The sequence below is a fragment of the Haplochromis burtoni genome, unplaced genomic scaffold (genome assembly GCF_018398535.1).
Source record: "Haplochromis burtoni strain Fernald_Lab_line unplaced genomic scaffold, NCSU_Asbu1 Contig_292, whole genome shotgun sequence".
In the NCBI taxonomy this organism is placed as follows: domain Eukaryota; kingdom Metazoa; phylum Chordata; class Actinopteri; order Cichliformes; family Cichlidae; genus Haplochromis; species Haplochromis burtoni.
This window is the reverse complement of record NW_024582653.1, coordinates 205073-257961: the sequence shown is the minus strand read 5'-3', so window position 1 is coordinate 257961 and position 52889 is coordinate 205073. Positions and strand designations below refer to the sequence as shown.

The 52889-nt window shown below is 38.3% G+C and overlaps 1 protein-coding gene across 3 annotated transcripts; it reads right to left on the bottom strand.

Moving 5' to 3' along the window:
• Positions 1–12044: 12044 nt before the first annotated feature.
• On the bottom strand, positions 12045–50342 carry ect2 (epithelial cell transforming 2). 3 transcript variants are annotated; one of them, XM_005940457.3, is made up of 26 exons: positions 49830–50340; positions 49084–49225; positions 47295–47374; positions 43370–43462; positions 40702–40884; positions 39902–39991; positions 39546–39653; positions 37811–37884; positions 36150–36280; positions 35742–35857; positions 34809–34871; positions 33810–34032; positions 33463–33624; positions 32258–32382; positions 31260–31379; positions 31113–31181; positions 30802–30912; positions 28101–28197; positions 27760–27841; positions 26558–26636; positions 25893–26012; positions 24153–24291; positions 23273–23427; positions 22523–22630; positions 20922–21056; positions 12045–13496 (listed from the first exon to the last, which is right to left on the bottom strand). In XM_005940457.3, the coding sequence occupies exons 2-26, from the start codon at positions 49214–49216 to the stop codon at positions 13407–13409; spliced, it is 2886 nt and encodes a 961-aa protein (XP_005940519.1). In that variant the 5' UTR covers positions 49217–49225; positions 49830–50340; the 3' UTR covers positions 12045–13406. The 3 variants fall into 3 exon arrangements, 2 of the variants coding, with proteins under 2 accessions (XP_005940519.1, XP_005940521.1); XR_001336957.2 differs by lacking the exon at positions 33463–33624 and adding an exon at positions 18597–19179 and having other exon boundaries at positions 13401–13496; positions 49830–50342; XM_005940459.3 differs by lacking the exons at positions 33463–33624; positions 43370–43462 and having other exon boundaries at positions 49830–50336.
• Between the last annotated feature and the right edge of the window lie 2547 nt (positions 50343–52889).

Here is a 52889-nt window from a genome sequence, read left to right as displayed (position 1 = left end):
AATCTGAGGCAGCACATCTCTACATTATTATTGCCCCTTTTTTCTCCAACTAATCAATCTATCTTTCCCTCCCACACGTGTGTGTGTGTGACCTCCTGCTCACCAAAAGGGTCATAAAAGCAGGAAGCTTACAACAGAAGAAACAGATCTGTCAGATAGGATGTATCTACAATAAAACCTCCCCCAGCACAGAGTGGCTGGAGAGGTGGTCAGGATCAAAGGAATGTCTTGATCCTATAGATTGAACTCAGACTTACAAATTTAAGAAGCCCAATGACAACATTTGACAATTAGACTTAACAGGAAGATTTACAAGACAGTAGTGAGACCTGCTTTGTGGTATAGTTTAGTGATGGTGGCACTGAGAAAAACACATGATTCTGAGGATTTCTGTTAGGCATAAACAGGACAACAGGATGAAAAATCAGTAAATCAGCTGAGAGGCAAGGTAGAGAGGGTCTTGACATGTACATAGGAGGGAGAGTGGATGTATTCAAGAAAGTTGGAGCTACCAGGCAGATTCCGCTCTGAAGTAAGATATGAAGAGGGTGGTGTGATAGAAGAAGAAGATGACGACAATATATCCTGTAAGTATAAATTATATTATATATATTGTATTTTTATGTAAAGTAATGCTTCCTTATGCGTGCATTGAGTTAAAGATTTTTTTTTTTATTTCCCGAGAGAACAAGTGTGGGAACACTTGGCTTTAATTAAAAAAGGACTGTTGTTACATAACATAACTGAACCACATTCTAATGTGAGCAGTTTACATCGTGTCATTTCATAGTTTACCATCTCAAAACAGGAAAAAGATTGTAAAGACTACAGTTGTCACATCTTTGCTTAATTACAGCCCATAATAGGTGAACATACAACTGGTTTTTAGCAACACTGGATTTCTGGCTGATGGCCACATTTTGTACCTTCTTTTTTTCTTTAAAGCTTGCGATGTCTCAGCAGCTGCACTCAGACTACATGTTGGATCCTTGCCTGTTTCTGCTTCTGCACAAGCACTTAGACAGCAAATCTAGAGACATTTATATGCTGCACATGCTGAGAAAACCTGAAGATGTGACTACCTCGCATACTTGAATTCCTACATTCCTAACCAGTCAAATTAAACCATAATTCAGTCTAAAGGCCACCTAATATGAGTGCATTATCTTCCTAGCATTAAATAAATTATTTAAGGATTGACTTAGAGAAATAAAAATTTAAGGAAAAAACTGACCAAATATTCCACACATATGCCGTTTCAAAACTATAACTTCTGTGTTTCGCTTCAATTAAAGGAATAATTTGGGGTTGAGATCAGGAGTCTGCAGCACTGTCATGCCAACAGACAATGGTGTTCAGATGTTACATACGAATTCCATTCAATCAAGTCTACATCTTCATTGTTTAGTATAGTTGGAACTCCTGAACCTGACTCACCGTTACTGACCTGCATACAGTATATCTTGCAACAAAGGAATCAGAGGAAAACAATGCTACAGAATATCATGAAAGATTCAGATTAGGTGGTAAAACACCAGAAAACAGGGACACCACTGCAGCGCACTGAAGGCTGATTTATGGCTCTCAGTTGGTATCTGTTTGCATGGTGTGTGCAGTGAGAAGGCCAGAGAGTGTATAAAAGATAGTTGTAGGTACTGGGTCTGCAATGTGAAACCAATGCAAGTCCTTTAAATGTTTATTCTACCCCAGCAGGGGATAGCAGCTGTTGAAATGAAAAGTCTGATTTCATAAAATTCTGTAGAAAATAACACATCAGGTTCCATGCACCTTGACACCAGTAAATGGATAACTTTATAACCATAAAGTCATCCCTACTTTCAAGTCTGACTCAATCCGACACTGTTCATTTTGGAAATTATGTCCGCTGTTAATATTCAGAAGGACAAAAAGAAGGGCACGCCTAAGATTAGGCATTTCTTGTGATTGACAGGTTGCTACCATATGGGCATGCAGTGTCCTTGGTTTCTCTGTCATATCCGCCCATCTCTCATCACATCTGGTTTCAAAACAGTGAGATGACATTGAAGAAGATGCTAAGCTTGAGGTTTTGCATCTGGGTCTTACTAGTGTAATAGTAGTGTCATGGGAGCAACATCTATCTTTCATGTACAATCGATGTCATTATACTGAGCCCAAATGCAAATTTGTGCAAAGATTTGCCACAGGTTAAAAGGCAAATACAACAGTATAGCATGTTCATCTGCAAAGGTGAATGCAGCACAAACACACTACCAAGCAGTACCATACTGTAGCATACACTAACATACAAAAAAAATGGACATTTGACCAACTTATTGGCCCCCAGTGCAATATAGAATTACCTTTAAAATACTTTTACTGGTTCATAAGAGTCTCAATGGACTGACTTGCTGTTTCCAGTCCAGTCGGACCTCTCAGGTTTTCAGGTGCAGACTGTTCCCAGGATTAGAGTGGGCTGACTAAGACTAAGAGTGCTGAAAGTGATAAAGTTTACTGTGGCCCAAGTCTCTGAAAAAGGTTGTTTGATGAGAGATCAGACATGAGATCAATTAGATCTCTGCATAAATTTAAAAACACTAAAAACCTTTTAATTTACACATACCTACACTCAATAGATATATTTATTTTTGTCAGATTTTATTTTGTTTTGCTTGTTTTATTATATTTTGCTGTTTTCTCTGCCTTTAGGAATTGTAAACTTACATGGGCTTTTATGTTCTGAGTTAAGCACATTGAGTTTGCATGTGATAAAATGTATATATATAATTTATATAAAATATAATTTTATATAAATTAGATTCCCATTGCAAAGAGCAAATCATTACTGCAGTTTACAGTTTCATTTCTACGATTTACAATTTCTTTTGTTTTTAGATCAACCTGATGAGTGAAGAAATGGGCAGCATATCACTAATTACTTTTAAATGGTAAATGGCCTGTATTTATATAGCGCTTTACTAGTCCTTAAGGACCCCAAAGCGCTTTACGTATCCAGTCATCCACCCATTCACACACAGATTCACACACTGGTGATGGCAAGCTACATTGAGGTTTTTAGTTTTTTTAGTCCCAAACTAAAGAAAATTTCATTTTAAATATTTATAAATTAATTTTCAATCCATCTAAAATACCCGGATAAAGTGCTGGTGCCTGAGTTAGACATATTTGAAACTATATTCAGTCCATTTTAGGAGAAAACAAATAAATTCTCTCAAATTTGAAAAAGAGAAATGACAGCGTGCGTCTGAGGGAGGAAATAGAGCATCCAGCCCAGTACAATACAGCCATCAGAGGCTGGATGTATAATAACCTATAGAAATATGTTGGAAGTTATTATATTAGGTGTATTAGGTGTGAAGGTCATATGATGTTACAGAGCAGAAGTGGTCCCAGCTTGTCTGTCCTTTGGTCCAAACTCATTACCACATCAAGGTTTAACTCACCGTCTCTCACTCTGTCTTTCTTTGTTCGTCCCCTTGTGGTGACGCGTAAAAACTTCAATAGGCCCCTCCAGGATTACATCATCAATAAGCCATTAGCATCCTTATGTTTCATCTCTTTCTCTCTCATTTTCCCTCAAACACACACACACACACACACACACACACACACACACACACACACACACACACACACACACACACACTCAGACAATAAGCAGTTTGATGATGGCTGGTTGAATGGCTTTTGATAAAAACACAATTACGAAATGAGTGGAAACCATTTTTATTAATACTGATTCTCTCTCTATTCACCCTGTAAACATGAAGAGAAGGACAGCTAAGATGCTACATTAAGAAACAGGTGGAAACAGGTATATGGTGTGTCATGTTATGAGACTTAATATAATGTAAGAAGAGCAAAGTGTTGTAGAAAAACCATAAACCCCACATCCAATAATACTGACATTCAACATGGATGTTCCTCGATGTTACATATGAAAAGCTGGCTCCATAATCCAGTGGTGACATAAACATAGATTGTTAAAATATCACGTTTTACATCAGTAATAAATGTGTTCGCATTTAAAAGAAAGTTTGATTTCTTTTGCAAATTTCCCCCCAAAATGAAAACTAGATAAATGTAAAGTAATTTTGTGCCATTTTGCGCTTACTGAATGACGTGGGCTTATGGTAAAGTGCACTCCAAAGAGTCTGCTGTACATTTTGTTTAAACACATTATTTCATTAATCCAAATCACTCCTGCTCAGTATCATAGTACAGGTGCATCTTGTTAATCAAGCTAGACAGCCAGTATCTTCCTAAGTGTGTAAGGCCACTGCTGCTGCTGAAAGCTGGGTCTCCAGCTAAAACCCAACAGTTCTCAGTTGAGACTAGAGAGCGACCAGGAGTATGCTCACTAGATTTTTCAAGCGCTAAGATCAATGAGACCTACGGAAAAAAACAAAAGAAATTTTTAACAGATATGATATTTGATTTTTATAGGGTAGATCCTACTATTGTTTAGATCACACCTCTAACACTGCAGGTAAAATCCCAATGTGAATTCTCTTGAGAACCGATCAAATATATCCGTATGTATTTGTATACTCCCTCAAAATTCCTTATCAGATCTCAACAAGCTCTCAGAGCTTCAAAACCACCTCTCAACATCACTTTTCACTTTTCTGTCATTCAAGCACACTTTGCCAGAAGACAAAAGGTGTGACAAATGCAGTGTTTTCCAAAGTTACAACTGTTTACGAGAACAAATTCTGAGAAAGAAAAAATACCAAACCAAAACCCATCCATCCACCCATCCATCAATTGCCTTCTGCTTATCTGATTCGAGGTTACTTGGAGGAGGGGGTTGGCATCCTGTCCCAGCTACTATAAGGTGACAAAACCCCCCAAAAATGTAAACATTTTGGTTCAACAACGGTACTTTTCTAGTTTCCCATTAGATCTGCTGTGAATATTTCAGTTCACAAGTTGAATCATAATTACGGTCAGAATTTCAACCTTATGGCTAAATAATGCACATTAACGCTTCCTTTCATAAATGCTTTCCATGCAGACACTGAAGCTGAATTGAAGCTTTATTACTACCCGCCCTCGGAATAAAAAGATGAAGCTTTCTTTATTTTGATGACCGTGTGTCATTGGCTGTAGCTGTAGCTTTACACCTGGCCTATTAATAAATCTATACAAATGGTAAGAGGCACTTCTTTCAAATCCTTTCACAGAGCAGAAAAAAATGCAGTCCCTGAGGAAAACAAGTGAAAAACACTCACTGTGAAACACTGTGTGCGTGCTTTACAGCAAGAAGGCAGAGAGCAAAATTAGAAACAGACGCCCCATCAGTTAGATCTCGTCTGGAACTGAAGCACTGAGCCAATGACAGGTCAATTCATCTGCTGCGTCTCGACTTTCAGCAGCGGCAGTGCGGCTTCCTAGGAGCGCTGACCTTTTCACACTTCAAAAAAAAAAAAAAGCATGAGTGTGTGTGCAAATGTGTTTGTGCAGAAGGGAAGATGCACGTGCTGTGCAAGTAGATAAAGAAGGATGGAGCCTTTTGTGTGTATTCAAAGAACAAATTGAAGAAGAACAACAGAACGTGTATGTGTTTGCTTACAGGAAGAGCAGTGAGAACTTTACATATGAATACATTTGTGCGTGTGTCACCATTGCACTGAATGCTAATCAGTGACTCATAAAAACAAACACACATTAGAGGACCTTATCTTTCCCGGGCGTATTGTACAAAGCACACAGGTAGAAAACCACACAGATGATCCTGTGTCAGTCTAGTCCTCCTTTACCCTCGTCTCGAGCCTTGGTGCACTTGATCAGCTTGACAGTCCTGTCTTCGCATGTTGCCGTGTGCCTTTTGCATCAGCTTCGTGCTTCTAACAAGAGAAGGGCTGCAGGTTATAAAACATATTCTGGGATGGATGTCAAGTGCCTCACCTTGAATGTTTATGAAAGGGAATGAGCATTTGATCATTTATATCACAGTTTCATGCAAATAGAGGTCATCAGGTCAACTGTATAAATTCTCAAAAACATAAGTGCTTTACCAGGATTTTAAAAAGAAAAACATTCTAAATCATTAAGACCGATGATTATATTTCAGATGTTTTGGTTATCAAAGAAACTGTAGTTCAATACTGAAACAAAAACTCTGAGCAGCTTCATACACTGGAAGCTTTTCTCTATCTGTAAACAAGGAAGCCAAGCTGGACACCACTGAGCTTTGTTACTATCTTAACCAGAATGCCAGTAAAAGGACCAGACCAAGCATTGTCTCCCAATCCTTCATTTGGAACAAGAGAACACTATACAGATCTACACTGGGAATGGTCTGGTTACCTCTGATAAGAGTTCTCAGCCATCTTTATGTTTGCTTCTCTTTTGGCAGGTAAGGCATTTTGGGCTACTGGACTATTTCATTGTTGCTTGAGAAAGGACCAACATGACAACACTGGTTCTTGTAAATCCATTTGGTCCATATATTTGATTCTCTGTGCCCTAATTTGGCTAATCTGTGTGAGTTATGTGTACAATAACATCTCCATTTGAGTCTGCCTTTGCAAAAGTTGTGTGAGTTTTAGAGATGATTTAGTGATTAATGTTCTGTTACTAAATGTCTACAACTAAATAACACTTTTTAACTTTAGAGGTTCTACAGAAAAATTAAACTGTGCTTCTCATATATTCATTCACTTACACACACACACACACACACACACACACACACACACACACACACACACACACACACACACACACACACACACACACACACACAGAAAGTGCAGCTGAAGGCATGAAAAACACATAACACTCAGTAGCTTGCTTGTGGTTACTTTGACATGTGTAGGGTATGGGGATAAAAAAAAAAACCTAAAAACCTAAAAATCTCAATTTATGGTCAACCCACCTTAGCAATGGTCAGCCCTAATATTCAGTGGACTGAAATGATAGGATTGCAGTGGAGGTAAGATGATGCAACTCCTCTTCTTCTTATTACCATTTTAGACAGACCTCTTACAGTCTGATTCACTTTGGCACTCTCAAGCCAGCAGCTCCATCCATCCATCCTGCTGCTTATCTCAATTCAGGTTGTGGAGGCATCAGTCTCAGCAGAGAAGCCCAGACTTCCCTGATCCAACCAGTTCTTCCAGCTCATCTGGGGAAACACTGAGACATTCCCAAGCCAGCCAAAAGATGTACTCTCCAAAGAGACTTGGATCTGCCCTGGGGCATCCTCCCAGTAGGACGTGCCCATAATACCTCACCTAGGAGGCATCCAGGAGGCATCGTCATCAGATGTCTGTACCACCTTAAAAGGCTCCTTTTATATGGAGTAGTAGCTCTACTCTCAGTTCCTTTCAAATGACCGAGCTCCTTACCCTATTTAAAAGGGAGAGCCCAGCCAGCACCCATGTCAAGCAAAAGTTAAGATAGCTTTGCTTTGACAGTGGTACAGCTTGAACCAAACCCTTCTGTATCCTATATCCAGCACGTCTACTTCTAGCATGTCCATCCGGTACTCTCAAGAATAAATAAAAGAAGCATCATCTAAAAATCCATTAGCAAGCACTGAAGTGGTCTCCACTTATAACTTTATTAAGAAAGAATGATACATTTGTAAGGACACAAAGGACCTTCTGAGTAAGCTGTCTCGCTATAATGCTTTCTTTGAAACTGCAGAACCTCATTGCATTGCAGTACCATAATGTGCAAAGGGGTCAAAAATCACAGCACACTGGTTGGTCCGTTTTTTAAAAAAGTGCACACAAAGCCCTTTACACAAATTGCCTCATTCATCCATTCATACAGCATTTTTTTCATGTTTTTTCTATGTAAATGCTTGCTATCTAACATTCACACACATTCATACTCCGATGCCGTATTGGAGAGCAACTTGGGGTTAGTATCTTGCCCAAGAAGCAACAGCTCAAGGTGGCAGCAGTACAGGTTCTGGAGGTAGGGAGGCACTGAGCACCAAGGATTTTTATCACAATATTAAAAACATTCCTTATATTTCTAATTTTGTTATTTTGTCCAGTTACTGTTTTGCATCTGAAAAATTGCCATAATTCCTAAACAAATACAACTATATTCTTGATACATGCTTTTTTTAACATGGGAAAAATTTTAAAATAAATAAATAATAATAGTAAAGTAAAATATATATATTAAAAAGTGTCATTGTCCAAAAACGTATGCAGTTACTGTAGGCATCATCAAGTATAAAGTAGACTTTGTGGCAGTACATTTGTATAAAATCTCTTTCCTGGTAAGCTGCTGCTGTCCTTTGTTGAAACGGAGATCCTTGGTGGATTTTAGTCATTTTTCAGAGGATTCTTATTGAAATCGCACAGTGAGCGGCTTACGGTCCTATAACCTGCAGTAAATACCCAGCAGGCAAGCTTGCACAGCATGTGCTGTATTCACTCTGCACAACCAGCTTATGTAAATAGATATCTGGTTAGCTCTAGACACAGTGTTACCTCAGGGGGAGAGCATCCTTCTCTCCATCCTTCATCCCCCTTTTTCCAATTTATTGCTCTCAACAAATATCTTTTTTCAGAAATTGTCACAAATATGAAGCTAGATGATAAACAGCTACCTGTTCAGTATCACTTCAAATGTAGCTACACTGTATACAGGTATCTGCAGAGCAAGAAAAAATGGCATGTTTGCAGTAAAGTTGAATAAGAGATCTGCTGAAATGGATGGAAATGGATATGTTGTGTTTTGCAATTCCCTCTGAGCTATGAGCTTATCATGAAGAACATGCGAAAACAAGTTTATATGCACGTACACACATACTGTTACAATTCTTGCTTATCATTACTATGGTAAAACATGTAAATAACATTAGCTTCTCTCTTCCTTTGATGTCCTCTGTAGTGAGTAAACAGCTAGGTCCCAGCAGTGATTCTCACCTGTTTAAGGGCTCAGAAGTACCCGGAAGCTACAGTCATTCTGCTTAATTTGAGACTGCGATCAACAGTCATTTCTGAATCTCCAGAATCTCTTCCTGTGAGGCTCCAGTAGACGGTCCTGTGTCATCGTTTTCAGCTCATCGCTTCAGCTGAAAAATTCATTTAAAAGCACAGATGAAACAGTACAAAAAAAAAATATTCAGAGACTTGAAATAAAGGACAAAAGCGCTCTGAGTGACAGTGCAAGAGAAAAATAGGACCGTGTCCTAATTAAGTCTTCAGCCCAGATGAATTCATTGAGCCTTATTAGAGGGACCCGTAGAGACAATATCCTCTTCAGTCCTGGGAGAAATCTGGAAGTTGCCACTAGCAGAACACAATGAATTGATTTAGGAACTTTGCTATGACAGCACTTCACAATTTGAGGGTGAATTTTCTGTGTGGTGACCACCTGACCTGTCTGCCATATGGTTGGAGTTAAATGTGGTATCGCCTGAACCAAATCAAACACAAACAAGCTGGAAATTAAATCTATTCCGGCACAGGCAGGTGTGTAGTGTTTTGCCTCTACTGGCAGGATTTAAATTGGTTTAACTGGCTTGATCACTCAGCTGGATAAAAAGCAACTTCTATATTATACACTTGTTCATCAGTTCATACATTTTCTTCAGCTTTGGTGACCATGATATCTGAAATGTTCTCTACTTTTAGATTTACGACAGAACTGACAAGTTGGTCTGCAGCACGCCATTCTTTGTCACTGCCTACAAAAACAAAGGGCTACGATAACACAACACAAAAATCCCATCTACAGCTGTCAAAGAGAGTCTTTTGATGACTGCCTTTGGTCTAAAAGGTCCATGAATAACAAAGCATTGAACCATCTTTCATATAAACTTTCATCTGATAAAAACTGCCAGTTTCCATTAAATGTTTGAGTTTTTAAGAGCCAAAAGCAACAATGTTCAGCAGCATTAAGCAGAAATGTGGAAGCTTTTTCTGTGATAGAGGATAGAGGACTGTACTGGTTATCTGACATACGGCGCACTTTTAGGCCAATGGACCTGTATGAATGGCGCACCTGCTGGACAAACACTGACAGCAGTCCATTCATTCATGTTCATTATGGACAACACAATGCCCAATCAATTCTCTTGGCGACCTGGGGTTTACAGATGTGTGTGTGTGTGCTTCATATTCCCAAAACTCCTAATCCTCCTGCCAGGAACACACCCAGATTTCTGTAAAAGTTAGGCAAAGTTTTGGGTCACGGTTCAATAAGACAAACTTTGAGTGAAAACGAAAACTTCTCTCACAGTATGGAACTCCTTTATATGAAACACGTCCAATTTCCACACCTTCACATTTCACTGAGGAATTTCAATGTCAAACTGCTCTCTCTTTCTGGTTGTGTCTCCACTATGAAATCCGTTTGTAGAATGAAATGTATTTCTCTCATATCCATGCAGAGTACGGAATATTCCCATGAAGAATTCTTTCCCAATTGCAGCATTTAGGTAGACTGAGCTGAATAGTATTTATCTGCTCTGATGGTAGCTTAGCCTCTGCAGACCCTTAAAACTCCAACTGCAGCCCCCACCAACTTCTTCTGGCATGCCTTTTTTTTTTTTTTTGTTTCATCCCTAAATGGCCAGGAAGAGTTACTTTGAAGTGAAGGTAAAGGCAAATATAAAAAGAGTGAGTGTCCTCCATGACTCTGTGAAGAGGTGGCTTTTGGTTGTGGCTATTCCCCAGCCTCGCCTTGCCTCCGGCCTGCATGACACCACCTCCAGTTGCTAGCTGGCAGACTGGCACATCACACTTATCCAGACTAGACAGATTATTCTCTAATACTTTGAAGAGGTTTCACGTAAAGAGCACTAAACAGGAACACCCTTCTCAACCCACTGCCATGACATGAAATACTAATGTGGCTAAAATTAAATGTTCACCATTCAAATCGCACCTCCACTCAGTGTGAGAAAGTCTGCGGTAGCTAATGTGATTATAGTTAAGCTAAGGGCAAGAGGACATGCAGCTGAGGTCTGAGTGTGTGCTGGGAGTATGAACTCAGAGAGAATTTTAGCATCTTTTTAATTAGAACTTTTAAGCTGTGTCAAAGTTCAGAAAGCCTTTTCTTTTTTGGCTTTGCTATTTTGGATTTCATGAACATTAACAGCCAGCAAATCACAACTGCTAACATAAAGGGACGACTTTAAAGAAATTCATTAAGTAATTAGGCACAATTACAGCTTTACAATAGAGTACCACGGAGAATGGATACTAATGGCATAATCACATTTTTGTAAAGGGGAGAGAGCTAATGCTATGCTATGGTCTGTGAAGCAGGCTCCCAGTTTTTGCAGTGGAAAACCTACATGTAGAGTTTAGTCATCAGTGATCAATATGAGATCAGTGTTGAAGTAGTGCTGCTTACTGGCCTCATTGTTGCCAGATTGTGCACATTTAAAAATCTCACCTTAAGCAAAAGACCTCCTGATTATCCAGTTTTCCCTATTTGTCAGTATTTCTGGACTGGGTTTACTTTCTTCAAAGAACCAACTGATTCTGTTGGTTCAAAAATGAATTTAAAGTGGCAGCTCTGATTTAAGGGGGAAAGGAAACAGGGGAAAGGCACTTTTTGTCTAGGGGGATCCAGAAACTTCTAAACTAACTCCTACATCAAATGAGTATAGATGAGTGCTGAGGAACATTCATGAGCTTCTTTCAAAGTAGTATGCAAATGATAAACAGGCCTTCAAGTGAATATTTTGAGAATTGAGCATTTCAAGCCCTACTGAAACTCATTTAGTAGTAGCTTGACTTGTTTTTTTTTTCTCTTTATTTTTTTGTAAAAACGGCAAGAATGTGACCCTTTAAAACCTGAACCATGAAATAACTACCAATTTTTTTTTTTACTCAACCTTCTGATGAATTACAAAAACCACATAAATTAAATATTAATTTACATATGGATTAATTTGCATCATATTTGCTACATATTCTCCCCAATTTATTAATTATCGTGTTATTTTGTTAAAAAAACAAAAAAAAACAAAAACCCAGCTCAAATATGATACACTTGACTTTAAAGGTTTAAGATGCGTTACATTTAACTTTTGTCATGTTTATTCAGAGACATGAACATTTTCAGGGATATAGTAAATAAATTTATTTTAACACAAATGACTTAACGTATTTAGCCACCAACCCCTACATCTTCATGAAATGAAAACATACATTTTTAAGTGCATTTAATGTTGAGATAAAAGAAGTAGAAATGATTAGGCTTGGTGAGAAGAGCCTTAAAGATACGAGAGAACAAACATAAATAATGTAATTCAGGGAAAAAACAAAACACAAAAAAAGTACTAAGAATAAATATGTACACCAAGGCAGCATCACTTCTCGAATATACGCACAGATACAGATGTTGTGTAAAAAGGCTTTTAAAACAGGTACAAGTGTACTGGGAAGAAACATATGGTTGTGATCTGTGAAACTGAACCTCTCAAATGTTAAAATAGAAGCTTTATAAAAGCTGGAAGCTTAAGTTTACATTAACAAGGTGAGTTAATTAGAATATTATTACATGCGGAGAAAGAAAATCTACAACACTACAATGAAACAATGACAATTGTCAGTTAAAGTGAGTCAATTAAAAAAACAAAACAAAAAAACAAACATAACATTGAAGGGCAAAAAAAGTCAACACAAGAGATTAACTATTTTCCCCTGTTAAATAAAAAACCTAACTTCAAAATTAATGTTAATTTATTTTACCATAGCATTTAGCAACAAACGTAGATGCGATTAAATTCCCATTTAAACCACATGTATACAAACATGATGAAACTTGGTCTATGCTTATAACCACGAACGGCACTGAGCAGTTGCTTAGAAATCAGGAAGCTGAATAGGGAAACAGAAACACTGAAAATGTAACTAGTACACAAACACACACAGAAAATGTCAAGAAAAACTAAAAATTTGTCCTTCATATTTTTTAAATTAAGTCAAACTTGACCAAACCAGTGGCTATCAAACACAAACATGGCACAGTACCGTTCCAGTTAGGCCCTAGTGATGCAGTCTTAATTCAAACATTGTGAGTTTGGAAAAAGAAAGGAAGTCCTGGAAGTTCGCAGCAAATGACTAATATTAGCTGGATAAAGCATAAAAATTATGACCAGCTTGCCCCCACTGCTGCTCATATTTCAGATGGGAAGACACAGACAGCTGCAGGACAGTTCTGATACTGGCAAATATCAGTAAGTCCCTACATTCAGTGCATTATGATGGCTTAAAGCCATTTCTTCTGGATAGGCTAAATCTGTGTAAGCCTGAAGCACCGGTTTGGACAAATATAAGTTTGTCGTACTTTACAGGTAGCTTTAACTTTATGCAAATCGACCTATGTGGTCAAATCTTGCTGTTAGTGTCAGTCAAGGCAAACGAGGTGGAAAAGGCTAGCAATGACTCCTGCTGGTGCCTTCAAACAGAAGCATTTCAGAAGAGGTGGGTGGTTGAACGACTGAATGTGTGATACTTCCTCTCAAACATGGTAGGCAGATGGACCATGGAGGGTGAGTGGTGTGCCTGTAAATGGAAGAGAGATTTATTTATTTTTTAAAAGAAAATGACAGACATGGAAGAAAAAGTACTTATAGTTATAGTTAGTTATATGTTAATACACAACATCCCCGTTAAAGAGTGATTCAGGTTTCTTGAAACACTACTTTCTATATTTATGTTTGTAACTGAGCTTGTTATCATATAGGAAACTGGATCTGCTACAAGAAAAATCTAATATGGGTGGAGGTATTTCATACAACTTGGAAAAATAGGTTTCAGCAAGGGAATATGAGAATGGCAGTTTTACCTATTATGCGTTTGTACACAGTCAACCATATTTATATAGTACCTTAACAGCAGACACCTCAAGGTGCTCTATATGAAGAAAATGCTAAAATATTAGAAACAGAACCGATCTGTTGGCAACAGCAGAAAGGAAGAGCGTTTGGCAGAACTAGACTCAAAGAGGGACAAGTCATCTGCCAGAACTGGCTGTTGGGGGTGAGGGGGAAAGATGACCAAATATTGCACTTGCCCTTACTGTCCATTTAAAAAACAAACAAAAAAAAACAACAACAACAACAAACAAACAAACGACAAAAGGCGTTAAAGGGCCTGAAAAGTGAAGCCAGTAAGCAAGTGCATTATTAAATCCAGTCTAATCGTAGGCAGGAGGTGACTCCTTCAGTTTCAAAAACACATCCCACAGTACAGACGTCTGCAGAAGGGAAAATAAAAAACAAAATAGCCCTCGAGTCTGTTGATCTATGACTTCAGGAAATCCTTGAATCTCCAAACTGCAGTTGATTTTCAGCGCAGAACAAGGACCATCCCCAGATGTAGTCCAAGAGGATGGAAGTGAAGTGTCTAACCACAAGACCAGAAGCACCTGAATAATTTTGAAGATCTTGACAACGACAATCTAACCAATCAAACTAAAAGACAAGAAAGGGAAGGGCAAGCAGTTATTAGTAACTGGGTTTTTCAACTGCCCAAGTAGCCTCCACGGTGCTTTCAGTATGATTATTAGCTCTGCAAGAGGTGGTAATCACCTTAGTTTTTATTCAAATATGACGAAATCAATTCTTGCAGGTACTAAGTTTTTTCTTTTTTGAGAAGGCAGTTTGAAATGTTTATTATTAGACTTTGTATTTGGGTACTCATAAATATGAATGAAGATCTGTATCAATTGGATATTTAACCTTTCCCACAATTAAATGGCAATTTAATGTTTCACCTCCCACTAAGGTAATTTAGATAAACTGTTGATTATCTGACTGCTTGCATTTGTTTTCCTGATTACAATCACTCTACACTCATTGTAACAAGTGTACAATGAAATCACTACATAATCACTGAAAGCTGACATAAACAAAGCAATAAGCTCTAATAAACTGAAAATATTGCAGAAATTGCAATTTGGATAATTAAACAGCTTACAACCGCTTACATGTACAGTTTGTATGTTTGTCACACTTAAATGTTTCAGATCAAACAAATCCAAATATTAGACAAAGGTAACAGAAGTAAACACAAAATGCAGTTTCTAAATGAGTGTTTATTATTAAGGGGGGAAAAATCCAAACCTACACTGCCCTGTGTGAAAAGTTGAAAGTGGTGTATCACGTCTTTGGAAAGCTGAGTTCAACTTCTCTAGCCACCCAAACGCCTGATTACTGCCACACCTGTTGTCAATCAAGAAATCACTTAAATCAGACCTGCCTGACAAAGTGGAGTAGACCAAAAGATCATCAAAAGCCAGACATCATGTCACAATCCCAGGAGATTCAGGAACAAACTAACAAAGTAACAGACCTTCCCAGGTTTACCACTCATGACCTCTTGGATGACGACTCATCCAAGAGGTCAAGCATTTCAGACACAGAACATCATACAAACCATAAAATATGGTGACTGTGGTAGTTTGATGGTCTGGGGTTGTTTGGACCTTGACTTGCTGTGGTAAATGGAACTGTGAAATCTGTCTACCAAAACATCGAGAACAAGAGTATCCAGCCATCTGTTCATGACTTTAAGCTGAAAGCGCACTTGGGTCCTGCAGCAGGTCAAGGATTCGAAAAACACCAGCACGTCCACCCCTGAATGGCTTAAGAAAAACAAATTGAAGACTTTGGAGTGGCCTAGTCAAAATCCTGTCCCGAATCCGATTGAGATGCTGTGACATGACCTTAAAAAGGCAGTTCATGCTCAAAAACCATCCAAGGTGGCACAACTCCAACAATTCTGCAAAGACGAGTGAGCCAACATTGCTCCACAGTGCTAAAAGAATCATCAGTTATCAAACACTTCCGTTATTAGGTTTAGGGGGTTATCACTTTTTCCACACAGGCCATACAGGCTTAGATTTTTTTTTCTTATTTAATAAATATATAATAAATATTTAATAAACACCTTTATATATAAACTGCATTTTGTGTTTACTTGTGTTATCTTTGAATTCAGAAAATATTCAGGTTCTCTCAGTTTTTGAATGCATAGTTCTTAATCTGATATAATGAAGTTGATATAAATTCTATGTTTGCCCATTAATCCACAGCAACAGTTTGAAAACAATATTGTAAATTCCTAAATTTATCATTCACATTAAGTATGCAGAATCCCAAGCAAGTACTTCATAGAATCTCTTACAGAGGTAATCACTGATAGATGGTATAAGGCCAGGTGATGTAGACTTGTCTGTGCTGGAGTTCTCAAACATTTTACTAGACAATCATCTAATTTTTCCTCATCGTTTCACGTATATTCTATTTAATATGTTTAAGCACCAGACAGAGTGTGTTTCTTCTAAAATTTGTGTTCTTAAAGCAATTTCTCTTTGTTGCAAAATGCATTGCTTTTCACAGAGTCATATACATTTTGCTGAATGTAGACTGGTGATCAACACTGGTATTTAACAACTTTTAAATCAATTTTAATTTAAACAACGCCTGCAAAGACGTACTTAAAATACTTTCTAAAGGCATTGTATACTCAAGCTTGACTCAGAGTTAAGACTGGGAATGTGAGTCAGTGCGTACGCGTATGCACCAAGTACAAAGTTTAGTTTATGTGGTGCAGCCTCATTTTAATTACTGAATGCAAAGAGACAAACATTGTTACTCAAGTCTCTACGCCTTTCAGTCCAAACCTGGCACCAAACTAATTGAGATGTGCAACCTTTGCCAATGCAATCACACTTCAGCAGCTTTCCACCTGGCTTTTACACACATGGCAAGTGCTCTTTATAAGCATTTCATCAGAGCCACAGTTTTCCCAAATACCCTGTGTGAAAATGCACATCAGCAGATTTATGCCTATTTACAGTGATATAGCGCCAGTGTCATACAAAGCATTTTTACTCTAAACATTACAGTTTGCATAGATGTGTCTCTTATTGGAAAAAATTAAGCAGAGTTCATCATAACAGTGATACAGAAGCTTTTTTGTTCCCCCAATCTGTGAGGGCAGTTGAAGTTTCAAGAATCAAGACTTCTTCAAGTTTTAGTTTGATTAGTTTGATCACTACAAGTAGTATGATAATGGTGAGAACCAAAACAATGAATTCAAAAATATTTCAAGCCTATAAGTCCGTTTTCCCTGTGAAAACTTAAGTATTTGAAGCTTTCTGTTAAGGTACAAATGTGTCTACATTTTGCTTTCTTTGTCGATAAAGTTGTTTCTTCTTGATCCAGAAGAGACACTTCTTGAATACACTCGACAACAGCTACTATTGTTGTATCTATAGTTTCTCATTTCAGCTCTAGCAAAACAATGATGGCAGATTCAAGGGGGAAAAAAAAAACAAAAAAAACCCCCTGCTCATCGCTTTTGGGTTGCCTATGCAGGAATGTTGCCACACATGTATCATTATCTACATGATGCCTGCATTTAAGATGTGATGGTTTTTTTTTTTTAAGTGCACCTAATCAAAACAACACTTTCTATAAAAAGCTGGTATCATTATCAAGGAATTCTCCTTTTGCATCAGTGCAATTCTCACTTCATTTGCAATTCTTTCCCATCTGACCATTTGTGACTGAGCAAAATGCCCATGTAAGAAAAAACAAAACCCCAAAACAAAGCACAAACACAAACCAGAGACGAAACGGTACATTTTAATAGAGTTCTGTAGAATATGTGCCAGAAAAAAGGGGCATCAGGTAAGGGCAACACCACGAGTGTCTGCAACCTCAATGCCACAAAAATCCTTCATACTGGTCCTTTAAATGGCTTCAGCTAATATGAGGCATTGTGTGCCTAGTGACTCAGGCATCACATGTGGTTAAAATGTATTACAGATAACAGTTGACCTGCCACTAAACATTAAAGCTCACATAAAAAGTCACACTGACATTGTGAATACATTGACATTTTAATTTTAGTGTCATGTTTGTGTGTAAACTAGCCCAAATACACAAAGCTCACTGCATACAAAAACTGAAGACTTTGACATTTTGATTTTTATTCTTGATATTTTCTTCAAGTGGCACTAAAAAGAACGGCTTTGATCAAAACAAAGATCGATAAGAGACAAATCATCCTGTCTTATAGTTGTAACGGTAACTGAATCATTCCTTTTTAATATTCATGAGTTGGCTCAATGCAAAATGAAACAATCTGTTTGTGAAATCAAGACTTCACATCTAAATCTCTCCCCCAAAATAAGAGGTATCAATCTGGAATGACAGTCCCAGCTCTTCGTGACCCCTGCTCATTACTAACATGTACACTGTACACCACCTGGTGAATATTCCCATCCACCACCAACACCACCACCACTCCGTAATCTAAGAAATTCGTCAGAAAAATTACTCCAAATCAACCCTTAAAATCTCCACCCTTTACACCTATACCAATCTCCAGTGAGGAGAAGCATTATACGCAAACTGATGGAATCTCGTCTGTGTCGATCCGACTTGGGCTGTGGAGCAAATCTTTTATTTGTATTTTTCATTTTGCAGGGTCTCAGCTTCTAAGGAGTTGATTTGGGACTAGAAATGCACCAGTGATACTCTGATATTAAAAAGGCAAATGTGCCAAGACAGTTTAATGAGGATTAGTTTAAAATGGAAAATGAATTGGTGCACCCGAGACTGAAAGTGGACAACAATAATGTCTGCTCACGTCAAACTCCAGGACAAAGCTCAGCGATCATTTAAAGCAGAGTCTCTTTGCAAGGACTGGTCACGACAGCCTTCTGTGGATCCATGGGAACTTGAGGATTTCTGCATGACTCAGGAAAGACCCTACGTTTGGCATTAAAAGGTTGAGGACCTGGGGAGCTTGCTTGGAATCCTACAGAGGGCAGCGGTCTGGACAAATGTTGTCGAGATTTGGATCGGGAATGTTTAGAGTTGAGCTGTGTGGAGTTTTGGACAGCTGAAGTAGAAGCAGAGGTGGGAGGATTTAAACAGGACGACTCCCAGGAAACAGGGAGGCTGGAATGAGTTAGTGCTAGTTGATTAAATAAAGAATCATTAAAAATGGGCTTAGATTTTCTGGTGACAGAGCAAGCATTAAGCTAGGGGTCTTGGCTCAACTCAGAAGCAATTTTGGGGACAGGATTTTTGGGGGGAGTGCAGGGGGTTCGCATACGATCAGGGATGTTGAATCTGATTGGAGGGTGGTCCAGAGAGTTAGAGCGCTGCACCACGGCACTGCTTTTGGTAGAATCATTCAAACTGAATGTTGAGGCAGCGCGAGGCATCTAAAGTACATAACAAAAGGGAGAAACAAACGGAGCAGGGTTTTACATTTAATGAAGGGGGGGGGAGATGGCAAGAAAACAGACGAGCTAAAACATCACAAGGAAACACAGATCAGTACAGTAACTGAAGGCTGTTTATAGGATTTCTTTGTGGATGAACTGGCAGAAATGGAAAATAATCATGTTTTCATTAGTGTATATAATCATCTGAAGGCAAATCCTACCATGTAGTATCATAGTGGTTCTACGTTACAGAACAGATGAGTTTTCCTATATGCCTGGAAAGGCAAGGGCCCCATTATACCTGCCATGCTGCATCGTACAGTGCGAATGACACTGTACGACAAAGCTGACGTCAAATTGATCCCACATCCACCATCTGTCACTCAAGCACCTCTCAATTTCTATAACCTATGGCGCTACCATACATTTGTGTCGGTTTTCTTGCCATTTTAATGACATATGGGTTGACACATGACATACAAGCTCAGAGATTCACCTTTTCAAACTTGCAACAGTTTGAAAAGATGAGACTTTGTGGGGGGAAAGACAAAACCTCACACAAACCCCCCTAAGCAACTCTTTTGCTTCCAATTGTGATTTCTTCCATTTATCAGCACTGACGAAGAGGTTTTCTCTGACACCCATTATTCAGGAGAATACTGCAGCACAACAGTGAGCATGCGGCTGTGCAATAGCATTACTGGCGGTGTGCAAAGCAACCAGCAAGGCAGGTATACTGGGACCTTGAGGAGAGTTCACTTAGCTGCAATCTGCAATGCCAACTTCTGGTAGAAGCCACTAAATCCTAATATCTTCTAACTACACAATGTGCAAATACTAGCTTTGCTTGTTTTTTCTTTTGTTCAGTCAGAAAGATAACATTCAACACCTCGCACAAAAAACTATTCTTAGCCACTATTGAAAATAATTTATGGGGTTACAGGAAAGAAACTCCATCTGATTAAAAAATAGTAAAAAATAAATAAATAAATAAAATAATGACATAAATCTCTAGTCCTCATAAGCCAGCAGCAAAAGTTATGTCTAGTTTCTAAAATCTTTTTCACTTGCTGTTTACAAGAGGAACTCTGCATACTGCCATTAATCTGACTCGATAAGCTTTGAGCATTTACCCATGGATTACTCTGCAGTCTGCATTTACATGCATATACCATTAAAAAGAGGCATGTTACCTGAGATACTTATCAAAAAGGTAAAAATGTGATAATGTTGTACCAATACTACACACTCAAGGGTTTTAGAATACATTACGATTAAATTAACCACTGAAACGCACACAAAAAGGAAAACAAGAAAGAAGATTATAGGACTATTTTTCTTTGCAAAAGAGAAGAAAGTCGCAGCACATTTAAGACCGCGAGCCCTTTTTCTGCTTTCTAATCAAGTTAGATGAAAGTAACTGACACCAATTGGATGGGTCTGATGGAGAGATCAATTACCTGATTCTCAGCAAAGGGAGAGAGATGGAGAAAACAGAAAAGCAATAAGGAACAGGTGGACAGATAGATTGTTAGAGACGGACAACCTCTTAGTATCCATCACTTTCATCATTTAGCACACACGTACACACACCAAAATGTAGTAACTGAGTTATACAGATGGTGAATGTGAGTATTATAATACAAGAAATTAGATGATCTCAGTTTGGCTACATCATTAATACACCTTGTGTTAGCTAGTACCAGACTTAATAACGCCATATAGATAAATGAACTTACAGCCAACGTGGTGCTGCTGCCGACGCGGTTTTCACAGCTCAGCCTCTGGCTTTTCTCATCTGAAGGACTGTTGGCCATGAAAGCCCTCTGGATCACACGCTTTGGGGTCTTGGTGAAAGAAAACGCTCTTGTCACCTAGTACACACACACACACACACACGCCAAAAATTTCTGTTTTGTTGGCAGGTCTCTGTCATATTTGTAAAGGTAAAAGAAAAAAAACAAAGCTCACTACAAGGCTCACTACAAGGCTCCACTTTTGTGCACTTGTTGCACCATGAAAACTAACACTTCTAGAACACCTGCTCTTCATCTTTGTCATAGGCGCCGCATGATATTTTTGCATTCAACAGGTTCTGTTTTCAGCCACTTCATTTTGAGTATCTGTAGCTGTAACTCATTTTGCATTTGCTCTTAGTGTCCATCACTGCTGAAGCCACCTGCATAACTAGATGATTTATTTCTTCCAAACACAGTGAAAAAAACCTATGTGCAGTTTTTCTGGCATTGAAGCATCTGTACCAGGCAGAGCATGGGTACAAATATGTAAAAGCTGTCATTATCAAGTACAGTCTGTTAAATGATCACATTTCATTTTTTTAAAAAGGGCAAAGGCCTCAATAATTACAAAAACACTTATGACAAGAAGTGCCCACAACAAAAACTATTGCTCATCTAATGAGCAGGCATTTAGTCAACATCTGGTAATTTGGTGTTCTTTGATTTACATTTTGTTCAATTTGTTAAATCATTATCATATACTGTATCAAAACTAACATAAATTAGTATATAGAACCTGGACTAACAGATAAAATAATAACTGACAACCTCCCATTCAAGATCATCTACTCAGACACGTTCAGACAGATCCCAGCACACCAACTGTTTTTAGATCACTCTAGAAGGCCTTCCAGTATCCACAATGCTATTACTTTGCAGTTCAATCAAACATGACTGCAGATGTAAGCTTCTGTTTCAAACTAACTTTTTTATTTTGGCCAAAACAAGCTTTTCATCCATTTCTGAAAAATAAAAATCAAGTTGAAAAATGACCATTTTGACACCCTGGAATAAATCCAGCACACACTACAGAAGTGCAAGGAGACGTGTAAGGGACTTCCAGGTTACTACCAGCCATATTAACAACAGTACAGGTGATTGAGATGAAGTAGGTATGTTTTTTGATTTTTATTGGACCATTTCTGGCATTTTCTGATCAACCTGCTTCTGAAGCTTTGCAGCTAGAGAAAACTCCCTGAGCTATAGGTTCAAACATGCAGGGCATCAGCAGAAGAAAATCTTCCACAAAAGCAGGTGTGACATCAGAGAGGGAAACGAGTTGCACGGTTTTTGCATCGTGCTGCTGTCTTTTTCTTAGCCCTTTCTATTTCCATCACACCCACTTTATTCTTTAGAACACCCAAAAAAGTAAATAAATAAATAAAAATTGCTAAGAATGCAAGGTTTTATACTCATGTTGCCCATCTCTTTCCTCCCGCTGAGTCAATTTTTGGAGCCTTCCACCAAATATTAAAATCATTAATATTTAGGGGTCAATATTGGAAGGGTTCCTTATTAAAAGCCACTTCTTCGACCTTTACCTTTTTAGAGGTTTTCTTGATGGCCCTGGAGGCTTTGCTCAAGGTGCTGTCCATATCCTTGGTGCTCACCTGCAGTGAGTCTGGGTCTGTACACTGAATAAGGTCTTCCTGTTTGCAAGACAAGATGACAAAATACAAAAAAAAAAAAAAAAAGATCCAAACTCAGTATAGTAAATCATGACCTGAAGAGTGCAATTCAAGTAATCAGTACAGATGGATACATTTTACTCTGTTGTCGAACTAGTAGGCTGGTATGTGGAGGAGGATTAACACAGTCTTTATTTCCTTCTCTCCCTTACCCTGCAGTGGGCTTTTTAACAAACTGAAGTCCTCTCATTGGTATTCACATTGCAGCTCTGACCCAGTGAAAAAAGCATTAGGAATGCAGCTGTGTGCCGTTTAGGCAGAACAGATGCCAACATCGCCCCCTGCTGAGTACTCTGCAAACTGCAGCATCTCAAATTAACATCTTCCAGTGAGCTCAACAATGCATGAGCTTAATCAACACCAGAGAAGTCTGATTTCTACCATTTTCCACAAGCACTAAATAACTGTTAATCTTTTATGTAATTTCTCATTTTTGTTTCCATGAACAATAACTACGATATGCATTATGCATTCCCACATCTAACCGCATGTCATAAACATGCCCTGTCTTCTCATATACAAATGTATGAAACAAATACATTCGAACAAAAAATGTCCTCCATTGCTTTCTTCCTCTTTATGTATGAGTGTGTTGCTTCTCACCGCATCAGCCCTGCAGATGGTGTTGGCTACATGGCGGCAAAGTGTTCGCAGCCAGGCGCTTTTAACCGTTTCCTCTCCCGCCAGTTGGAAGCTGAACAACAAGTTCTCCTGTTCAGTCGGAGGGCGAACCACCAAGGCGAATGCATTCACACACTCTGAAGGGAGGAATTGAAAGAGTGAGACCAGGACAGACAGTGACGGTGCAAGAGGGAAGATAATTAACAGTGACAAAAGTACGAGGGTTTAAAAAAAGAAAAAAGAAATCAGGCGGTGAGAAGAGAAAGATATAAGAAAGAAAAAAGGAAGATCAAGGGAGTGTGTGGGAAGAGGAGATGGGAGAAGAAACTGTTGAAAAGAGATGAGCAGGAAGAAATGATGGTAACATTTAAGACTGCTGGGGGTGATGGGTTACAGAAGCCAGAGTCATCTTGTGCAAAAGAATATTCAAAAGTTCATCTAATGAGGCTTCAGCATCCAAGTCAGACAGACTGAGTGGATATCTTCTAAAGTTAGTTAGCTCTGTACTTCTACAGCCAGGGTGTCCTTCTTTAGCTGCAGTGCAAGTAAACAAAGTACTCTCTTAAAAGCAAATGAAGGAAATTGATTATAATAACAAACAGAAGCTGTGATTATTCAGATGGACTGTTTGAGGGAAAAACAACAAATTACATTAATTAATTAAAGATAACTAACATTTTCAGTTAGTTGGAAGCTGACAGTTTCTTTAAAATTTTATCAAGCATGATACAGGATTTTTCAAAAATACAACTTAGAAATGAAATTATTTAATCTTCTGCTCCACTTACGACTGATCATATGGACACTGAGATGACTTGCAGATGAAATGTTAAGATGCAACTGTGTATTTTGCCAATTTTACCTTCTGTGTCTTGCAAGTCCAGCACTCGTCGAATCTGAGACAGCGGCATTAATGCTATGTGTTTCAGGGGGGGCGGTGGTCTCGTCTGTCCCAGCGGACTCTTGAACGTATTGATCACCTTGTGTCGCTTCCTTGCAATCTGTAGAGATGCAGACACCAACTTTGGAGGTAAGTGTGAAAGTCAACTTCAAAGTAACATCCCTTGAGTGTGGGTGCATTTTGCAGTATGTGGTTGAAGCTGCTATCGATTGCTTGGCAATAAATCAATGATGCCTTCATAGAGGTAAACGATGCAACTCATTAATGTCACGTTAATTAGGAGATGAGAAGGAAGATAGAAGAGGCAGAGAAGAAAGGAGGGAGATGTGGGAGAGGATAAAATACAACGCAACATTCCAGGTCAAGAGTTAATCAATGGCTGCTGATGATAGAGAGTAGTGAGGCCACCCATGACAATGGCCATTCTATATATTAAAACACACACAGTGTAGCTGCTGAACACACACAGACAGGCTCATTAGGAGGCGTCACTGACACTTCTGAATCAGCGCAGCCGCTAACCTCGTCTCTTTCATGATTGCCTGCCATGTTCCCATGCTGACCCACTGCTAATTAACACACACACTTTGTGTCAGCAGTGATAGACTGCACATTCCTGATTTGGCAAGAGACTTGCACAGCATATTCTGAGACACGCTGAGAGACTCTCCCAAAACCTCTGAAGCCTTTAGCTTCTTTTTATCTTTATCATTTTTGTTGGGAAACATAACAGCTCAACATATACAAGGCCAGATAAGCAATCTTGGGTGCAAGGGATATTTTAGGAGAATTCTGAAAAGAATATGACAAGACTAAAGTCACAGACGGAAAACACCACTAACAGCAAAAGTATATCTAGCCGGCCCCCTGTGTGACAAAGAATCTACATCATACTATGACTATGTAACTTTAAACCACGCATTACAGCTGAAAGACCATAACTTCTGCACCGATTACTATTAATGTATCATTTGCTTATTCTTAATCACAATAGCAGACCAACACTTACAATAAGTGTTTTAACAGGGAGTAATTACCCAATTAAAAATACCGACTGCTGCCAGTGCTGCCCCTAGTAGAAACACCTACGGTATCAATTTCAAACTCCACTGTCACCCTATTGTCTCAAGTAGATTCATATAAGTCCAAAAACACAGACAAAAGAAATGGTAATGTCTGCATCTGAGGCTACGTCCACGGGTATTTTTGAAAACTGAGATTTTCCGTTTTCATTTTAAAAAAAATAATCCCGTCCACACGTAAATGCAAAAATGAAGCAAAACGCTGCTAGGAACATGCCAAAGCAACAGCTGGCAATATATTCCTATATTTTCCTTCCCAGTGTCGCCGAAGCACTTGCTCATAGGGGTTTTGTCAGTTGTCTTTGTACTATTGTAGGATCTTTACCTTACAATGCAAAGTGCCTTGAAGCAACTGTTATTATGATTTGGTGCTATATAAATAAACCTGAACTGAAATTATTAATTTAGCTGCGAAAGAGCTTTACCTAACAACATATAAATATGAAGAAATGTTTATACATTTTTAATTAAGCCCAAAAGTAGATTTAAATACAGCCTAGGTTTCAGATCTGGTGTGATAAAGGTAACCTTTACACTGACAGTGGGTTCAGGGGTTAATAAGTGTGAATCTGGGTCTTTGAATGACCAAAACTTTAATCGTGTGTTGATGCATTTTCACCTCAAGACAGTCATTGAAGAGGAACAATGTGACATTTTCACCACGGTCACATGGCTGATCTCCCAGAGCAATGGTTTCTACACGGTAAACGAGGCTACGATGGGAGGACAGCAGGTTGGCCTGGAAAGAGAAAGCACGATAAGTAGCAAGAAGGTGAAGAGAAAAATGGTGAGTGCATGTTAAAGAGGGAGGCAGGCATGTCCAACAGCTCAACTAGCTCATAGTTTAGATGGTAGTAGCCGTAGACAGGCAGCCAATCACAGGCCTGACACAGACGAAGACAAACTGTCAAGGTCCCATTTGCACTTACAGGTTTAGACTTGCCAGTGGTTTATTTTTGGTTTCTCTCGAGTCCCTTTAAAATGTTAAATTATTATTATTCTTACAAACCCACTTCCTAAAACATTAGGATGCATTATAAAACAACTACATTTTAACTGCAAAAGTACAAATACTATTGTTCCTCTCCACATGACTGAAATAGACTGCCTGGTCTGTTTAGTGGTTAGGGCCTGCCTTCTGGAGGAAAACTAGAAGACAGACGTTCACCGTCACAATTTTTAAAAAAAAAAATATTTTTACATAGAAATGAATTAGTACACAATCTGCACTAAAATGAGTGTAGCAATCACACACAGGTAAACAGCAGCAATCTTCAAACTTACAGGACAACCATCAACTTCATAAACAACATCAAAGATTTGCTTCTGGCCTTCAGTTTTCCTTTTGTCCTCATTAATGTGGCTAAAAAGAGAGACATCAAAAAAATGTGATTAATGCTTAAGAAGAAAAAAAAAATCAAAATCATTCAGTGGGCCACTGGAAAAAAGCAAAATTGCTTCATAATTTATCAACTGTCTTAGTTTTACAAGGATAGTATTTATTTCCATTTTAATTATTGATAAAAGTCAATCATAACCACAAATACAGAACACGGCAATTTGCTAACAACTGCAACAAAAAGTTAAGCCAGTTAGGGGGAAAAAAAGGTCAACAATATATGAAATCATTCCTCCGTCTTGAAGGTCCCTTTAAATGGTATTAAATCATGTTAGTGCTGCATATTTTTCCTTTTATGAATCCATGCATCAGTGTATGCTGATATTGGAGTACTGACAAATACAGTCACTGGAAGCCGGTATTGGATCGATTGTGCGTTCGCTGGACATTTAGGAATGTAATGAGGAGGTGAAGTACTTCGAAATGGTTAGAGAATACATTTCTCTTGGACGAGTACATAACAGAAAATTAAGCTGTTGGTTAAAATGCTGTTTTGAGCATTAAGAAAAGTTCACAAGGTGGCACTCCACTGAATTCCACCTTGCAGACTACTTCTGCTAATTTCAGGGGATATTATTATAGCCAACTGTTTAGAACATCTGACCCAGTTAAAGCCACATGAGAATGTAAAATGAGACTGGTTATCACAGATGTTTGCACTGTTGGATAGAATGCGTCTCCGGCTGGAGATGATCAAAGTCCAGAGGTGTGACCTTAAAGTTAAACTGCCAAGTCTAATTAATTTAAGTAGCATAACCACGACTATACAAACGGTTTTATTATTCTCTACTATTGCACATTTCATGCTTTACCAGCATACACCTGTATTAAAAGGTAGCTGTTTTTTCAGACTATGGCTCCATGAATATCTGCAGCAGTTCTTCAGATGTGTCAAGATTTAAACAGCTTCAATTATTGCCGAATCTTTACTGAACAATGGTCAATTACTACAATTTGAATATGCATGATGGTCAAGACTCATTATGATAAAAGAGAATTCACAAGAAAGTGTTAAAATGTATAAATGATCAAACAACGCTAGCCGAGAAATTGTCACAAAAGCAAGGTTAAGGTCACGCCAACTCACGTCATGACTTCTTTCAGAGACTCAATTGCTTTCTCCAGTGTTATCTTGTCTGGGTTGTCATCCGATGTATGTTTCTTTATGTCTGGAACAGAGAAAAGAATGGAAAAAGTTTCGTAAGAAGTAGACGGGAGAGAAGAGATGAAAATCACAGAGAAATATGAACAGAAAAGAACAGAGGAAGAGAAGTTACAAAAGGGAATCAACAGGACATAAAGAAAAATGGTGGCAGATGTAGACGGGGAAAGATTTAAAAAAAAAGAAAAAAAAAAAAAGACAAGGAGAGTTGCTGCAAAAAGTTCATCTAAACTATTTTGACAAAGGGTTATATATTTATGCGTTACCATTAAGAAGAAGGGCCACGCTGGGCAGTCTCTGTACTGGTCTTATGAGCAGCTCCACCAGTGTCTGCCTGCCACATTCTGGCTTGGCCTGGTTAATCTGTATAATGGAAGCAAATAAAATTGAAGCTTGATTTAGACTTCTGCGGGTTATTTAAATCCTAATTTACGTGATAACTGGAAAATGTATTCTTAAAAAAGTTAATAAAATAAAAGAATAAATAAATAAAAAACCAAAACATAAAAAACAAGGACATGTCCACATCACAACACATGTCAAAGTAATAAATGCTATGTCTGTTTTATCTGTTGCTTATATGTTTACATGCACTGGAGAAAGCCAGTTTAGGCCTGGCTCAAGAAGGAGGTTGATCATTCAGAAGGTTGGTGGTTCAATCCCCAGCTCCTCTTGTCTGTAGTCAAGCTTGTTGGAGTATCTCTGGGCATGAGACTGAACCCCAAGCTGCCCCTGATGCAGCCAATGGAGTGTATATGTGTTAAGTTAAAAGAGCTTAGGCGCATAAAAAAAAGTGTTTGTATCAATGTGTATGTGAATGGGTGACTGAAGCTTGTCAGAAAGCATTTTGAGTGCTTGAGTAGAAAAATGCTATGCAAGTACTAAACAATTTAATAGTTAGGTAATCTGAGGTGGTGTTTATGTTTTATTAATCTGTGAGTCTTCTTCTGAGTAGGGGTGGGTTTTTATAATCGATTTATCGATTAAAATCGATTCTGGCTTGGATAACGTAAAATCGATTCATTAAAATCCTGAATCGATTTTTGAATATAAATTTATTTTGCTCGAAATGCCAGAATCTCAGGTGAAATCTCACAAACTTTCAACAACCACCAAACAGCTAAGACAGTAAATGAGAGCAGGAACACTGATTCTGCACAAAGACTTAAACACACAGCGCAACCCGCGGATCAGAATCAGTTAGATGTCGCCTTTCTCACAGTCGGGGCTGAAAGCCGACAGCTCGCTGACTCTGATCTGTCGGCGGGTCCGCGCTTTGTGTTCCCGCCCTTTATGCGCTGATTCTAAAGCTGTTAGTTTGATCTCTCTAAAAACAATATTGACCGAACCAGCAGCAAAAGAAGATCCAAACTACGCTTCACATAAACATCGTCATGTATTCACTCTGACTTTTACTGTTTTACGTCCACCATGATGCACAGCTCTCTCTCTCTCTGTACTTCATTATTCGCTTGCTTGTTACGCACAAGTCTACCGTTGTTTACGGCGCTGTCGGCCTACGTTTTTTTTTTCCCGTTTTATATACTTCCGAAAAGAAAACCTAATTTCTGCTGTTCAATACTGAACAAATGTAAACTTTTTAAAATGATGCAAAATGCAAAACGCCGTGTCGCTAATAAAACCGCTGTAACTTCAGAGGTAATGTTCATGTGCTGATTAATGGTTTTCTTTCGTTTTTGATGTACTGCAGAATATTTTTATAAATTCTAGACCAGGAAAATCGCCTTCGTGTTTTTCTGTGTTTTATCCTCAGCTACTTTGACACAAAGGCATCTGCTGTGATGCTCACACCTTTGATAAAGTCTTGCGTGTGTCAGCTTCCTTTTTATAGATACAAAAATATGTAAATGTACTTATCTGAATTATAATATTTCTGACTGTCAAAATTTCCCAGATTCAAATCGAACTGTATCAAATCGAATCGAATCAAATCGAATCGAATCGGGACCTTGTGAATCGGATTTGAATTGATTCTAGAAATCAGTGACGATACCCAGCCCTACTTCTGAGCATCTGATATTCTAAGCCAGCGAAAAGTCTTTAGACTTATGAGGCGTGATTAAAAAATTCTGGAAACAGGCCAGTAAAATTAGGGTGTTTAAGGTCATCTTGTCATCATGTTCAGACAGCATCCAGTGTGCCAGCTTTTGTTATGTTGTTCCCTGGAAGCTCAGTTCTTACCACTTGCACTGTTTGCGCAAGATCGAGGTCTGCAGTGAAACTGCAACGCAGACAGCCAACATCAGCTTCTGTTTTGAATTCATGAGATGAAATATTGCTGGTGATGAGAGTCTGGTCTCCCGCTACAACCACTGTAATTTTCAGTTGAAGAGTCCACAGTTTATAAGCCTGAGGGTAGCACATTAAGTGAAGAGCGACACTGGGAGTATGGTCACATTATCTCTTCCCCCCCCCCCTCTCAGCATTCGTTGTGCACTGTGAACTTGTCCCCTTGGGTCAGACTGTCAACAAGAGATCCTACTATAATGTGCAAAATCTACTGGGATGTGACAGTGAACATTCAGAGGAAATAATCTAAACTGAAGGTGTGCGCCATGTTGAGTGCACAATGAAAGCAAAAGTCTTTTATGCATACCAACACAATCTTCACCTCACCACCTGACCCACTCACCAGATTCGGCAAGTTGCAGGGAGGGAGTTGCCTGCCAAATTCTCAAAATTAAAACTCAAGTTGAAGGATCGTACTTTTGATAAAAATTGAAGAGTCAGTGTCAGTCATAGATGGACAGGTGCAAGGGGACATAATGTGACTTCCTCTGAAAGATTTAGTATTTGCAGTGGTAAACAGTCAAAAGGCTGTGGATACAAACATCTGTCAAATTTTAATCAAGTTGGGGTTTTTTTTATGTATCAGATTTTTTTTTTGTTGCTCATGTCATGAAATCCACTAGACAGGCAAAAACACACAAACATAAAAGGTCATACCTTGAGGAATGCATGAAACCGTGGTTTTTGTTTCTCACACCGAACAATGGTCTCTTTGCTCATTTCAAAAAAGTTGACAAAGGGGGGGTAGGCCTTCACCAGCTCTTTAGACTATAAGGAAGGGGAAAAAAAGGAAGAGTCACACAGAAGAATAAAGTTTACGTGAGAATCGAAAATACTAGTCTCATTAAGTAATTTGACACACCATGACGCCGATATTATTTCTCTCTGACTTTGACCAGCCTTGACCACCAAGGATGTGTGAACTTTTATAGCATGTATACATCATGTATAAACACGTAGAAACTCACGTATTTCAGAATGATGTTTCCAACACTTCTGTTTTCTGACCAGTCTGTGAGGAGCTCCTCAAGATCATTCTGATCAACAGACCAAAAGGTTAACAACAAAACTTTTCTCTGATTTTTGCATAAGACAGACGTTTGGGGATACATTACCTTTATTCTGGTATGAACTTCATAGATGTCTGGGATGCTGCCAAATATTGTCTTTATCTCCTCTTGAGCCAGGATAGGTCCACCCACCTGTCCCTCTTTTTCCAATGGATGCTTGAAAAGCTAAAGATTAAAGTAAATATGGGAAATACTTTATTATACACCATGAAGAACCAAGAATGATTCACATGTCAAAAGATCAAAGACCAACATTTTAGATGAAATGACAATCCAGAGCAACGTACCCAGAGATGGGGATATTTTCTGGATATTATTTTTCAATTGTCTTCTAATCATACATGAAGAAAATGGCTTGAAGCTTTAGTATTTTCAAGCTTTTATGCCATCATGTTGTGTCCAAGTTAATTCATGTAAATGTGAACATCACTTGTGAGAAAAGACAGAAAAGGTATAATACATTTTATCTTTATCTGTTTTTCCCATCTCCAATCAACTGTGCCATTGTTGTTTCAGGTTGAAAAATGAAATCCAATTATCTATAAATACTAAAGAAAAAGAAACATGACCCAACAATGAAACATGCCGTAATAAACAGCACTACATCTTTTTTAGGCATGCATGAAATTCTGAATCTCTGGATAATGGAGTCAGTTTCTGCTGTTTTTCTTTGATAAAAAAAAATTAAAAAAAAAAAAATCACAGTGGAGGAGCCACAGAAGCAACCTGAAAGTAAGCAACATCAAAATGGAGGAAATCCAAAAAAGATAAAGAAAAGAAGCAAAAAAAGAGTAAAAGATTCTCAAGCGGAGACAGAGAGAGAAATGGTCAGGCAGGTCATTTTCTCCCTCACTGGTCAGCTGTCTGACTTTCTGCTGGGACCAACTGATAAGACAGGCCAAGTTGCAGCTTGCAAATACACACATACAAACCTTTAATGATTATAGTTTAGCCTCAAACTGTCGCCAGGGACAACACACAGGTTGACCTGAGGGGGAAATATTAGAACTGTGCACACCATGTGAACACAGACACACACTTACCTGTAGGATTGTGCTTAAAATGTCTACATAGTTGCTTTCAGTTTGGTAGAGCTCCTTGGAGACCTGCCACCTGGCTGACTGCTTGGAGAGAACTGGAGTTGAACTCTTAGAAGGCTTCGAACTCTCTGGAGGAACAAAGAAGCCCGGCAGGAAGACATAAGTTTATAATGGTGCACTGAAGTACAGGCAGAGAGTGCCAGGTGTCCATTCACTATCATAGCTTGTTAACAACTATAACTGACTGAAAACAAAATTATTATTATTATTATTATAAATATTTTTTATGTACTGCAATTCTGTTGTGCGGGTTAATGGCACAATGTATGTAATGGAATGAAAAGTATGTAAATGCAAAAACACAGTTTATAGGTTTTTAATAGGTTTTGGTTTATTCATGTTGGTACACAGAGTTAATAAATATATTTGACTTTAAAGAATTATTTCCTTTGACATGGCCTGGCTGACCTCATTGGTCTTTACAAGCCAGTGCTCTCAACGTTAGAGAACATGCCGTTTGCCAAATCGAGAGTCAGACGTTCACACAAAACATGTCCTACATTGCTCTGTGCTGACTGTGAAGACGACCTCCTTGAGAAATTTCTTGGCATTTTTCCTAAAACTGAGATATCAGAAGCTGAACGTCCCAGAGCTAAGCGGTTATGTTTATGTCTGCCAATGGCTTTTTTTTTTCCCATCTGACATCTGTTACATGTTCTGCTTTTATCTTATCCCCCCAAACACTTTAAGCCAAATTAAAGTATTAAACTATGCTCTTTAGATGAAGGTACTGCATTGAGTGGAAGTAAGGCTAGTATTTTCTAATATTTGGTGACTAGTCAGTTGCAGTGCTTAAGATTTTCATTTTGTATACAATGATACTTGTAATCTCTTCATTATGGGTTTTTATAGTTAAGCCATGCACAGTTACACTATCCACTGAGCTATCCAGAAATTAAACCTTGGCTTGTTTGAGGGTGACAAACTGCCGACTGGTGACTACTTCACATTTGTACTCCTTTACACTCAGCTGGCCTGGGAGTGATTGAGAATATAACTAAAAAAAATCAGAAACAATTTGGTTGTGTTACAGATAAAAACCAACTACATTACCGTAAAAGCAGTTTGTCATCCATCAAACAATAACTTTGTAATAGCTCTTAATTAATGCCAACCACTATCCCCACTGTCCTGATCAAAATCCAAACCTCCATAAGTTCCCTGGTGCTGCTCTTCTTCTGGTTGTTGACAAGCATTTGTAGTCAGATGGGACCTTTTTCTCCTCTCCTCCCTGTCTGTCCTACTCCTTTCCCTGGTTTTCCTTCTTCCTATCCTAGTCTTGGCCACAAAACTTTCTCCTACTCTGTCTTCTGGAAATAAGAAGAGTTATGTACAGTTTTCATCTGAAGAAAGAAAAACTCAACTGAAGCACAACTACGGTGGGGAAAAACAAACGCTGCCTGCAGGGATCCATTAACATTTAGCAAAATGTATATATGACATAATTGCTTAAGAGTTGCATAAAAGAGACTGTCATCCATTCTCCCATCAATACCTGCCAAAGCCTTGCATGTCTCTGGAGTATTAGAGATGTCCAGCAGTGAACCAATAGACAACGAGTGCTCTGCTGACGGTCTTTTGCGCGGCGGGAAGGGAGAGATCTCTGTTTCTTTGGTGAGCTGAGCCAATGTGTCCTTCAGACGTCGACGCTTACGGTTACTGTTTGGGGTGGTGAGGGAAAGGAGGGACACTGCTTTCTTCATAGCTGGGCTGTCATTCTGAAGCGCAGAGAGGAAAAAGAAAGCTCATGGTAAACACAAAGCAACCTATGTAAAAACTAAAGAATGAAAAGGTCATGAACATTTCTTGCAAATTATGAAATGAATGAGAAGTACAAAAAGGCCAGTATGGATCATCTACACTTAATCTTATCCCTCATTTCTATGTTGCATGTGGAAAGGTACACTGAGATTTTACAGTTCGTCATGGACACTTTCTGGAAGTTGTCACAGTTTTTTGACACAACAGTCGCTTCCTCAATATTGTGAGGAAGTCCAAGATGAAGCACTGATTGTCATGTAGGGCAGCCATGGTTTTTAAATGTTCAAATAATTATTTATTTATTTGTTTGTTTTACAGCTTCAGCTAGTTTTGTGATAATACTGTGTAATCTGGATCCAGCATAAAGCTTGAGAGTGATAGGAAACTCCATAATGAAGTGAAAGGGGTAGGAATTAATATGGCAAGACTTAAAAGAACAGATGGCAGTTTACCACTGGTCAGGAATATGCAAGCTAAAACCATCAAACTAACAAAAATTAAGTATTTAAACAGGAACAGGGACAATGTAAACAAATAAAAGAGCTTAGAATTAAAAAACAAAAAGGAGAACTGTTTCTAAATACTGGCTGTATGCTGTACTTGCACATCTAGAAAAAAAAAATCCTCCTTTTACCGTTTGTTGTCTTACATAAATATTGCATATTTATTTTTTGTGTACATAATTTTTGCTTTTATAGATACGCAAATAATAATTTAATAATCATGTACTCACCTTCTCATAGAGGTACATGGATTCTCCAGCTCGAGCATCCATCTGAATACTTCCCCAGAACCACTGCGAGAAGAAACAACAGTTTTTATTGACCCGAGTTAGGACAAAGACAGAAAAAGATTAACAATGCTTAATATCTTACCCTTTCCTTTGAAAACCAATAAAACTGACAAAGTAAAGAAAATGGTACCACTATATTGACTGTGTAGTTAACAATACAGGCAAACCAAGTTATGTAGGTGATTTAACCTTTTCATCCACTGGAAGAGGAACTCTATTTTTCACCCCCTCTCTGACAGCATCGGAAGGAAAAGGGGGGAAGAAGAGACAGTATTGACTGAGATTTAACCTTAACAGAATCCTGATCAGATAATTACTCTGTTTCAGAGCATTCATTATTTTGCTCTGGTGTCCCTGTCCTCCTGCAACATAACCCTAGTGGACACTAATTATTCAGCTATGTCTGGACAGTCTTAGCCACTACCAATCAAACTTGTTTTTGTCTTGAAGTTGCACAGAAACATTACTGTGTGTATGAGATGCTGTTCTGAACTTTTAATAGCTTGTTGGGTGATGTTAAGCAGCTTTAGTAGTTGATCTCAAGAATAACAACAAAACATGGCAGCAAAGCAGAGAAAAAAAAAACTTAAATGTGCAGTTTAGAGCAAATTGAAGGCAGAGTTTAATGACATATAAGGCTGACCAATGAGAAGTAGTAATAATAGAGTAATGACTACCTGTTACCTTGGGTAATAGCTTCTTCTGGGTCAGAACATCAGTACGTTAAAAAGCATCAAAGCTAGTGTGATCCCATCAGTAGATAGTTTCTAGTCTACAATGTGTGTCATTCCATGATAATGTCAATAATTATCCAAGGCTATTTTAAGTAAAAATCAATGCCAAAGACTAGAAAATAAACATATAAAGGCCTACCTCTTGTTTGACCACAAATAGGTTCTTGGAGGGAGAAAATGGTAGCTCCTTTACCAGGTTTTCCTCCACAACCATGTGCGTACATCTTTCATTTCCAACCTCAAGGTACGTGCCACCTTTCATGAAGAAAAACCAGGAGATTATATAAATAAAATGCATACAACACTAAATCCTTATCACAGATTCATTCTGGAACATGAGACAATAACCTCTAAATTACAGTCAGGGTCAGAAAGACTCAGTCATATGGAGCCAGTCTGGGATTACAGACAAGAAACTGTAGAAAAACTGCAAAAGCTCTCCACACGGCTTTAAACAAAAAACCTTCCTGTAGTAGAGGGTGCTCAAACTGATTTTAAATGTCTTTAGTGTACTTTGTATGAAGCTTTCATAGAATGTGGCACTGACCGTGTTTAAGAGTCCTCTCTTCCATGTTGGCCTTCTCTTCCTCAGAAAACCCCAAAAAACTGAGAACGCAGTCCTGAAACGGGGGCACTTTGAACTCAGTTCGAAACTCCTCGTCACCTGCGTGGAAATTTCTTCACAAAAAATAAAATTAATAATGACTTTACTGTACTGAACAGTATGTGCAGTAAGTAACAGTAGTGTGCGATGCAATTAAACATAAAATAATTATCTAATGGCTGCTTAACTAACACTGATATGCAAAGTATATAATAGGTGACATGAATCATGCATAACAATAAGTAAACAAGACAGTTCTACAATTATCCCCTCTGGGCACATAGCAAAGTAATAAACATCAGCTTGATGCCCTGACATGGCTTATTATCAGCCAATTTGAACTCTTGTCAGCACTGCCATCATGAAGACAGTGGTGGAACATGCTTGAAACAATTCAGAAACAACAAAGCTTGTTAGCTTGCACTGGTTTTATACCATTTCAGGATGGGAAAATCACATTTAGATTTTGCTTTATGGTGGGGGAGGGATACATATACAGTGGTCCCTTGCTATAACGCGGTTCACCTTTCGCGGCTTCGCTGATTTATTTTTGTCCAATTATGCATGATTTTTTTTTGTAACAGCGCATTGTGTTCTGCGTCCCGATTGGCTGTAGACCATTGTCAATCAATCTCATCCGTGCCGTGTCTCCTGTAAAGTACAGAATGTGTTCAGCTTGTCAAATTTACATAAAGATCTTGGCCAGGTCTCCCTTGAAAAAGAGGTTTTTAATCTCAATGGGATTTTCCTGGTTAAATAAAGGTTAATAAATAAAAAAAGATTCGATCACTAGCAGTGTGACTCTGAAGTGCTATGCTGTATGTTTGCAAGTTTTCTAACCAACCAAAGAAGATGCTAACCATCGCACAAAAAGTTGGACTTCTGGACATGCTAAAGGAAGGTAGAAGTTACCATATTTTTCGGATTATAAGGCGCATTAAGCGAAACAAAACAGTCAGAAAAGTCAAACTTTACTCAACTCATTCTTCTTGCTTCCTCTACTTCCATACCATTGATTCACAAGGTTTTTAACTTTGTTTAAACAAGAGAGAAAAGTGTGAAAATGTTCGTGCCTGTCTGAGAAAAGTATATAAAGTGTGTAGTCAGGGGTTTTACAGCCTTCAAACATCTATAATGATCGTAAAAAATAAAGCTGGCTACTTCGCGGATCTCACCTATCACGGGTCATTTTTAGAACGGAACTCCCATGAGAAACGAGAGACCACTGTACATGTTTTTTAGTTCACAGGCTTTTGTAGTTTAATTAAATACCATGTTACTTTCTTAAATTCCTCCTGTTTACTTGATAAGCATTGTGAGCTGCCAATTAGAGTGAATCTTCAGAGCAGGAGGATGATGATTATTTTAGCCAGCTGCAGTCCAAAACAACAGAGTTTGAGTCCCAGCTCTAGGGCGAGATTCTCTTTGGGGAAGCAGCTACTAGAATTGGTGACGATCACCACAACAGCAACCTGGCTAGCAGGCCAGCTGATCGTTGAAAGCCCAGAGAGGATGGGCTGGCACTAGCTGGTTACCTGCTTTACCAAAGTACTGCATGTGTTGGAAGCAGATGTCCTTTACATGGTATTCAACATTCAACTTACACATCATCTCTTCTTTCCCAGGCCTTAAGAATCCATGATGGAGTGAGGATGGGTGTCCCCATGCACACTGCCAGCTAAGGACAAAACACAGCAGAGGAGAACACAAATGGGTAATTGGTGAATAAGAAATGAGGCAGAAATGACAGAAATAACAAAAAGAAGGACATGACATTCATCTAGGCACAATTTTGCAACTAAAAGACCGTCAAATAGCTCTGCTGTCACTGATAACAGCATAACTACCTCTCCCATCTGTTTTCATTACTCCTGATCGCCCTGTCACTCAGAACCACAATACAAAACGCGACAGGTACAAACATTTTCTACTTGAGGCACAATATAAAAAAAAAAAAGTGTCTGGGGTTGAAACAATTCAGTTTTTTTCTTTAAGTTAGCGTCACACTTTCAAATGGAAAACAGCCTTGACTGCCTCTCACAACAAGTTCACTGCATTTTGTCTTTTCTGCTAGAACAAAATGTACCCTTCACAGTACTTTGAGAAAGAAAAGGGCAAAACAATGAAAAAATTAACTGAAAAGAGGAAATAACAGTGAAGGAAGAGAAAAGGAAGAAATGGATTAATAAGAAAATAATTGTGAGGATGACTAAAAGCAGAACAGCATCAAGCATCTGTTCATCCGAGCGGAAAAACGACAAGAATGACAAGTGTCAACCTATTCATCCGCCCACCCATCGATCTCTATTTATCCCCACGGAGGGCACAAAACAGAGAAAACTGCTGTTTAACTGGAATTAAATTACAACTTTCTGACAGACCCAGACATTAGGATTCAAGCTAGGTTGCAGGGGGGCATCACATCAGTCCTGCTCATTCTATTTATTCAAGCAGAGAGCAGTGTTTCACAGTCAAAAGAAGTGGTGTACAATGAAAAAGCCAGGAGGAAGAAATAAGTCACTCAAGTCTCTATATATATATTTGCTTCAATTATTTTGGCATCTTGACTTCAGTTTGACATATAGCTCTGTTTTCAGTTGCAAAAAGGGGAGATTTTGTTCCCCATGTTTAGGGTAACAATTATTCTATTTTTATTTTTTTTAATCCTTCTAGTTAATGCATCAAAACAATGACAATTTAGCAGGAAGTATAGTAAGTTTGTTAGCTTTGCAAAAGCTGTAAATAATGTTCCTGTCTTCTAAACATGTATTCTAATGGAGTCAAGAACATGTGCGTAGGCTCCATCATTTCCATGCAAGCCTTGATGCGTTATTTTGAGCACCAGGGCAATGAGTCGCCAGCTCCCCAGTTTAAGGCTACTTAATGCAAATCAGGGGCATCCAGCAGAATGTGACGCCTCCGGTTACTCACAATAACCACTGAAGCTAGACACTGCAGAACTAAACTGAAGATCGATTCAGAAACTTCATGCCTTATTTCTGAGTTGTTGTTTTTTATTTTGTAAGAAAATGATTCACTGTGTTTTCTTTGGTTTCAGAGTAGGGAAAAATTTGCCAGTTATCTCTCTTGATAGTATTTGGTGGTGGTTCACCTATCAAGTCTCCAAAAGCTAGAAAGTGAAGTGTTCCTTTGCAGAAAAAAGGCCCCTTTGGAAGTGCTGTGTCTCTTAACAGGTTTTATAAAAAATAAAAAAAAAGCAACAAAGAGTATATAATAGGTTAAGAAGTTTGTCAATTAATGCTCATCCCTTCAACACACTGCAATTAATATTGGATGCACAGAGAGTAAAAAGACAGGAGGGGAAAAGTATATACAAACCCTGTATTTCTCTCCATGAGTGGAGTATGCAACAAGATGAGTGACCTTTGTGCTAAAGTCTTTCCGTATGGTCCCACCCATGTGATGAACCAGATTCACCAAGTTTTTCTACAAAAACAAAGAAAAACCACAAGGTCAACACAAAAATTTATATCAAAGTGGGAAAGGCCAGAAGTTCTTTAATCTAATTTACACCGTATCAGATGATAGCAGAAACTACTTTGGCCTCACACACCACGTGTAAAGTGTTGGATAGAAATTTAACTTTTCTACTTAAAGAGGTTTTTGGGTTTTTTTGTCTGTTTATTAGCAGAACTACAAACAGATAGTGCCATGTATATGCTTCATGAACTCACCATTTCCTCTTTGTTCCTGAATCCAGTGAAACACAGAGACAGGTTTAACATGGTGGTGGAGTAGAGAGGTCGACATGAAAACTGGAGAGGCTACGATAAAGAAACAGTAAAATTAAAGAGTGGAATTAATAACAAATTCAAATTTTAAGTTTTCCTTTAACAATATTTAAACATGATCTACAACACAAATTATGCCAGAGCATGCAGGATGCAATGGTTAAGTAAAAGTGACTACTAATTTCAGATAGCAGCCTGTTGTAACTGCACAATAGCTTAACATCATTTCCCTTGTCATCAGGTACACCTCGTTCATGCTCTGAATTGTAGTCATGCATGTGTGCGCTGTCTTCAACTGACAAATGCACTCCGTCTTGTTGATAGCAGCCACAGTCGGGGCATATCGTTCGACAACAGTATCCTGTGTGAAGTCTGTCAGACAGACGGCACAGCAGGGAGGAGCTGCTCCTGTTCATCATCCTGTTCTGAGTCACAATGCAATTTCTGCATCCTGCTTTTTTAAATCAAGTTCCATTTCAGGGCCATCTCCGTTGGATCCCCCCCCACACAACAAACAGACAACATATTTCCCCGAGCGAGGATTTCAGAGTGAAGACGTAAATATCTGCTGAATTCCAGAAGCCATGTTTTAGATGAAGCTGAGGAGATGCTGTGTTTGAGTTCTAGAGAAAATGAAGTGAACTGTTTCTTGATTGCATAATATTGTCAGCAAATCTACACGGACACTTTTTATGCCCCACAACCTTTGCATAAAATCAATCTGTTATCAATCAAAGACTCACTTCATCCTTCGCAGCACAGTGCAGCACAACAGGAGGCCCAACAATGCGGTGTTCATGTTTGTAGAGGTAGTTGTATTCAGGAGAATCAAATTGTGTGAGAACAAACACCGTCTCAAACTCAGTGTTCTCTCCATCCCCAAACTCCTGGACGCTATCTGTCATTATGAATGGGGTGTTGATGTCCTGAATAGGAAGAACAACAAAATGGAGTTACAGATCAGTGTGTGGCAGACTGGTGAAGTCTAATGTGTAATTCAGAAGCACAAAAACACTACATTTAGGCTTGTTAGTGTTTAGGTCTGTTAGTGAGGTTTAATAATTTTAGTCCAAGTTAGCTGATCCAATGAACTGAAAAAAAACAACAACTTTTTGTTTCTTCAATAACTAAGAAATTTTGGTCTTTACAGCTAATCTTAGATGAAATATCGGCACAACTGTAACACCAACCCTAGCCCTTACTGATATATGTTAACAGGTTGCTATGACTCTAAAATAATCAACTGGTCAATAGAAACACTCAGAGAATACAAAGTGTTTCTGGGAAATCTTGGATCCTGCCATTTATTTAGCAGCAGTAAAAAAAATTGCTCTGCTTAGACTCAATAAACACAACAAGTCCTATTAACTCCCATTCAATGGCACATTTACATGATCTTGTAGAGGTGAGGCTCTATAAAACATATGAGACATACATCAGTTAGCCATACCATCAAACGCAAGCCGAAAGGTACAAAACCTCCAAAAATGTGTGCATTTTTGTTTTTTGGGGTTCGTTTGCTTGTTTTTGCCCCATCGACATTGGAGGAGAGAGCGAATTGAAATTGCAAGTTAACAGTTTGGCTTACTCATACATATTTACTCCATTGTTAAACCTGCCTGTTACAAACAAAAACAAAAAATCCAGTTGATGAAAACATACTAAAGTCATACTTTCTTTCAAATGTTACTATCTATATATATCTATATACACATTAGGGGCACAACGATACACAAAATTCACGGTTCGGTACTTTGGTGTCACGGTTCAATATTTTTTTCGTTACAAAAAAATGTTCATGCCTTTTTAATTTGTCATTTATTATAAATATATTATTATAAATATATATTTTAACTCAAAAGTACAGTTTTTAAATTTAATGTTGCTGAAACAACAAAGTAATAATAAAAATCTGATTGAGGAATCACTCATCTTTGGAAAAGAGAGTTTATTACAGAGAAATGTCTCTTTCCAAAATAAAAGCTATACTATACGCTTCTTCTGGGCTATATTCTCAGCAGCATATTAAACATATCAGGTCCCCATGAGGAGAATCATGTGCTAACGGCTGTCTAAATGACTCGGGTAAAGTTTGTAGCATGCGTGCTTGTTGTTTTTGTCTGCTTCCACTTGTCTTTGCACTAGGATGATGTCGGAGTAAATGTGCAGTCATATTTGTTGTGTTCCCACTAGTGCTGTCAGCGTTAATCTGAAATGACGTTAACGCCACAACACGGCAAATCTCCATTAACGAGCTACCACCGATCGCCCCGTGCGTGGGGCTGGACGGCCAACACGTTAACGAGCTAACTGCGCTAACGCACCAATTCCCACCCATGTAATTGAGCACTGAGTGGCACATCCGACATACTGTTTTACTTTAGTCCATGACTCGCTTACCTTCAGAGTCATAGTCACATGAAAACCAAAATAGTTCCAAACGCCAGATCTGAATGAGGGTGGGGGAGGTTCAATTTGCCATGTTGCAAGGAGAGCTTAACTTCTGTCTCCTAGCTTGCCCTGCGCTCAGTGAATCTGCGTTCTACTACTCCGCCTAGGCTGCACTGTCGAGGGCAGATCCACTGAGCGCTCAACACAGACAGCATCGTCAGAAGGAAAGTTGATCAAATAAATTAAAAATTTTGTATTGTTCATACATATGCGTACCGAACCGAAAGCACTGTACCGAACGGTTCCATATCGATACGAATATCGTTGCACCCCTAACATATATATAAATAAAAAAAAAATTGTGCAAGTTACACACTTTCAGAAAGTTGAGTAGAGTATTGTTGATGAGAAAAGAAAATGAGTTTCCCTGAGCTTTAAGACTTCCCAGGTTAATGTAACTGCAGCCTGTCCTGACTCAAGCTCCATAAAGACACAAGGCTGCAATCTATTCATTTCATTGAGAAAGAAAGCAAACTTGCATGTTTCTGAACTTTTCAAACCATGTCTTTAACAGAAGATGACACTCAAAACTCACAGCTTCTTGGGTACATTACTATTAATGCCCCTGCAGGGCATGGTCCACTTATTTTTCTGTGTGCAAACAGATTTTCATAGCACCATTTGCAACTCTAGCCTCTCCATTAACAGCAGGAAATTAACCATTTTCAAATGCCATTGAGGTAAATTGAAAGCATTTGAAATGACTTCATATTATCTCTCAGCCAAGAAGCCGGAATTGACATTTGAGTGCAAATCTCTATTCCAGTTGCTGATCCAGATCTCAACAATTACATCCCTTATTTTTAAATATTCACCCCATAAATCAATTCCACATCAGTGAGTTAGACATGCACCATGATTGAATGAGTACCCAGTGTGAATTAAGACTCATGCAGAACTTCCCCAAGTTCCCATCAAAGTGTCAGACAGTCACACAGATACGCAGACACTGTACTATACCATATTGACTATAGATTTTATCATCATTTTCTCCTCGGCACCCGCCTCGCCTTTTCTTATCTTTACCACAGGTACCTCCATTACTCTGATGGCCTGTAAAAAGCAACCAGTAGGAAGTGGATGTCAAACACTGGCATTTAGATGAAGAGCATTTATAAAAAAAATTTAAAAAAAACCACACAACATGAGAAGGACAGAAGGTTGAGACAGAAGACAAATGCATACAAATTAACCCCACATGAGGAAAAACAGAGAGCAAGGCTGGGTTTATGGAAGCAGCAAGGAGCAAGTGAGGAAAAGACAGGGCGGAGTCTGTGTCCTTGCAAAGGCAGTGGCTTCAAACAAATATCAGGCTCCAGAGGGGGTAGGCAGGGTAGAAGAAGAAACTTCAGTTAAAAATTAATATAAAGTTCAAAGCCCTATGGGAGGAGGAGAGAGGAGGAGGACAGAAACAGTAAAGACATTGTGGCGGTGGGGGCCTTGTTCTGTGGAATGACTGAGCAATGGCGGCGGGCGGTCAGGCAGGCAATCGGGAGTGCTCTGATGGAGCTGTTGGCAGATGTCTTTGGATGTGGCTGCGCTACAGGATTGGCAGGGAGAAATAGATGATTTAAGAAAGGAGCCTTCAAAAGTGACAGGGCTCAGGAGACCAGGGAAGGAAGTCATTCTAGCAGCACTTAGTCTACAGCCACGCCTCCAAATCACCTTCATATGGTGCTACTCAAAGACTCTGCTATTTCAACTATGCAGCTTACTGAAGCAGACACAAACATGCCCTAGACACATAAATATTCCTATCTTCACATTTTTACGGGGTACAGCGTTTTGTTTGTTCAACATATTTTTGTTTTGTTAAAAGGAATTTAAATACGACTCCAGGCTTTGCTTGGTTCGGCACACATGAAAAAAAATACAGAATATATAAATCCAACATGGACTAACTGGTCACAAATTATTTTTTTTTTTTAAAATGAGTGCACACCCAGAGTTGTATATGAAAATGAATGGGTAAGCCAGGTATGTACTTGGAGCTTAAATAAACAGTACTGAGGGTCATGAAGGCAACTCTTTGTATCCAGCTAGATAACCATGGCAACTTATGAAAACATAACCTTGTCTAACTGGATTATGTTCACAGTTACCGTTTGAAATCAACTTGCAGCAACACATTTTCAGTAATTTTTTTTTAAAGTGTGCTCCAAGTGTAACAAAGATTCTTTCCTGAGGAAACAGCTTACAATTTAAACAAAGATCAGATTTCCATGACATAACATGTAAATAACGTTTTTTTAGTAGTAAAGTGAAATCGAGTGTTAAAAACAATGAAACCATCCACTGCACCTACACTCCATGTTTTTCGTGTTTTTGACTTCACCAGCACCCCACGCCCCTCCAAACATATATCCTTTTTAGAGAAATCCACTGTTGCCCCCTTTCCTGTAGTCAGACTTTTTAACTAATTATTCTACAACTGCATAGTGTCATCAGGCAACACGCTGCTGGTTTTATGGAGGACAGCACGCAAGCAACTCTGCATAGGTCACATACACAGAATCCACAAAGAAAAGCCAACTATGATGAACTTCTATCAGAGTACACGCCTCTGGTAATGCGTTTAAAACCAATTAAAACCTATTCCTCAACTGCCTCTTTATCATTAATGATTCATTGCTTGCAAAAATGTCCTAAAATGAATCATGTTTTTTTTTTTTTAAACAAATGCAACAGTCAGTTAATATGACATTTAGCAATTGAGCATTCTATTGATTATTCCATTGATTAATTAGATAAAAAAAATACCTTTGTCTAATTAGTGAACAATAATAAACATTCAAAAGAGAAAATACACAGGGTTTTGTTTTTTGTTTTTTGTTTTTTTTTAAATTAACTGGCTATTGGTTTCCATTTTAACACTTGCAAGGTTTTTAAGTTTACCTGTGTACAAAATCAGCTTTTTAGAGCTGAGGGGTAAAAACGTAAACCCTTTAATTACATTTATGAGCCACATTGAATTTTGTTTTTAAAGAAAACATTTTCTTAAATGCAAAAATATATAACCTCTAAGACAGTCCAAGGTCAAAGTAAAATAAAATAAGACATACAAGCAACCTAAACTAAGGGTTAAAAAATGATTTTATTTTTTTTTAAATTACCTTTACTCTGTCTCCTTAATAGATTTGGCTAGTGTTGATGTGAGTTTGTGTCTATAAGCCTTTAAAGGAGAATGTGATGGTTGCAGTGACTAAAACTGAGCATATCAGCATTTTGACATTTGCCCTGTGCTTTGATGCAAACTTTTGTTCTGCTGGAAAGAAGACATTAAACTGACGTAGGGCTGTTCGATATAACGATATATATCGGATGACGAAACTACTCTATCGTTTCATTTTACGCTATCGTTTGTTTCGTGGTGTCGCAAAATAAACTGTTTATGGCAATATTTTTTCATCCTTTTGATGGTCACTGTAGTGGCTATATTAATTTATTCTTTTTCCCTTTCTCTTATATTTAATATAACCACACTACTGACGGACAAGCGCCTGTTTTATGCGTTGTGGTTAGCAACAATGACGGTAACACCATCGCGTGTCCGCTTGTTTATGTTCCACATAAACCTTTCACAATAAAGCTCAAGATCCTGTTGAGACTTTTCAAAATAAACTGAATCACGTGAAAGAGCAGATTATTTATGGATGAGAATTTTAAAAAAAGAGCCGCCAGGTGCTAAAAAATAAACCTTAGACTCAAACGTTAGAGCAGGCTTTTCCCCGCAGCACGCCGTGTAATAAATGCTCACAAAGAAAATGGCGGCTGTTACAACTTCTGTCTAAAAATGTATCGTTTCATGCATCGGTTAAAACACTTGACTCCAGGTACACTACGCGTAGCTGGAAACACTTCCCTCAAGTCGAGCTGCCCGAGATTCACATAATTTACAGAAAATGTTACATTTTTGTGATTTATATCGTTATCTGAAAAATGTTATGAAATCCTTGAAATAAATATGGTCTAGTTCACCCACCTTTAGACTCTCCCGTTTTTGTTCTGCTTACAGGTATTTCTGCCATGTAAAATTGCATGGCTGCTGTCAGCCTTCAGCAAGCTGCCTAATTTAACTACAAACGACGATGGATTGGAGTATTTACAAAGTTCACGTTTCTTTATGTTAGAGTTTATTAAACAGTTGGTTTAATGAAGGATTTTACAGTAATTAATAGGGATGACAAAAACAAGCGCTATCATTTGGGCACTAGAAAAACTCCACCGGAGTTACCGCCTCGTAACAGCTTTGCTTCTTTGCTCTTCACTGTGTGTATACAGACCCTGGTTCCACATTAAATTATGACAACATTATGGACAAGGCTGCTTGATAAATCGTTTCAGCCCGAATAACAATATTACGCTAGTTTTAAAATAGAAGACAAAAGACAACAAGTCATTCATTAATAGATAAAAGTGGTCAGAACACCCTCAGCTACAGTTACACAGTACTGTAATGTATATTTACACAGTAAATATGCAGTATATGAACCAGTTAATGACATGCCATGTTTCTTGATTTGTGCATAATTACATAGAATAAATCTAATTAAACAGACGCGTATAGTCTGGTGCCACAATTATTTGCATTTTCGAGACATCTATAGGACCCATCCATCATGTTCCAATTTGTGCTGTACCAGAAGACTTTCTAATCTAAGAAATCTGATATTTGGATGAATTACAAGGCCATTCTGCCAAACATTTCAGCTAACACCACACATTGACAAAAGTCTAGAGGATTCAGTGTATTGGCCTGTGTCCTACTTTTTTTGTTTGTTTTTTAAAAAACACAGAACAGTGATGTTGACCAGCTCAGATCATGGAGGTCTGCAACCTTAATAGATGCACAGTGGAAGTGTAAGGTTGAGAGAAAACGATGTACCTGCAGTGCTTTGGCCAGCTCTCTATTTCTGCCTGCTTCTCCCACCAGAACAACCCGTGTCTCCACTTTTGGCAGCATATCTGACAGAGATGAACAGAATAGAGCCAGAGTGAGCAACAGGAAAATGGAAAGGAGAATCAAGAACAACTGAACACACACACACACAAAGCAGAATGTGGAACCATGTGATAGCGACTGATCAAGGCAGCAGGTTGTCTCTGGGGAGAAGAAAAGTTGTTGTTTTTGTCTTCCGTTCTCATTTTGAGTGACAGTCAAACAAGCCTAAAATGAACTCAGTTGCAGCTTATTATCAGTGTCTGATCCAAACCCTGATAGTTACCTGTACCCAACCTCCAGCCATTTAAAAAAAAAAAAAAAAAAAAAATCAACCAGGAAATCAGTAATTATTATTATTTGCAAGTTTTCATTATTGCAGCTTTTCAAAAAAAAAGTCATATTTAACAGTCAAATAAATCCCTTTAGGAAAATTCAGGAGTCAGTAGGTAACTTTGGAGGAAGAACAACCGGTTCTATTAAAACCAATACACTGGCTGGTGGATTGCTCGCTGCAATCACCAGCATCAATATGGTGCCTAAGCCATTTATACTTGTAACTGGGGTACTTAAGTCACTACAGTTTCTCCTAAATTTCATGTGGTACTGGAAAGAAAAAAAACCTAAACAAAACATTGGAATAGAAATATTCTCCATTAGTGCCCAGATCTGCTTCTGTATCTAGAAATCTCTAGGCTCCCACACTGACATATCATAGTCACGCCTCAAGCATGTCCTTAGTATGCATACTGTTTGTGCCAAGTTACAGAAACTGGGTGATATGCCAAACACCAGAAGTAATGGAGCCACTTTCGGTGTTTGCTTTGATGTGAAAGGCTGACAGTGGTGAGTAAATTGTAATAAACGGAAAAAATGTGAACAGATGAGCCACAAAAAATATAATGAACTAAATAAATAAAAAACATAAGCACTTGCTCTCCTGAGGTAATGTTGAGGTTCCCTGGCAAATGTACTGAGTGGGCCAGGCCAAGTTTCGCTTATTTTCGCATAACCGTCGGGTGTGGTTTGGCACACAGATGCCTTATAAAGACAATCAAAAACAGCTGTTGCTTTAGTGAGTAGTTTAGAGGAAAGATTTTCTGATTTCTTGAAAACTGTCTTTCCTCAAATTTTCAAAAACAGAAACAAAGATGTGAGGATAGGACAGGAGGATAGGAGGTTTAAGACTTAACAGAACTACCCTATGTACACAGTAATAGTTGCACACAGTACCTGAGGCATAACACAACAGCTAAGGAGGTGTTCATTTAACATTAGTTATTTTAAACTGACTTGTGTAAATTAATTTTGAGTACTTAAAAGTAATTTTAATATTTTGCCCATGCATTTGTCATCAAGTAGGCTAAACTAAAGAGCAAAAAAACCCAACCTTTGACAGGATCAAAGTCCAGGTAATGGGAAAATCTTACCTACTCCATGGGAACTAAATAGTACAATATTTTTTTCAGTGATGTTGTATTTAAATGGGTACACTAGCTGAAACTAAAGTGACAACTGAGTGAAGTGAATGCATCAGTAAATCCAAGATTAAGTCTCTAGGACTAGTGACTTTTGCCTTTGTTTTTCTACAGCATAATGTTAACTATAAGATTTCTTTGTTGTAACCAAAGACTTGATTTGGAGAAAAAACTGAAGATCACTTAGCTGCATTTTGACTTTGAGAGTCTGTTTTAGAAATTTAGGCAAGGAAGAAAAAAAGAAAGTATGCACTGACCTTCCCCATCTTCACATCCCATGCCCAGAAATACATGATCCTTGGTGGTTTCAGCAATCCTGGAATCATAGACCGAAGAATCCACCAACAGACTCCGAGCTGTCCCTAAAGTCAATATGCTGCTGTCAGCCATGGCAGGAACCTAAGGAGGCACCAAACTTTCAGAAGTTACAGGGTAGAACAGAGGCACAGAGAGACAACACAACGAGGCAGAAAGGCTAGAGAAAAGAGGTATACCAACTAGGAAAGTAAGAAGAAAGATGTCAACTGAAGAAAGTGGCACAACTTGTCACGATTTCAGACACTAGAAGTGCTTGTTAAGTTCAACTCAAGGCAATGCAACATATTTGGACAAAACTGGCATAAAAGCTGTTAACAGTGAAAATTCTTCTTTATAAAAGTTGTAAGCAATTAAGGAAATATTATTAAAAACGGAATCCAATGTTAGTGTTTATTGCAAGAGGACAAAAAGTATCGTGACAACAATCCCTTTCAAACCCACACCGTTAAACACATATTTTATAAAGAAGCTTCATTTTTCTAGCTCTTGCGTTTAAATCTAAATTTAAACCCATGAGCTAGAAAAATAGCATAGTTCAAATTACTGCAGAATAAGCCTAACAACTCAAAGGAAGATGATATCCAAAAAAGGGCTAGCTCAATTAACGCTAGCTATTTACGCTACTAACGTTTAATATTTAACATGGCGCCTCTCAAAAAGTACAGTAATAAAAAGACAGACTTACCGACTGTTTTGATGCCTTCTTAAAAAAAAAACTAGCTAATGAATCTCAACTGGCCGCTGAATCGGTAATATTTAACAAGCTTTCTAGCTGACCTAGCTAGCCACCAAGCTAGTAAGTCAACAACACAATTAAGAACTTGTCACAATTCCTCTTCGGTTCAAAACGCTCTTTAAAACAGCTGTAACATCGCTCCGTAAAATCACAGGTCTAGTATCAATGCATGTTGGTTTTTATAAATGACAATAGTCCAAAATGACTACTTCAGTTTGTTGACAGCTAACTACTCGACACTATTGCAGAGACGGTGTCAGTGTGCTGCTCCAGCTCAATTCAAAAAGCAAGGCAAACAACAGGACAGTGCGCTGATTGGGTAAGAGTGACAGGAAGCTGAACGCTTCCGTCCAGCGAGGCCCCTGATTGGTCCGCTCATTCAAATAACGATGCGCACAACAGCAGTATGCAGACAGTCTGCACTCTGCATACACCCAGTGATGTTACATTCAGGTTCCATGGGAAACTGAATCGCTTACAAAAAAGAAGAAGGTTCAAAGTCTCTTTCTCTCTCGCTCTCTCTCCACATAGGTTGTGTTGGTTTTTAATTTAAGAAATAAACCTGAACCGTTGCTTCCAAAATATTTTTTTTTAAATTCTCTGCAGATCCTGATTATTTATTCCAGCATTTTTTTTAAAAAATATTCCAAAGCAGTACATGGGACATGTGATACTGCTGACCTACAAATATTAGTTAAACAGTTTAAACATAACCCACTAATAATGACAACAAATTTTAATGTGAAATGCATTAATTTCATGTGTTCATGCATACCTACACAGCTGTTGGTTTCCTGTGCAGTCCTGAAAATGCTTTTGTTGTTGTTGCTGTTTTGTTTTGGGGGGTTTTGCTATGTTATTCTTAACATAGCAGAATGATCTAAAACAACACACCCTGTTGCATTTATGCTGGTGACTATAACCCATGGGTGTATCCTATATCAAAATCCAGCTCTGTAATAAAATATGTGTGAAATGTTTGTAATTCTCCTTTCACACTTTTGCTTGCTCTCCATTATGAGAGAGAGAAAAAGAAAAGCAATGCAAAAGTGTTCACACTGACAGTGAACTCTTCCCAGGCAAATACTCACCCCTATGCCTTAGCTCCTTAGGTTAGGCTCATATGCACACACAAATACACAAATCCATCCTCATAAGTGCACAGTCCAACATATATATTTTATGCTTTATACATAAGTATCATATGCAGCATGTCACACTTTTTAAGCTATTATTATTTTAATAGTTAACTTGTTTTCATAATTATTCCAAGGTAATCCAAAGAACTCTCCTCTGGGACTGCCTTGGATGTGGGTTTGTGGGGTTTATATAGCCATACTCAAAATGGTGTGGATATTTGGTTAATCTTTGTGGGTCTTGACAACAGTACACAGACCACCGACAACCTGAAGGAACTATCTGGGTAATCTGACACTACTTCCTCTGGTTATAAAAGATACAAAAGAGCCATTAGCTAAGCAGAAAAAGCAAAACTCATAGCAGTAATGATTCAGGAAACTCTTATAGGACCATTAGACAGGAAAGTGGATCATTCCATTGATAGAAATGATGTGGTTGTTGTGTTAGCACTTTCAAGTGTTCCCAGTGGCCTTTAAAAATATGATGGGGTTTTTTAGGATAAAAAAAATAAAATAAAATAATTAGTAAATCCTCAAGAAAGTAGCTGATACCTTTGTGTGCTATGGTTCCAAATCTGCAACCCCATCCACTCTCATCTGATGACTCGGGACAACAGCAAATATTTTGGGGCTTAGGTACAGCCAGCGCATATCTTGACTAACGAATATACAAGTATAATTCATTGTCCACAGTCTAATGTTGATGAAAGTAAAGTTGAAGAAAACTGATGAAAAGCTAAATCATTGTCATGATAAATGATGGTTTTGAAATTGCATATTGGCCGGCCAGTCTTCTTCCTTTGCTCTACACACAGACTATTTGCCTGCGGGCACTCAAAGCCTGAAAATGTAATTTGTCAGTTATACTCAGACAGCAAACAGACCACAAATGGAAATGAAGAAAGGCTTTGGTTACAAAAATCGTGTCTCTTGTCTATGGATATAGTATCTGCATATGTATATGCAGACATACATGGTACCCAAAGAATGTTATATATCCCTTTCATTTTTCATTGAAGGGGACAACGCTCATTTCTCAGCAGAAAAATCACTGATTTATCTTTTGCCGGTGGCCTTCTTTTAAAAAACCTCCAATGAAATTAAATTGTTAACCTTTACATCCACATTGTTTTAAAACATATTGGGAGCAAAATATGCATTAACTGTCATTTGTGAGGATTTCCACTTTGGAATGAAATTATGCCGGCTGCACTCCCAAATATACAGATCCAGACAGTCAAGGTTTTCTACATAATAAACTAGGGACAAGCCTGTAGAACCCTATAGAACTAATATTGAGCTAATATTATATCCACACATACTAAAGGGTGCAAAGATACAGAGTTACATCCAAATCCTTTAACATATGAAATGAACATTTTTATCAAAAACAAAATCTAATTGATGAGTTAGATTTTCAGGGATTTCTTCAACGTGAGGAGAGGAACTCTAACCTGAACCACTACTGATTCATTATTGATAAGAGCACACTCACTAACAGCAAAACACTTTGCAAATTAGCTTTGCTTTGCTTGGGTTTCCAGCCACAATATACTACTTAGCTGTTTTAGCATAACATTGGATTTGTTCCAGTGACTTATAACCACAATACGATTCCTCTTAAAGTAGCAATAACTAACATGAATGAACTGTGTTTGAACTATGCACCACATCTTTCTTTCCCTTGGAAAACAAATTTAAATACATTTTACTTTATATTTTTCCCAATGAAATGTTCAGACTCCTTCTCTCTCTCTCTCTCTCTCTCTCTCTCTCTCTCTCTCTCTCTCTCACACACACACACACACACACACACACACACACACACACACACACACACACACACACACACACACACACACACACACAC

Excerpts from the sequence above, each read along its gene's own strand:
- ect2 (XM_005940457.3), bottom strand. The coding sequence starts at position 49,216 with ATGGCTGACAGCAGCATATTGACTTTAGGGACAGCTCGGAGTCTGTTG. Across the intron at positions 47,375-49,083 it reads GGGATGTGAAGATGGGGAAG|ATATGCTGCCAAAAGTGGAG; the intron begins GTCAGTGCATAC and ends CATCTCTGTCAG. Across the intron at positions 21,057-22,522 it reads TCAAGAAAACCTCTAAAAAG|GTGACAAGAGCGTTTTCTTT; the intron begins GTAAAGGTCGAA and ends TGTGTGTACTAG.